This window comes from Mustela lutreola, chromosome 17, assembly GCF_030435805.1.
Source record: "Mustela lutreola isolate mMusLut2 chromosome 17, mMusLut2.pri, whole genome shotgun sequence".
NCBI lineage: Eukaryota > Metazoa > Chordata > Mammalia > Carnivora > Mustelidae > Mustela > Mustela lutreola.
This window is the reverse complement of record NC_081306.1, coordinates 27057362-27126790: the sequence shown is the minus strand read 5'-3', so window position 1 is coordinate 27126790 and position 69429 is coordinate 27057362.

Here is a 69429-nt window from a genome sequence, read left to right as displayed (position 1 = left end):
GGGAAAGCACAGCAATCTTTGGGAAATCAGAGTCCGGTCTGAGGGATGCTCCTGTTGCCTGAGCTGGTCTCCTCAGCACGGTGTCATAAACCCGCATGGAGCGAAATCCTCTATGCCTGGGCATCCCCTCTGCCTGAGAGAGAAGCGCGGGTGCACCTGTGGAAAGAGCCTTAAGGAAAGGGACACGTTTTTCAGTGTGGTCCGCAGGAGCATGTCTGTGGAAGGTGCAGCACGCTGTCCGGGGAGAATAGGAGCCATTAACCCTCTGGTCTGGAAACGGTTGCGAAGCAGGAGAGCCGGCAATACAATTATCACCCGCTCCCTTGCAGACAGACAGAAGCCTGGTTGCTAAGTAGACAGGAGGGGATGAGTAGGGCAGGGTGCATGCTAACTCTTAGGAATGGGTCTGGGCAGAAAGCATGCCTGTCCTGAACCTCTGGGCCCAAGGAGACAGCAGCTCCTTGGCCACCTGTCCCTGGGGCAGACATGCGCTAGCCACCAGGCGCCTATGCTGAACTCGCAGAAACAGCTCCCTGAAATAATGGGGAGTTAGATGCCGTCTTCCTTTCCTTCAGGATGTGGAAGCTTGGAGGAGGCATGCGGTTTAAGGGTAAGGAGTGGGGAAGGTCCCCCAAAGCTCCCTATTCAGTGCACGGGCGGTGTGCATGGATCCTGTCACCTCTCCTTTCCTGTGGGGAAAGCACTGGCCTAGTCCGAGAATCCGCCTGAGCGCCAGAGTAAAAGGCCAAGCGATGCCTACACTGGGAGATGGTAGTGTGCATAGAGTGCCATCCTAGGCTATGCAGGCTACTGCAGGGCTGTGGCTGTATCTGCTTAGTTCGGCCTGGCAGGGTGAACCCAGGACACGAACATGGAGCTCGGGAAAGCAAGGCCCAAGGGGCACCAGCTCCCCGTAGCTCTTCTTCCCTGACGCGACTGAAGCCTTGATGAGGAAGCAGCAGCGAAGTGCTGTTCGCTCCAAGCCAAAGCCTCTGCGAAAGCACATCATTCGCTGAGAAATGTTCTGTGGGCTGCTGCTGCTGGCTTGAGCCCAGTCTCGCGGTGGGAGAAACCCACATACAGCGAAAGCCTCTTTGCCTGTGCATCCCCTCTGCCTGAGAGAGAAGCGCGGTTGTGCCTGTGGAAAGAGCTTTAAGGAAAGGGACACGTTTTTCAGTGCGGTCCCCAGGAGTATGTCTGTGGAAGGTGCAGCATGCTGCCCAGGGAGAAGAGCAGGATCCGTTGGCATTCTGGTCTGGAAAAGGTTGCGGAGCAGGAGATCCGGCCCTGGCAGGCACAGCGGCCGGTGGCAATACAATGTCACCAGCTCCAAATGCAAAGTGAAAGAAGCCTGGCTACTAAGGAGACAGGAGGGCATGAGTAGGGCAGGGTGCGTGCTCCACTCTTAGGAAGGAGTCTGGGCAGAAAGCATGTCTTTCCTGAACCTCTTTGCCTAAGGAGACAGCAGCTCCATGGCCTCCTGTCCCTGGGGCAGACTGCGCTAGTCACCAGGCGCCTACGCTAAACTCGCAGAAACAGCTCCCTGAAAGAACGGGGAGTCAGATGCCGTCTTCCTCTAGGATGTGGAAGCTTGGAGGAGGCACGGGGTTTATGGGGAAGGAGTGGGGACAGTCCCCAAAAGCTCCCTAATCAGTGCACGGGCCGTGTGCAGGGATCCTGTCGCCTCCTCTCTCCTGTGGTGAAGGCACTGGCCTAGCCGAGTCTGCCTTAGAGCCAGAACAAAAAGCAAAGCCTAACCTACCACAGGGGATGGTAATAGGCATAGAGTGCCATGCTAGGCCAAGCTCGCTGCTGCAGTGTTGTGACTTTGTCTGCTTATTTCAGCATAGCAAGGTGAATCCGGGGCGTAAACTCGGAGCCAGGGAAATCAAATGCCAAGAGGCACCACCTCTCCCGCGGCACTTCTTCCCTGCCCCGGAGAGTGAACACCCAATGCCTTTCTGAGGAAGCAGCAGCGAAGTGCGGTTTGTGCCAAGCTGAAAACCTTTGAGAACGCATAGCAGTCGCTGGGAAATCAGAGTCGGTTCTGTGGGCTGCTGTTGCTGCTTGCCTTAGCCTACTATTCGCAGCACGAAGGGTGAAACCCGAATAGAGCGAAAGCCTCTTTGCCTTGGCATCCCCTCTGGGAAAGCACAGCATACTTTGGGAAATCAGAGTCCGGTCTGAGGGATGCTCCTGTTGCCTGAGCTGGTCTCCTCAGGACGGTGTCATAAACCCGCATGGAGCGAAATCCTCTATGCCTGGGCATCCCCTCTGCCTGAGAGAGAAGCGCGGGTGCACCTGTGGAAAGAGCCTTAAGGAAAGGGACACGTTTTTCAGTGCGGTCCGCAGGAGCATTTCTGTGGAAGGTGCAGCACGCTGTCCGGGGAGAATAGGAGCCATTAACCCTCTGGTCTGGAAACGGTTGCGAAGCAGGAGAGCCGGCAATACAATTATCACCCGCTCCCTTGCAGACAGACAGAAGCCTGGTTGCTAAGTAGACAGGAGGGGATGAGTAGGGCAGGGTGCATGCTAACTCTTAGGAAGGGGTCTGGGCAGAAAGCATGCCTGTCCTGAACCTCTGGGCCCAAGGAGACAGCAGCTCCTTGGCCACCTGTCCCTGGGGCAGACATGCGCTAGCCACCAGGCGCCTATGCTGAACTCGCAGAAACAGCTCCCTGAAATAATGGGGAGTTAGATGCCGTCTTTCTTTCCTTCAGGATGTGGAAGCTTGGAGGAGGCATGCGGTTTAAGGGTAAGGAGTGGGGAAGGTCCCCCAAAGCTCCCTATTCAGTGCACGGGCGGTGTGCATGGATCCTGTCACCTCTCCTTTCCTGTGGGGAAAGCACTGGCCTAGTCCGAGAATCCGCCTGAGCGCCAGAGTAAAAGGCCAAGCGATGCCTACACTGGGAGATGGTAGTGTGCATAGAGTGCCATCCTAGGCTATGCAGGCTACTGCAGGGCTGTGGCTGTATCTGCTTAGTTCGGCCTGGCAGGGTGAACCCAGGACACGAACATGAAGCCCTGGAAAGCAAGGCCCAAGGGGCACCAGCTCTCCCGTAGCTCTTCTTCCCTGACGAGACTGAAGCCTTGATGAGGAAGCAGCAGCGAAGTGCTGTTCGCTCCAAGCCAAAGCCTCTGCGAAAGCACATCATTCGCTGAGAAATGTTCTGTGGGCTGCTGCTGCTGACTTGAGCCCAGTCTCGCGGTGGGAGAAACCCACATACAGCGAAAGCCTCTTTGCCTGTGCATCCCCTCTGCCTGAGAGAGAAGCGCGGTTGTGCCTGTGGAAAGAGCTTTAAGGAAAGGGACACGTTTTTCAGTGCGGTCCCCAGGAGTATGTCTGTGGAAGGTGCAGCATGCTGCCCAGGGAGAAGAGCAGGAGCTGTTGGCATTCTGGTCTGGAAAAGTTTGCGGAGCAGGAGATCCGGCCCTGGCAGGCACAGCGGCCGGTGGCAATACAATGTCACCAGCTCCAAATGCAGAGTGAAAGAAGCCTGGCTACTAAGGAGAAAGGAGGGCATGAGTAGGGCAGGGTGCGTGCTCCACTCTTAGGAAGGAGTCTGGGCAGAAAGCATGCCTTTCCTGAACCTCTTTGCCTAAGGAGACAGTAGCTCCATGGCCTCCTGTCCCTGGGGCAGACTGCGCTAGCCACCAGGCGCCTACGCTAAACTCGCAGAAACAGCTCCTTGAAAGAACGGGGAGTCAGATGCCGTCTTCCTCTAGGATGTGGAAGCTTGGAGGAGGCACGGGGTTTAAGGGGAAGGAGTGGGCACAGTCCCCAAAAGCTCCATAATCAGTGCACGGGCCGTGTGCAGGGATCCTGTCGCCTCCTCTCTCCTGTGGTGAAGGCACTGGCCTAGCCGAGTCTGCCTTAGAGCCAGAACAAAAAGCAAAGCCTAACCTACCACAGGAGATGTTAATAGGCATAGAGTGCCATGCTAGGCCAAGCTCGCTGCTGCAGTGTTGTGACTTTGTCTGCTTATTTCAGCATAGCAAGGTGAATCCGGGGCGTAAACTCGGAGCCAGGGAAATCAAATGCCAAGAGGCACCACCTCTCCCGCGGCACTTCTTCCCTGCCCCGGAGAGTGAACACCCAATGCCTTTCTGAGGAAGCAGCAGCGAAGTGCGGTTTGTGCCAAGCTGAAAACCTTTGAGAACGCATAGCAGTCGCTGGGAAATCAGAGTCGGTTCTGTGGGCTGCTGTTGCTGCTTGCCTTAGCCTACTATTCGCAGCACGAAGGGTGAAACCCGAATAGAGCGAAAGCCTCTTTGCCTTGGCATCCCCTCTGGGAAAGCACAGCATACTTTGGGAAATCAGAGTCCGGTCTGAGGGATGCTCCTGTTGCCTGAGCTGGTCTCCTCAGGACGGTGTCATAAACCCGCATGGAGCGAAATCCTCTATGCCTGGGCATCCCCTCTGCCTGAGAGAGAAGCGCGGGTGCACCTGTGGAAAGAGCCTTAAGGAAAGGGACACGTTTTTCAGTGCGGTCCGCAGGAGCATGTCTGTGGAAGGTGCAGCACGCTGTCCGGGGAGAACAAGAGCCATTAACCTTCTGGTCTGGAAACGGTTGCGAAGCAGGAGAGCCTGCAATACAATTATCACCCGCTCCCAGTGCAGAGAGACAGAAGCCAGGCTGCTAAGGAGACAGGAGGGGAAGAGTAGGGCAGGGCGCGTGCTCCACTCTTAGGAAGGAGTCTGGGCAGAAAGCATGCCTGTCCTGAACGTCTGGGCCTAAGAAGACAGCAGCTCCATCCCACCTGTCCCCGGGACAGACATGCGCTAGCCACCAGGAACCTACGCTGAACTCACAGAAACAGCTCCCTGAAAGAACAGGGAGTCAGATGCCGTCTTCCTCTAGGATGTGGAAGCCTGGAGGAGGCACGGGTTTTAAGGGGAAGGAGTGGGGACAGTCCCCAAAAGCTCCATAATCTGTGCACGGGCCGTGTGCAGGGATCCTGTCGCCTCCTTTCTCCTGTGGGGTTGGCACTGGCCTAGCCGAGTCTGCCTGAGAGCCAGAGCAAAAAGCAAAGCCTAACCTACCCCAGGAGATTGTAATAGGCATAGAGTGCCATGCTAGGCCAAGCTCGCTGCTGCAGGGTTGTGACTTTGTCTGCTTATTTCAGCATAGCAAGGTGAATCCCGGGCGTAAACTCGGAGCCAGGGAAATCAAATGCCAAGAGGCACCACCTCTCCCGCGGCACTTCTTCCCTGCCCCACAGAGTGAACACCCAATGTCTTTCTGAGGAAGCAGCAGCGAAGTGCGGTTCGTGCCAAGCTGAAAACCTCTGCGAACGCATAGCAGTCGCTGGGAAATCAGAGTCGGTTCTGTGGGCTGCTGTTGCTGCTTGCCTTAGCCTAATATTTGCAGCACGAAGGGTGAAACCCGTATAGAGCGAAAGCCTCTTGGCCTTGGCATCCCATCTGGGAAAGCACAGCAATCTTTGGGAAATCAGAGTCCGGTCTGAGGGATGCTCCTGTTGCCTGAGCTGGTCTCCTCAGCACGGTGTCATAAACCCGCATGGAGCGAAATCCTCTATGCCTGGGCATCCCCTCTGCCTGAGAGAGAAGCGCGGGTGCACCTGTGGAAAGAGCCTTAAGGAAAGGGACACGTTTTTCAGTGCGGTCCGCAGGAGCATGACTGTGGAAGGTGCAGCACGCTGTCCGGGGAGAATAGGAGCCATTAACCCTCTGGTCTGGAAACGGTTGCGAAGCAGGAGAGCCGGCAATACAATTATCACCCGCTCCCTTGCAGACAGACAGAAGCCTGGTTGCTAAGTAGACAGGAGGGGATGAGTAGGGCAGGGTGCATGCTAACTCTTAGGAATGGGTCTGGGCAGAAAGCATGCCTGTCCTGAACCTCTGGGCCCAAGGAGACAGCAGCTCCTTGGCCACCTGTCCCTGGGGCAGACATGCGCTAGCCACCAGGCGCCTATGCTGAACTCGCAGAAACAGCTCCCTGAAATAATGGGGAGTTAGATGCCGTCTTCCTTTCCTTTTAGGATGTGGAAGCTTGGAGGAGGCATGCGGTTTAAGGGTAAGGAGTGGGGAAGGTCCCCCAAAGCTCCCTATTCAGTGCACGGGCGGTGTGCATGGATCCTGTCACCTCTCCTTTCCTGTGGGGAAAGCACTGGCCTAGTCCGAGAATCCGCCTGAGCGCCAGAGTAAAAGGCCAAGCGATGCCTACACTGGGAGATGGTAGTGTGCATAGAGTGCCATCCTAGGCTATGCAGGCTACTGCAGGGCTGTGGCTGTATCTGCTTAGTTCGGCCTGGCAGGGTGAACCCAGGACACGAACATGGAGCTCGGGAAAGCAAGGCCCAAGGGGCACCAGCTCCCCGTAGCTCTTCTTCCCTGACGCGACTGAAGCCTTGATGAGGAAGCAGCAGCGAAGTGCTGTTCGCTCCAAGCCAAAGCCTCTGCGAAAGCACATCATTCGCTGAGAAATGTTCTGTGGGCTGCTGCTGCTGGCTTGAGCCCAGTCTCGCGGTGGGAGAAACCCACATACAGCGAAAGCCTCTTTGCCTGTGCATCCCCTCTGCCTGAGAGAGAAGCGCGGTTGTGCCTGTGGAAAGAGCTTTAAGGAAAGGGACACGTTTTTCAGTGCGGTCCCCAGGAGTATGTCTGTGGAAGGTGCAGCATGCTGCCCAGGGAGAAGAGCAGGATCCGTTGGCATTCTGGTCTGGAAAAGGTTGCGGAGCAGGAGATCCGGCCCTGGCAGGCACAGCGGCCGGTGGCAATACAATGTCACCAGCTCCAAATGCAAAGTGAAAGAAGCCTGGCTACTAAGGAGACAGGAGGGCATGAGTAGGGCAGGGTGCGTGCTCCACTCTTAGGAAGGAGTCTGGGCAGAAAGCATGTCTTTCCTGAACCTCTTTGCCTAAGGAGACAGCAGCTCCATGGCCTCCTGTCCCTGGGGCAGACTGCGCTAGTCACCAGGCGCCTACGCTAAACTCGCAGAAACAGCTCCCTGAAAGAACGGGGAGTCAGATGCCGTCTTCCTCTAGGATGTGGAAGCTTGGAGGAGGCACGGGGTTTATGGGGAAGGAGTGGGGACAGTCCCCAAAAGCTCCCTAATCAGTGCACGGGCCGTGTGCAGGGATCCTGTCGCCTCCTCTCTCCTGTGGTGAAGGCACTGGCCTAGCCGAGTCTGCCTTAGAGCCAGAACAAAAAGCAAAGCCTAACCTACCACAGGGGATGGTAATAGGCATAGAGTGCCATGCTAGGCCAAGCTCGCTGCTGCAGTGTTGTGACTTTGTCTGCTTATTTCAGCATAGCAAGGTGAATCCGGGGCGTAAACTCGGAGCCAGGGAAATCAAATGCCAAGAGGCACCACCTCTCCCGCGGCACTTCTTCCCTGCCCCGGAGAGTGAACACCCAATGCCTTTCTGAGGAAGCAGCAGCGAAGTGCGGTTTGTGCCAAGCTGAAAACCTTTGAGAACGCATAGCAGTCGCTGGGAAATCAGAGTCGGTTCTGTGGGCTGCTGTTGCTGCTTGCCTTAGCCTACTATTCGCAGCACGAAGGGTGAAACCCGAATAGAGCGAAAGCCTCTTTGCCTTGGCATCCCCTCTGGGAAAGCACAGCATACTTTGGGAAATCAGAGTCCGGTCTGAGGGATGCTCCTGTTGCCTGAGCTGGTCTCCTCAGGACGGTGTCATAAACCCGCATGGAGCGAAATCCTCTATGCCTGGGCATCCCCTCTGCCTGAGAGAGAAGCGCGGGTGCACCTGTGGAAAGAGCCTTAAGGAAAGGGACACGTTTTTCAGTGCGGTCCGCAGGAGCATTTCTGTGGAAGGTGCAGCACGCTGTCCGGGGAGAATAGGAGCCATTAACCCTCTGGTCTGGAAACGGTTGCGAAGCAGGAGAGCCGGCAATACAATTATCACCCGCTCCCTTGCAGACAGACAGAAGCCTGGTTGCTAAGTAGACAGGAGGGGATGAGTAGGGCAGGGTGCATGCTAACTCTTAGGAAGGGGTCTGGGCAGAAAGCATGCCTGTCCTGAACCTCTGGGCCCAAGGAGACAGCAGCTCCTTGGCCACCTGTCCCTGGGGCAGACATGCGCTAGCCACCAGGCGCCTATGCTGAACTCGCAGAAACAGCTCCCTGAAATAATGGGGAGTTAGATGCCGTCTTTCTTTCCTTCAGGATGTGGAAGCTTGGAGGAGGCATGCGGTTTAAGGGTAAGGAGTGGGGACAGTCCCCCAAAGCTCCCTATTCAGTGCACGAGCGGTGTGCATGGTTCCTGTCACCTCTCCTTTCCTGTGGGGAAAGCACTGGCCTAGTCCGAGAATCCGTCTGAGCGCCAGAGTAAAAGGCCAAGCGATGCCTACACTGGGAGATGGTAGTGTGCATAGAGTGCCATCCTAGGCTATGCAGGCTACTGCAGGGCTGTGGCTGTATCTGCTTAGTTCGGCCTGGCAGGGTGAACCCAGGACACGAACATGGAGCTCGGGAAAGCAAGGCCCAAGGGGCACCAGCTCCCCGTAGCTCTTCTTCCCTGACGCGACTGAAGCCTTGATGAGGAAGCAGCAGCGAAGTGCTGTTCGCTCCAAGCCAAAGCCTCTGCGAAAGCACATCATTCGCTGAGAAATGTTCTGTGGGCTGCTGCTGCTGGCTTGAGCCCAGTCTCGCGGTGGGAGAAACCCACATACAGCGAAAGCCTCTTTGCCTGTGCATCCCCTCTGCCTGAGAGAGAAGCGCGGTTGTGCCAGTGGAAAGAGCTTTAAGGAAAGGGACACGTTTTTCAGTGCGGTCCCCAGGAGTATGTCTGTGGAAGGTGCAGCATGCTGCCCAGGGAGAAGAGCAGGATCCGTTGGCATTCTGGTCTGGAAAAGGTTGCGGAGCAGGAGATCCGGCCCTGGCACGCACAGCGGCCGGTGGCAATACAACTGTCACCAGCTCCAAATGCAGAGTGAAAGAAGCCTGGCTACTAAGGAGACAGGAGGGCAGGAGTAGGGCAGGGTGCGTGCTCCACTCTTAGGAACGAGTCTGGGCAGAAAGCATGCCTTTCCTGAACCTCTTTGCCTAAGGAGACAGCAGCTCCATGGCCTCCTGTCCCTGGGGCAGACTGCGCTTGTCACCAGGCGCCTACGCTAAACTCGCAGAAACAGCTCCCTGAAAGAACGGGGAGTCAGATGCCGTCTTCCTCTAGAATGTGGAAGCTTGTAGGAGGCACGGGGTTTATGGGGAAGGAGTGGGGACAGTCCCCAAAAGCTCCCTAATCAGTGCACGGGCCGTGTGCATGGATCCTGTCGCCTCCTCTCTCCTGTGGTGAAGGCACTGGCCTAGCCGAGTCTGCCTTAGAGCCAGAACAAAAAGCAAAGCCTAACCTACCACAGGGGATGGTAATAGGCATAGAGTGCCATGCTAGGCCAAGCTCGCTGCTGCAGTGTTGTGACTTTTCTGCTTATTTCAGCATAGCAAGGTGAATCCGGGGCGTAAACTCGTAGCCAGGGAAATCAAATGCCAAGAGGCACCACCTCTCCCGCGGCACTTCTTCCCTGCCCCGGAGAGTGAACACCCAATGCCGTTTTGAGGAAGCAGCAGCGAAGTGCGTTTCGTGCCAAGCTGAAAACCTCTGCGAACGCATAGCAGTCGCTGGGAAATCAGAGTCGGTTCTGTGGGCTGCTGTTGCTGCTTGCCTTAGCCTACTATTCGCAGCACGAAGGGTGAAACCCGAATAGAGCGAAAGCCTCTTTGCCTTGGCATCCCCTCTGGGAAAGCACAGCATACTTTGGGAAATCAGAGTCCGGTCTGAGGGATGCTCCTGTTGCCTGAGCTGGTCTCCTCAGGACGGTGTCATAAACCCGCATGGAGCGAAATCCTCTATGCCTGGGCATCCCCTCTGCCTGAGAGAGAAGCGCGGGTGCACCTGTGGAAAGAGCCTTAAGGAAAGGGACACGTTTTTCAGTGCGGTCCGCAGGAGCATGTCTGTGGAAGGTGCAGCACGCTGTCCGGGGAGAATAGGAGCCATTAACCCTCTGGTCTGGAAACGGTTGCGAAGCAGGAGAGCCGGCAATACAATTATCACCCGCTCCCTTGCAGACAGAAGGAAGCCTGGTTGCTAAGTAGACAGGAGGGGATGAGTAGGGCAGGGTGCATGCTAACTCTTAGGAAGGGGTCTGGGCAGAAAGCATGCCTGTCCTGAACCTCTGGGCCCAAGGAGACAGCAGCTCCTTGGCCACCTGTCCCTGGGGCAGACATGCGCTAGCCACCAGGCGCCTATGCTGAACTCGCAGAAACAGCTCCCTGAAATAATGGGGAGTTAGATGCCGTCTTCCTTTCCTTCAGGATGTGGAAGCTTGGAGGAGGCATGCGGTTTAAGGGTAAGGAGTGGGGAAGGTCCCCCAAAGCTCCCTATTCAGTGCACGGGCGGTGTGCATGGATCCTGTCACCTCTCCTTTCCTGTGGGGAAAGCACTGGCCTAGTCCGAGAATCCACCTGAGCGCCAGAGTAAAAGGCCAAGCGATGCCTACACTGGGAGATGGTAGTGTGCATAGAGTGCCATCCTAGGCTATGCAGGCTACTGCAGGGCTGTGGCTGTATCTGCTTAGTTCGGCCTGGCAGGGTGAACCCAGGACACGAACATGGAGCTCGGGAAAGCAAGGCCCAAGGGGCACCAGCTCCCCGTAGCTCTTCTTCCCTGACGCGACTGAAGCCTTGATGAGGAAGCAGCAGCGAAGTGCTGTTCGCTCCAAGCCAAAGCCTCTGCGAAAGCACATCATTCGCTGAGAAATGTTCTGTGGGCTGCTGCTGCTGGCTTGAGCCCAGTCTCGCGGTGGGAGAAACCCACATACAGCGAAAGCCTCTTTGCCTGTGCATCCCCTCTGCCTGAGAGAGAAGCGCGGTTGTGCCAGTGTAAAGAGCTTTAAGGAAAGGGACACGTTTTTCAGTGCGGTCCCCAGGAGTATGTCTGTGGAAGGTGCAGCATGCTGCCCAGGGAGAAGAGCAGGATCCGTTGGCATTCTGGTCTGGAAAAGGTTGCGGAGCAGGAGATCCGGCCCTGGCACGCACAGCGGCCGGTGGCAATACAACTGTCACCAGCTCCAAATGCAGAGTGAAAGAAGCCTGGCTACTAAGGAGACAGGAGGGCAGGAGTAGGGCAGGGTGCGTGCTCCACTCTTAGGAAGGAGTCTGGGCAGAAAGCATGCCTTTCCTGAACCTCTTTGCCTAAGGAGACAGCAGCTCCATGGCCTCCTGTCCCTGGGGCAGACTGCGCTAGTCACCAGGCGCCTACGCTAAACTCGCAGAAACAGCTCCCTGAAAGAACGGGGAGTCAGATGCCGTCTTCCTCTAGAATGTGGAAGCTTGGAGGAGGCACGGGGTTTATGGGGAAGGAGTGGGGACAGTCCCCAAAAGCTCCCTAATCAGTGCACGGGCCGTGTGCAGGGATCCTGTCGCCTCCTCTCTCCTGTGGTGAAGGCACTGGCCTAGCCGAGTCTGCCTTAGAGCCAGAACAAAAAGCAAAGCCTAACCTACCACAGGGGATGGTAATAGGCATAGAGTGCCATGCTAGGCCAAGCTCGCTGCTGCAGTGTTGTGACTTTGTCTGCTTATTTCAGCATAGCAAGGTGAATCCGGGGCGTAAACTCGGAGCCAGGGAAATCAAATGCCAAGAGGCATCACCTCTCCCGCGGCACTTCTTCCCTGCCACGGAGAGTGAACACCCAATGCCTTTCTGAGGAAGCAGCAGCGAAGTGCGGTTTGTGCCAAGCTGAAAACCTTTGAGAACGCATAGCAGTCGCTGGGAAATCAGAGTCGGTTCTGTGGGCTGCTGTTGCTGCTTGCCTTAGCCTACTATTCGCAGCACGAAGGGTGAAACCCGAATAGAGCGAAAGCCTCTTTGCCTTGGCATCCCCTCTGGGAAAGCACAGCATACTTTGGGAAATCAGAGTCCGGTCTGAGGGATGCTCCTGTTGCCTGAGCTGGTCTCCTCAGGACGGTGTCATAAACCCGCATGGAGCGAAATCCTCTATGCCTGGGCATCCCCTCTGCCTGAGAGAGAAGCGCGGGTGCACCTGTGGAAAGAGCCTTAAGGAAAGGGACACGTTTTTCAGTGCGGTCCGCAGGAGCATGTCTGTGGAAGGTGCAGCACGCTGTCCGGGGAGAACAAGAGCCATTAACCTTCGGGTCTGGAAACGGTTGCGAAGCAGGAGAGCCTGCAATACAATTATCACCCGCTCCCAGTGCAGAGAGACAGAAGCCAGGCTGCTAAGGAGACAGGAGGGGAAGAGTAGGGCAGGGCGCGTGCTCCACTCTTAGGAAGGAGTCTGGGCAGAAAGCATGCCTGTCCTGAACGTCTGGGCCTAAGAAGACAGCAGCTCCATCCCACCTGTCCCCGGGACAGACATGAGCTAGCCACCAGGAACCTACGCTGAACTCACAGAAACAGCTCCCTGAAAGAACAGGGAGTCAGATGCCGTCTTCCTCTAGGATGTGGAAGCTTGGAGGAGGCACGGGGTTTAAGGGGAAGGAGTGGGGACAGTCCCCAAAAGCTCCATAATCTGTGCACGGGCCGTGTTCTGGGATCCTGTCGCCTCCTTTCTCCTGTGGGGTTGGCACTGGCCTAGCCGAGTCTGCCTGAGAGCCAGAGCAAAAAGCAAAGCCTAACCTACCCCAGGAGATTGTAATAGGCATAGAGTGCCATGCTAGGCCAAGCTCGCTGCTGCAGGGTTGTGACTTTGTCTGCTTATTTCAGCATAGCAAGGTAAATCCCGGGCGTAAACTCGGAGCCAGGGAAATCAAATGCCAAGAGGCACCACCTCTCCCGCGGCACTTCTTCCCTGCCCCGCAGAGTGAACACCCAATGTCTTTCTGAGGAAGCAGCAGCGAAGTGCGGTTCGTGCCAAGCTGAAAACCTCTGCGAACGCATAGCAGTCGCTGGGAAATCAGAGTCGGTTCTGTGGGCTGCTGTTGCTGCTTGCCTTAGCCTAATATTTGCAGCACGAAGGGTGAAACCCGTATAGAGCGAAAGCCTCTTTGCCTTGGCATCCCCTCTGGGAAAGCACAGCAATCTTTGGGAAATCAGAGTCCGGTCTGAGGGATGCTCCTGTTGCCTGAGCTGGTCTCCTCAGCACGGTGTCATAAACCCGCATGGAGCGAAATCCTCTATGCCTGGGCATCCCCTCTGCCTGAGAGAGAAGCGCGGGTGCACCTGTGGAAAGAGCCTTAAGGAAAGGGACACGTTTTTCAGTGCGGTCCGCAGGAGCATGTCTGTGGAAGGTGCAGCACGCTGTCCGGGGAGAATAGGAGCCATTAACCCTCTGGTCTGGAAACGGTTGCGAAGCAGGAGAGCCGGCAATACAATTATCACCCGCTCCCTTGCAGGCAGACAGAAGCCTGGTTGCTAAGTAGACAGGAGGGGATGAGTAGGGCAGGGTGCATGCTAACTCTTAGGAAAGGGTCTGGGCAGAAAGCATGCCTGTCCTGAACCTCTGGGCCCAAGGAGACAGCAGCTCCTTGGCCACCTGTCCCTGGGGCAGACATGCGCTAGCCACCAGGCGCCTATGCTGAACTCGCAGAAACAGCTCCCTGAAATAATGGGGAGTTAGATGCAGTCTTCCTTTCCTTCAGGATGTGGAAGCTTGGAGGAGGCATGCGGTTTAAGGGTAAGGAGTGGGGAAGGTCCCCCAAAGCTCCCTATTCAGTGCACGGGCGGTGTGCATGGATCCTGTCACCTCTCCTTTCCTGTGGGGAAAGGACTGGCCTAGTCCGAGAATCCGCCTGAGCGCCAGAGTAAAAGGCCAAGCGATGACTACACTGGGAGATGGTAGTGTGCATAGAGTGCCATCCTAGGCTATGCAGGCTACTGCAGGGCTGTGGCTGTATCTGTTTAGTTCGGCCTTCCAGGGTGAACCCAGGACACGAATATGAAGCCCTGGAAAGCAAGGCCCAAGGGGCACCAGCTCTCCCGTAGCTCTTCTTCCCTGACGCGACTGAAGCCTTGATGAGGAAGCAGCAGTGAAGTGCTGTTCGCTCCAAGCCAAAGCCTCTGCGAAAGCACATCATTCGCTGAGAAATGTTCTGTGGGCTGCTGCTGCTGGCTTGAGCCCAGTCTCGCGGTGGGAGAAACCCACATACAGCGAAAGCCTCTTTGCCTGTGCATCCCCTCTGCCTGAGAGAGAAGCGCGGTTGTGCCTGTGGAAAGAGCTTTAAGGAAAGGGACACGTTTTTCAGTGCGGTCCCCAGGAGTATGTCTGTGGAAGGTGCAGCATGCTGCACAGGGAGAAGAGCAGGATCCGTTGGCATTCTGGTCTGGAAAAGGTTGCGGAGCAGGAGATCCGGCCCTGGCAGGCACAGCGGCCGGTGGCAATACAATGTCACCAGCTCCAAATGCAGAGTGAAAGAAGCCTGGCTACTAAGGAGACAGGAGGGCATGAGTAGGGCAGGGTGCGTGCTCCACTCTTAGGAAGGAGTCTGGGCAGAAAGCATGCCTTTCCTGAACCACTTTGCCTAAGGAGACAGCAGCTCCATGGCCTCCTGTCCCTGGGGCAGACTGCGCTAGTCACTAGGCGCCTACGCTAAACTCGCAGAAACAGCTCCCTGAAAGAACGGGGAGTCAGATGCCGTCTTCCTCTAGGATGTGGAAGCTTGGAGGAGGCACGGGGTTTATGGGGAAGGAGTGAGGACAGTCCCCCAAAGCTCCATAATCAGTGCACGGGCCGTGTGCAGGGATCCTGTCGCCTCCTCTCTCCTGTGGTGAAGGCACTGGACTAGACGAGTCTGCCTTAGAGTAGAACAAAAAGCAAAGCCTAACCTACCACAGGAGATGGTAATAGGCATAGAGTGCCATGCTAGGCCAAGCTCGCTGCTGCTGTGTTGTGACTTTGTCTGCTTATTTCAGCATAGCAAGGTGAATCCGGGGCGTAAACTTGGAGCCAGGGAAATCAAATGCCAAGAGGCACCACCTCTCCCGCGGCACTTCTTCCCTGCCCCGGAGAGTGAACACCCAATGCCTTTCTGAGGAAGCAGCAGCGAAGTGCGGTTTGTGCCAAGCTGAAAACCTTTGAGAACGCATAGCAGTCGCTGGGAAATCAGAGTCGGTTCTGTGGGCTGCTGTTGCTGCTTGCCTTAGCCTACTATTCGCAGCACGAAGGGTGAAACCCGAATAGAGCGAAAGCCTCTTTGCCTTGGCATCCCCTCTGGGAAAGCACAGCAAACTTTGGGAAATCAGAGTCCGGTCTGAGGGATGCTCCTGTTGCCTGAGCAGGTCTCCTCAGCACGGTGTCATCAACCCGCATGGAGCGAAATCCTCTATGCCTGGACATCCCCTCTGCCTGAGAGAGAAGCGCGGGTGCACCTGTGGAAAGAGCCTTAAGGAAAGGGACACGTTTTTCAGTGCGGTCCGCAGGAGCATGTCTGTGGAAGGTGCAGCACGCTGTCCGGGGAGAACAAGAGCCATTAACCTTCTGGTCTGGAAATGGTTGCGAAGCAGGAGAGCCTGCAATACAATTATCACCCGCTCCCAGTGCAGAGAGACAGAAGCCAGGCTGCTAAGGAGACAGGAGGGGAAGAGTAGGGCAGGGCGCGTGCTCCACTCTTAGGAAGGAGTCTGGGCAGAAAGCATGCCTGTCCTGAACCTCTGGGCCTAAGAAGACAGCAGCTCCATCCCACCTGTCCCCGGGACAGACATGCGCTAGCCACCAGGAACCTACGCTGAACTCACAGAAACAGCTCCCTGAAAGAACAGGGAGTCAGATGCCGTCTTCCTCTAGGATGTGGAAGCTTGGAGGAGGCACGGGGTTTAAGGGGAAGGAGTGGTGACAGTCCCCAAAAGCTCCATAATCTGTGCACGGGCCGTGTGCAGGGATCCTGTCGCCTCCTTTCTCCTGTGGGGATGGCACTGGCCTAGCCGTGTCTGCCTGAGAGCCAGAGCAAAAAGCAAAGCCTAACCTACCCCAGGAGATTGTAATAGGCATAGAGTGCCATGCTAGGCCAAGCTCGCTGCTGCAGGGTTGTGACTTTGTCTGCTTATTTCAGCATAGCAAGGTGAATCCCGGGCGTAAACTCGGAGCCAGGGAAATCAAATGCCAAGAGGCACCACCTCTCCCGCGGCACTTCTTCCCTGCCCCGCAGAGTGAACACCCAATGCCTTTCTGAGGAAGCAGCAGCGAAGTGCGGTTCGTGCCAAGCTGAAAACCTTTGAGAACGCATAGCAGTCGCTGGGAAATCAGAGTCGGTTCTGTGGGCTGCTGTTGCTGCTTGCCTTAGCCTACTATTCGCAGCACGAAGGGTGAAACCCGAATAGAGCGAAAGCCTCTTTGCCTTGGCATCCCCTCTGGGAAAGCACAGCAAACTTTGGGAAATCAGAGTCCGGTCTGAGGGATGCTCCTGTTGCCTGAGCTGGTCTCCTCAGCACGGTGTCATAAACCCGCATGGAGCGAAATCCTCTATGCCTGGGCATCCCCTCTGCCTGAGAGAGAAGCGCGGGTGCACCTGTGGAAAGAGCCTTAAGGAAAGGGACACGTTTTTCAATGCGGTCCGCAGGAGCATGTCTGTGGAAGGTGCAGCACGCTGTCCGGGGAGAACAAGAGCCATTAACCTTCTGGTCTGGAAACGTTTGCGAAGCAGGAGAGCCTGCAATACAATTATCACCTGCTCCCAGTGCAGAGAGACAGAAGCCAGGCTGCTAAGGAGACAGGAGGGGAAGAGTAGGGCAGGGCGCGTGCTCCACTCTTAGGAAGGAGTCTGGGCAGAAAGCATGCCTGTCCTGAACCTCTGGGCCTAAGAAGACAGCAGCTCCATCCCACCTGTCCCCGGGACAGACATGCGCTAGCCACCAGGATCCTACGCTGAACTCACAGAAACAGCTCCCTGAAAGAACAGGGAGTCAGATGCCGTCTTCCTCTAGGATGTGGAAGCTTGGAGGAGGCACGGGGTTTAAGGGGAAGGAGTGGGGACAGTCCCCAAAAGATCCATAATCTGTGCACGTGCCGTGTGCAGGGATCCTGTCACCTCCTCTCTCCTGTGGTGAAGGCACTGGCCTAGCCGAGTCTGCCTTAGAGCCAGAGCAAAAAGCAAAGTCTAACCTACCCCAGGAGATGGTAATAGGCATAGAGTGCCATGATAGGCCAAGTTCTCTGCTGCAGGGTTGTGACTTTGTCTGCTTATTTCAGCATATCAAGGTGAATCCCGGGCGTAAACCCGGAGCCCGGGAAATCAAATGCCAAGAGGCACCACCGGTTGTCGGCACTTCTTCCCTGCCCCGCAGAGTGAACACCCAATGCCTTTTCGAGGAAGCAGCAGCGAAGTGCGGTTCGTGCCAAGCTGAAAACCTCTGCGAACGCATAGCAGTCGCTGGGAAATCAGAGTCGGTTCTGTGGGCTGCTGTTGCTGCTTGCCTTATTCTAATATTCGCAGCACGAAGGGTGAAACCCGTATAGAGCGAAAGCCTCTTTGCCTTGGCATCCCATCTTGGAAAGCACAGCAATCTTTGGGAAATCAGAGTCCGGTCTGAGGGATGCTCCAGTTGCCTGAGCTGGTCTCCTGAGCACGGTGACATAAACCCGCATGGAGCGAAATCCTCTATGCCTGGGCATCCCCTCTGCCTGAGAGAGAAGCGCGGTTGCGCCTTTGGAAAGAGCCTTAAGGAAAGGGACACGTTTTTCATTGCGGTTCCCAGGAGCATGTCTGTGGAAGGTGCAGCACGCTGACCAGGCAGAAGAGCAGGAGCCGTTGGCATTCTGGTGTGGAAAAGGTTGCAGAGCATGAAAACCGGCCCTGGCAGGCACAGCGGCCGGTGGCAATACAACTGTCACCCGCTCCAAATGCAGAGTGAAAGAAGCCTGGCCGCTAAGGCGACAGGAGGGCATGAGTAGGGCAGGGCGCGTGCTCCACTCATAGGAAGGAGTCTGGGCAGAAAGCATGCCTTTCCTGAACCTCTTTGCCTAAGGAGACAGCAGCTCCATGGCCACCTGTCCCTGGGGCAGACTGGGCTAGGACCAGGCGCCTACGCTAACTTGCAGAAACAGCTCCCTGAAAGCACGGGGAGTCAGATGCCGTCTTCCTCTAGGATGTGGAAGCTTGGAGGAGGCACGGGGTTTAAGGGGAAGGAGTGGGCACAGTCCCCAAAAGCTCCATAATCAGTGCACGGGCCGTGTGCATGGATTCTGTCGCCTCCTCTCTCCTGTGGTGATGGCACTGGCCTAGCCGAGTCTGCCTTAGAGCCAGAGCAAAAAGCAAAGCCTAATCTACCCCAGGAGATGGTAATAGGCATAGAGTGCCATGCTAGGCTAAGCTCGCTGCTGCAGGGTTGTGACTTTGTCTGCTTATTTCAGCATAGCAAGGTGAATCCGGGGCGTAAACTCGGAGCCAGGGAAATCAAATGCCAAGAGATACCACCTCTCCCGCGGCACTTCTTCCCTGCCCCGCAGAGTGAACACCCAATGTCTTTCTGAGGAAGCAGCAGCGAAGTGGGGTTCGTGCCAAGCTGAAAACCTCTGCGAACGCATAGCAGTCGCTGGGAAATCAGAGTCGGTTCTGTGGGCTGCTGTTGCTGCTTGCCTTAGCCTAATATTCGCAGCACGAAGGGTGAAACCCGTATAGAGCGAAAGCCTCTTTGCCTTGGCATCCCCTCTGGGAAAGCACAGCAATCTTTGGGAAATCAGAGTCCGGTCTGAGGGATGCTCCGGTTGCCTGAGCTGGTCTCCTCAGCACGGTGTCATAAACCCGCATGGAGCGAAATCCTCTATGCCTGGGCATCCCCTCTGCCTGAGAGAGAAGCGCGGGTGCACCTGTGGAAAGAGCCTTAAGGAAAGGGACACGTTTTTCAGTGCGGTCCCCAGGAGCATGTCTGTGGAAGGTGCAGCACGCTGCCCAGGGGGAAGAGCAGGAGCCGTTGGCATTCTGGTCTGGAAATGTTTGCGGAGCAGGAGAACCGGCCCTGGCAGGCACAGCGGCCGTGGGCAATACAACTGTCACCCGCTCCAAATGCAGAGTGAAAGAGCCTGGCCGCTAAGGAGAAAGGAGGGCATGAGTAGGGCAGGGCGCATGCTCCACTCTTAAGAAGGAGTCTGGGCAGAAAGCATGCCTGTCCTGAACCTCTGGGCCTAAGGAGACAGCAGCTCCATGGCCACCTGTCCCTGGGGCAGACTGCGCTAGTCACTAGGCGCCTATGCTAAACTCGCAGAAAGAGCTCCCTGAAAGAACGGGGAGTCAGAAGCCGTCTTCCTCTAGGATGTGGAAGCTTGGAGGAGGCACGGGGTTTAAGGGGAAGGAGTGGGGACAGTCCCCAAAAGCTCCATAATCTGTGCACGGGCCGTGTGAAGGGATCCTGTCGCCTCTTCTCTCCTGTAGTGAAGGCACTGGCCTAGCCGAGTCTGCCTTAGAGCCAGAGCAAAAAGCAAAGCCTAATCTAACCCAGGAGATGGTAATAGGCATAGATGCCATGCTAGGTCAAGCACGCTACTGCAGGGTTGTGACTTTGTCTGCTTATTTGAGCATAGCAAGGTGAATCCCGGGCGTAAACTCGGAGCCAGGGAAATCAAATCCCAAGAGGCACCACCTCTCCCACGGGACTTCTTCCCTGCCCCGCAGAGTGAACACCCAATGCCTTTCTGAGGAAGCAGCAGCGAAGTGCAGTTCGTGCCAAGCTGAAAACCTCTGCGAACGCATAGCAGTCGCTGGGAAATCAGAGTCGGTTCTGTGTGCTGTTGTTGCTGCTTGCCTTAGCCTAATATTCGCAGCACGAAGGGTGAAACCCGTATAGAGCGAAAGCCTCTTTGCCTTGTCATCACCTCTGGGAAAGAAGAGCAATCTTTGGGAAATCAGAGTCCGGTCTGAGGGATGCTCCTATTGCCTGAGCTGGTCTCTATCACCACGGTGTCATAAACCCGCATGGAGCGAAATCCTCTATGCCTGGGCATCCCCTCTGCCTGAGAGAGAAGCGCGGTTGCGCCTGTGGAAAGAGCCTTAAGGAAAGGGACACCTTTTTCACTGCGGTCCCCAGGAGCATGTCTGTGGAAGGTGCAGCACGCTGTCCGGGGAGAACAGGAGCCATTAACCCTCTGGTCTGGAAACGGTTGCGAAGCAGGAGAGCCGGCAATACAATTATCACACTCTCCCTGTGCAGACAGACAGAAGCCTGGTTACTAAGGAGACAGGAGGGGATGAGTAGGGCAGGGTGCATGCTAACTCTTAGGAAGGGGTCTGGGCAGAAAGCATGCCTGTCATGAACCTCTGGGCCCAAGGAGACAGCAGCTCCTTGGCCACCTGTCCCTGGGGCAGACATGCGCTAGCAACCAGGCGCCTATGCTGAACTCGCAGAAACAGCTCCCTGAAATAATGGGGAGTTAGATGCCGTCTTCGTTCAGGATGTGGAAGCTTGGAGGAGGCATGCGGTTTAAGGGTAAGGAGTGGGGACAGTCCCCCAAAGCTCCCTATTCAGTGCACGGGTGGTGTGCATGAATCCTGTCACCTCTCCTTTCCTGTGGGGAAAGCACTGGCCTAGTCCGAGAATCCGCCTGAGCGCCAGAGTAAAAGGCCAAGCGATGCCTACACTGGGAGATGGTAGTGTGCATAGAGTGCCTTCCTAGGCTATGCAGGCTACTGCAGGGCTGTGGCTGTATCTGCTTAGATCGGCCTGGCAGGGTGAACCCAGGACACGAACACGGATCCCTGGAAAGCAATGCCCAAGAGGCACCAGCTCACCGTAGCTCTTCTTCCCTGACGCGACTGAAGCCTTGAAGAGGAAGCAGAAGCGAAGTGCTGTTCGCTCCAAGCCAAAGCCTCTGTGAAAGCACATCATTCGCTGAGAAATGTTCTGTGGGCTGCTGCTGCTTGCTTGAGCCCAGTCTCGCGGTGGGAGAAACCCACATACAGCGAAAGCCTCTTTGCCTGGGCATCCTCTCTGCCTGAGAGAGAAGCGCGGTTGTGCCTGTGGAAAGAGCCTTAAGGAAAGGGACACGTTTTTCATTGCGGTCCCCAGGAGCATGTCTGTGGAAGGTGCAGCACGCTGTCCGGGGAGAACAGGAGCCATTAACCCTCTGGTCTGGGAACGTTTGCGAAGCAGGAGAGCCGGCAATACAATTATCACCCGCTCCCTGTGCAGACAGACAGAAGCCTGGTTGCTAAGGAGACATGAGGGGATGAGTAGGGCAGGGTGCATGCTAACTCTTAGGAAGGGGTCTGGGCAGAAAGCATGCCTGTCCTGAACCTCTGGGCCCAAGAAGACAGGAGCTCCTTGGCCACCTGTCCCTGGGGCAGACATGCGCTAGCCACCAGGCGCCTATGCTGAACTCGCAGAAACAGCTCCCTGAAATAATGGGGAGTTAGAAATCGTCTTCGTTCAGGATTTGGAAGCTTGGAGGAGGCATGCGGTTTAAGGGTAAGGAGTGGGGACATTCCCCCAAAGCTCCCTATTCAGTGCACGGACGGTGTGCATGGATCCTGTCACCTCTCCTTTCCTGTGGGGAAAGCACTGGCCTAGTCCGAGAATCCGCCTGAGCGCCAGAGTAAAAGGCCAAGCGATGCCTACACTGGGAGATGGTAGTGTGCAGAGAGTGCCATCCTAGGCTATGCAGGCTACTGCAGGGCTTTCGCTGTATCTGCTCAGTTCGGCCTGGCAGGGTGAACCCAGGACACGAATATGGAGCCCTGGAAAGCAGGGCCCAAGGGGCACCAGCTCTCCCGTAGCTCTTCTTCCCTGACGCGACTGAAGCCTTGATGAGGAAGCAGCAGCGAAGTGCTGTTCGCTCCAAACCAAAGCCTCTGCGAAAGCACATCATTCGCTGAGAAATGTTCTGTGGGTTGCTGCTTCTTGCTTGAGCCCAGTCTCGCGGTGGGAGAAACCCACATACAGCGAAAGCCTCTTTGCCTGGGCATCCCTTCTACCTGAGAGAGAAGCACGGTTGTGCCTGTGGAAAGAGCCTTAAGGGACACGTCTGTCACTGCAGAGCGACGGAAGCCTGGCTGCTAAGGAGACTCGAGGGGAAGATTAGGGCAGGGGAAAGGGCTCCACTCTGAGGAATGAGTCTGAGCAGAAAGCCTTTGGGCTCAAGGAGACAGCAGCTCCTTGGCCACCTGTCCGTGGTGGAGACATGGGCTTGCCACCAGGAACCAACCCTGAACTCGAGAAACAACTCCCAGAAAGAACTGGCCATCAGTTGCCGTCTTTCACCAGGAAGTGGAAGCTTGGAGGAGGCACGGGGTTTAAGTGGAAGGAGAGGAGACAGTCCCGCAAAGCTCCCTGTTCAGTGCACAGGGCAGTGTGCAGGGATCCTGTCACCTTCCTTTCCAGTGGGGAAAGCGCTGGCCTAGTCCGCGAGTCCTCCTGAGCGCCTGAGTAAAAGGCCAAGCGATGCCTACACCGAGAGATGGTAGTGTGCATAGATTGCCAATCTAGGCTACGCACGCTACTGCACGGTGGTGGCTGTGTCTGCTTAGTTCGGCCTGGCAGGGTGAACCCAGGACGCGAACATGGAGCCCGGGAAAGCAAGGCCCAAGAGGCACGAGCTCTCCCGCAGCTCTTCTTCCCTGAGGCGACTGAAGCCTTGCTGAGGAAGCAGCGGCGAAGTGCTGTTCGCGCCAAGCCAAAGCCTCTGCGAAAGCACAGCATTTGCTGAGAAGTGTTTTGCGGGCTGCTGCTGCTTGCCTGAGCCCAGTCTCGCCGTGGGAGAAACGCGCATACAGCGAAAGCCTCTTTGACTCGGCATCTCCCCTGGGAAAGCACAGCATTCGTTGGGAAATCAGAGTTGGGTTTGGGGATGCTGCTGCTGCTTGCCTGAGCTAGTCTCCGCAGCACGGTGGAAGATACCCGCATGGAGCGAAATACTCTTTGCCCTAGCATCCCTTCTGCCTGAGAGAGAAGAGTGGTAGCACTCGTCTGTCACAGCGCTCCTCAGGAGCAAGTGTGGGGAACGAACAGCACGCCACCCCCAGGGAATAGAAGGAGCCCTTGGTCTTGGGGTCGGGAAACGCTCGGGAAGCCGAATGGCCTGCTGTGCACGAACAGCAGGCCAGTGACAAGACAAGTGTCACCTGCTCTCTGTGCGGAGAGATGGAAGCCTGTCTGCTAAGGAGACATGAGGGGACGACTAGGGCAGAGGCGCGTGCTCCACTCTGAGGAAGGTGTCTGGGCAGAAGGCAGGCCTGTCCTGTGCCTCTGGTCCCAAGGAGACAGCATCTCCTTGGCCACCTGTCCCAAGGGCCGACGGGCTTGCCCCCAGGTGCCATACCCGCAACTCGCAGAAAAAACCCCATGGAGAAACGGGCAGTCAGATGCTGTCTTCCACAAAGATGTGGCAGCTATGTGGGTGGCAGGGGGTGTGCCGGGGAAGGAGTGGAGACATTCCCCCACATTTCCCGATCGCAGTGCATGGGCCCTGTGCACAGATCCTGTCGCCTCCTCCCTCCCGTAGTGAAGTCACTGGCTTAGACGCCGAGTCTGCCTGAGCGCCTGAGCAAAAGGCAAAGCCTTACCTAGGCCAGGAGAAGGTAATAGGCATAGAGTGCCATGCTAGGCCGCGCACGCTGCTGCAGGGTTGTGACTGTGTCTGCTTAGTTCGGCTTAGCAAGGTGAACCCCGGGCGCGAACTTGAAACCCGGGAAAGCAAGGCCCAAGAGGCACCAGCTCTCTCGCGGCTCTTCTTCCCTGCCGCGACAGAGCCAATGACCAAAGCCTTGCTGAGGAAGCAGCAGCGAAGTGCGGTTTGCGCCAAGCTGAAAACCTCTGCGAGAGCGTAGGAGTCGCTGGGAAAACAGAGTCGGTTCTGTGTGCTGCTCTTGTTGCTTGCCTTAGCCTAGTATTCCCAGCACGATGGGAGAAACCCGCATAGAGCGATTGCCTCTTTGCCAGGGCATCCCCTCTGGGAAAGCACAGCATTCTTTGGGATCAGAGTCAGGTCTGTGGGATGTTGCCTGCTGCTTGCGGGAGCTAGTATCCACAGCACGGTGTGATAAACCCGCATGGAGCGAAATCCTCTTGGCCTGGGCATCCCCTCTGCCTGAGAGAGAAGCGCGGTGGCGCCTGTGGAAAAAGCCTTAAGGGACACGTCTGTCACTGCAGAGCGACGTAAGCCTGGCTGCTAAGGAGACACGAGGGGAAAATTAGGGCAGGGGAAAGGGATCCACTCTAAGGAAGGAGTCTGGGCAAAAAGCCTTTGGGCTCAAGGAGACAGCAGCTCCTTGTCCACCTGTCCGTGGTGGGGACATGGGCTTGCCACCACGCCCTACCCTGAACTCGAGAAACAACTCCCAGAAAGAACTGGCCAACAGATGCCGTCTCCTACCAGGATGTCGAAGCTTGCTGGCGGCACGGTGTTTAACGTGAAAGAGTGGGGATAGTAACCCAAAGCTCCCTATTCAGTGCAAAGAGCAGTGTGCAGGGATCCTGTCACATTCCTTTCCTGTGGTAAAAGCACTGGCCTAGTCTGCGAGTCCTACTGAGCGCCAGAATAAAAGGCCAAGCGATGCCTACACGGGCGATGGTAGTGTGCATAGAGTGCCATCCTAGGCTACGCACGCTACTGCACGGTTGTGGCTTGTCTGCTTAGTTCGTACCGGCAGGGTGAACTCAGGACGCGAACATGGAGCCCGTGAAAGTGAGGCCCAAGAGGCACCAGCTCTCCCGCAGCTCTTCTTCCCTGACGCGACTGAAGCCGTGCGAGGAAGCAGCGGCGAAGTGCTGTTCGCTCCAAGCCAAAGCCTCTGCGAAAGCACAGCATTCGCTGAGAAGTGTTCTGGCGGCTGCTGCTGCTTGCCTGAGCCCAGTCTCGCGGTGGGAGAAATCCGCATACAGCGAAAGCCTCTTTGCCTGGGCATCTCCCCTGGGAAAGCACAGCTTTCCTTGGGAAATCAGAGTTGGGTTTGGGGATGCTGCTGCTGCTTTCCTGAGATAGTCTCCGCAGCACGGTGGAAGATACCCGCATGGAGCGAAATACTCTTTGTCCTAGCATCCCTTCTGCCTGGGAGAGAAGAGTGGTAGCACTGGTCTGTCACAAAGCTCCCCAGGAGCAAATGTGGGGAAGGCGCAGCACGCCGCCCCCGGGGAAGAGAAGGAGCCCTTGGCCTTGGGGTCGGGAAACCTCGGGAAGCAGGATAGACTGCTGTACACGAACAGCAGGCCAGTGGCAAGACAAGTGTCACCGGCTCCCTGTGCGGAGAGATGGAAGCCTGTCTGCTAAGGAGACATGAGGGGACGACTAGGGCAGGCGTGCGTGCTCCACTCTGAGGAAGGAGTTTGGGCAGATGGCCGGCCGGTCCTGTGCCTCTGGTCCCAAGGTGAGAGCATCACCTTGGACACCTGTCCCAAGGGCAGACTGGTTTCCCCCATGTGCCATACCTGGAACTCGCAGAAACAACCCCATGGAGAAACGGGCAGTCAGATGACGTCTTCCACCAAGATGTGGCAGCGTTGTGGGTGGCAGGGGTGTGCCAGGGAAGGAGTGGAGACAGTCCCCCACAGTTCCCCATCCCAGTGCACGGGCCGTGTGCACAGATCCTGCGCCTCCTCTCTCCTGTAGTGAAGGCACCGGCCTAGACCCCGAATCTGCCTGAGCGCCTGAGCAAAAGACAAAGCCATACCTAGGCCAGGAGATGGTAATAGGCATACAGTGCCATGCTAGGCCACGCACGCTGCTGCAGGGTTGTGACTGTGTCTTCTTAGTTCGGCTTAGCAAGGTGAACCCGGTCGCGGACTTGGAGCCCGGGAAAGCAAGGCCTAAGAGGCACCAGCCCTCCCGCGGCTCTTCTTCCGTGACGCTACAGAGCCAATGACCAAAGCCTTGCTGAGGAAGCAGCAGCGAAGTGCGGTTTGCACCAAGCTGAAAACCTCTGCGTGAGCATAGGAGTCGCTGGGAAAACAGAGTCGGTTCTGTGGTCTGCTTTTGTTGCTTGCCTTAGCCTAGTATTCCCAGCACGATGGGAGAAACCCGCATAGAGCGAAAGCCTCTTTACCGGGTCATCCCCTCTGGGAAAGCACAGCATTCTTTGGGAAATCAGAGTCGGGTCTGTGGGAGGCCGCCTGCTGCTTGCCGGAGCTAGTCTCCACAGCACGTTTTGATAAACCCGCATGGAGCGAAATCCTCTTGGCCTGAGCATCCCCTCTGCCTGAGAGAGAAGCGCGGTGGCGCCTGTGGAAAGAGCCTTAAGGGACACGTCTGTCACTGCAGAGCGACGGAAGCCTGGCTGCTAAGGAGACACGAGGGGAAGATTAGGGCAGGGGAAAAGGCTGCACTCTGAGGAATGAGTCTGAGCAGAAAGCCTTTGGGCTCAAGGAGACAGCAGCTCCTTGGCCACCTGTCCGTGGTGGAGACATGGGCTTGCCACCAGGAACCAACCCTGAACTCGAGAAACAACTCCCAGAAAGAACTGGCCATCAGTTGCCGTCTTTCATCAGGATGTGGAAGCTTGGAGGAGGCACGGGGTTTAAGGGGAAGGAGAGGGGACAGTCCCGCAAAGCTCCCTGTTCAGTGCACAGGGCAGTGTGCAGGGATCCTGTCACCTTCCTTTCCAGTGGGGAAAGCGCTGGCCTAGTCCGCGAGTCCTCCTGAGCGCCTGAGTAAAAGGCCAAGCGATGCCTACACCGAGAGATGGTAGTGTGCATAGAGTGAAATCCTAGGCTACGCACGCTACTGCACGGTGGTGGCTGTGTCTGCTTAGTTCGGCCTGGCAGGGTGAACCCAGGACGCGAACATGGAGCCCGGGAAAGCAAGGCCCAAGAGGCACCAGCTCTCCCGCAGCTCTTCTTCCCTGACGCGACTGAAGCCTTGCTGAGGAAGCAGCGGCGAAGTGCTGTTCGCGCCAAGCCAAAGCCTCTGCGAAAGCACAGCATTTGCTGAGAAGTGTTTTGCGGGCTGCTGCTGCTTGCCTGAGCCCAGTCTCGCCGTGGGAGAAACGCGCATACAGCGAAAGCCTCTTTGACTGGGCTTCTCCCCTGGGAAAGCACAGCATTCGTTGTGAAATCAGAGTTGGGTTTGGGGATGCTGCTGCTGCTTGCCTGAGCTAGTCTCCGCAGCACGGTAGAAGATACCCGCATGGAGCGAAATACTCTTTGCCCTAGCATCCCTTCTGCCTGAGAGAGAAGAGTGGTAGCACTCGTCTGTCACAGCGCTCCTCAGGAGCAAGTGTGGGGAACGAACAGCACGCCACCCCCAGGGAATAGAAGGAGCCCTTGGTCTTGGGGTCGGGAAACGCTCGGGAAGCCGAATGGCCTGCTGTGCACGAACAGCAGGCCAGTGGCAAGACAAGTGTCACCTGCTCTCTGTGCGGAGAGATGGAAGCCTGTCTGCTAAGGAGACATGAGGGGACGACTAGGGCAGAGGCGCGTGCTCCACTCTGAGGAAGGAGTCTGGGCAGAAGGCAGGCCTGTCCTGTGCCTCTGGTCCCAAGGAGACAGCATCTCCTTGGCCACCTGTCCCAAGGGCCGACGGGCTTGCCCCCAGGTGCCATACCCGGAACTCGCAGAAAAAACCCCATGGAGAAACGGGCAGTCAGATGCTGTCTTCCACCAAGATGTGGCAGCTATGTGGGTGGCAGGGGGTGTGCCGGGGAAGGAGTGGAGACATTCCCCCACATTTCCCGATCGCAGTGCATGGGCCCTGTGCACAGATCCTGTCGCCTCCTCCCTCCCGTAGTGAAGTCACTGGCTTAGACGCCGAGTCTGCCTGAGCGCCTGAGCAAAAGGCAAAGCCTTACCTAGGCCAGGAGAAGGTAATAGGCATAGAGTGCCATGCTAGGCCGCGCACGCTGCTGCAGGGTTGTGACTGTGTCTGCTTAGTTCGGCTTAGCAAGGTGAACCCCGGGCGCGAACTTGAAGCCCGGGAAAGCAAGGGCCAAGAGGCACCAGCTCTCTCGCGGCTCTTCTTCCCTGCCGCGACAGAGCCAATGACCAAAGCCTTGCTGAGGAAGCAGCAGCGAAGTGCTGTTTGCGCCAAGCTGAATACCTCTGCGAGAGCGTAGGACTCACTGGGAAAACAGAGTCGGTTTTGTGGGCTGCTATTGTTGCTTGCCTTAGCCTAGTATTCCCAGCAAGATGGGAGAAACCCGCATAGAGCGATAGCCTCTTTGCCAGGGCATCCCCTCTGGGAAAGCACAGCATTCTTTGGGATCAGAGTCAGGTCTGTGGGATGTTGCCTGCTGCTTGCGGGAGCTAGTATCCACAGCACGGTGTGATAAACCCGCATGGAGCGAAATCTTGGCCTGGGCATCCCCTCTGCCTGAGAGGGAAGCGCGGAGGCGCCTGTGGAAAGAGCCTTAAGGGACACGTCTGTCACTGCAGAGCGACGGAGGCCTGGCTGCTAAGGAGACACGAGGGGAAAATTAGGGCAGGGGAAAGGGATCCACTCTGAGGAAGGAGTCTGGGCAAAAAGCCTTTGGGCTCAAGGAGACAGCAGCTCCTTGTCCACTTGTCCGTGGTGGGGACATGGGCTTGCCACCACGCCCTACCCTGAACTCGAGAAACAACTCCCAGAAAGAACTGGCCATCAGATGCCGTCTCCTACCAGGATGTCGAAGCTTGCTGGCGGCACGGGGTTTATCATGAAAGAGTGGGGATAGTAACCCAAAGCTCCCAATTCAGTGCAAAGAGCAGTGTGCAGGGATCCTGTCACATTCCTTTCCTGTGGGAAAAGCACTGGCCTAGTCTGCGAGTCCTACTGAGCGCCAGAATAAAAGGCCAAGCGATGCCTACACGGGCGATGGTAGTGTGCATAGAGTGCCATCCTAGGCTACGCACGCTACTGCACGGTTGTGGCTTGTCTGCTTAGTTCGTACCGGCAGGGTGAACTCAGGACGCGAACATGGAGCCCGTGAAAGTGAGGCCCAAGAGGCACCAGCTCTCCCGAAGCTCTTCTTCCCTGACGCGACTGAAGCCGTGCGAGGAAGCAGCGGCGAAGCGCTGTTCGCTCCAAGCCAAAGCCTCTGCGAAAGCACAGCATTCGCTGAGAAGTGTTCTGGCGGCTGCTGCTGCTTGCCTGAGCCCAGTCTCGCGGTGGGAGAAACCCGCATACAGCGAAAGCCTCTTTGCCTGGGCATCTCCCCTGGGAAAGCACAGCTTTCCTTGGGAAATCAGAGTTGGGTTTGGGGATGCTGCTGCTGCTTGCCTGAGATAGACTCCGCAGCACGGTGGAAGATACCCACATGGAGCGAAATACTCTTTGCCCTAGCATCCCTTCTGCCTGGGAGAGAAGAGTGGTAGCACTAGTCTGTCACAAAGCTCCCCAGGAGCAAATGTGGGGAAGGCGCAGCACGCCGCCCCCGGGGAAGAGAAGGAGCCCTTGGCCTTGGGGTCGGGAAACCTCGGGAAGCAGGATAGACTGCTGTACACGAACAGCAGGCCAGTGGCAAGACAAGTGTCACCGGCTCCCTGTGCGGAGAGATGGAAGCCTGTCTGCTAAGGAGACATGAGGGGACGACTAGGGCAGGCGTGCGTGCTCCACTCTGAGGAAGGAGTTTGGGCAGATGGCCGGCCGGTCCTGTGCCTCTGGTCCCAAGGTGAGAGCATCACCTTGGACACCTGTCCCAAGGGCAGACTGGTTTCCCCCATGTGCCATACCTGGAACTCGCAGAAACAACCCCATGGAGAAACGGGCAGTCAGATGACGTCTTCCACCAAGATGTGGCAGCGTTGTGGGTGGCAGGGGTGTGCCAGGGAAGGAGTGGAGACAGTCCCCCACAGTTCCCCATCCCAGTGCACGGGCCGTGTGCACAGATCCTGCGCCTCCTCTCTCCTGTAGTGAAGGCACCGGCCTAGACCCCGAATCTGCCTGAGCGCCTGAGCAAAAGACAAAGCCATACCTAGGCCAGGAGATGGTAATAGGCATACAGTGCCATGCTAGGCCACGCACGCTGCTGCAGGGTTGTGACTGTGTCTTCTTAGTTCGGCTTAGCAAGGTGAACCCGGTCGCGGACTTGGAGCCCGGGAAAGCAAGGCCTAAGAGGCACCAGCCCTCCCGCGGCTCTTCTTCCGTGACGCTACAGAGCCAATGACCAAAGCCTTGCTGAGGAAGCAGCAGCGAAGTGCGGTTTGCACCAAGCTGAAAACCTCTGCGTGAGCATAGGAGTCGCTGGGAAAACAGAGTCGGTTCTGTGGTCTGCTTTTGTTGCTTGCCTTAGCCTAGTATTCCCAGCACGATGGGAGAAACCCGCATAGAGCGAAAGCCTCTTTACCGGGTCATCCCCTCTGGGAAAGCACAGCATTCTTTGGGAAATCAGAGTCGGGTCTGTGGGAGGCCGCCTGCTGCTTGCCGGAGCTAGTCTCCACAGCACGTTTTGATAAACCCGCATGGAGCGAAATCCTCTTGGCCTGAGCATCCCCTCTGCCTGAGAGAGAAGCGCGGTGGCGCCTGTGGAAAGAGCCTTAAGGGACACGTCTGTCACTGCAGAGCGACGGAAGCCTGGCTGCTAAGGAGACACGAGGGGAAGATTAGGGCAGGGGAAAAGGCTGCACTCTGAGGAATGAGTCTGAGCAGAAAGCCTTTGGGCTCAAGGAGACAGCAGCTCCTTGGCCACCTGTCCGTGGTGGAGACATGGGCTTGCCACCAGGAACCAACCCTGAACTCGAGAAACAACTCCCAGAAAGAACTGGCCATCAGTTGCCGTCTTTCATCAGGATGTGGAAGCTTGGAGGAGGCACGGGGTTTAAGGGGAAGGAGAGGGGACAGTCCCGCAAAGCTCCCTGTTCAGTGCACAGGGCAGTGTGCAGGGATCCTGTCACCTTCCTTTCCAGTGGGGAAAGCGCTGGCCTAGTCCGCGAGTCCTCCTGAGCGCCTGAGTAAAAGGCCAAGCGATGCCTACACCGAGAGATGGTAGTGTGCATAGAGTGAAATCCTAGGCTACGCACGCTACTGCACGGTGGTGGCTGTGTCTGCTTAGTTCGGCCTGGCAGGGTGAACCCAGGACGCGAACATGGAGCCCGGGAAAGCAAGGCCCAAGAGGCACCAGCTCTCCCGCAGCTCTTCTTCCCTGACGCGACTGAAGCCTTGCTGAGGAAGCAGCGGCGAAGTGCTGTTCGCGCCAAGCCAAAGCCTCTGCGAAAGCACAGCATTTGCTGAGAAGTGTTTTGCGGGCTGCTGCTGCTTGCCTGAGCCCAGTCTCGCCGTGGGAGAAACGCGCATACAGCGAAAGCCTCTTTGACTGGGCTTCTCCCCTGGGAAAGCACAGCATTCGTTGTGAAATCAGAGTTGGGTTTGGGGATGCTGCTGCTGCTTGCCTGAGCTAGTCTCCGCAGCACGGTAGAAGATACCCGCATGGAGCGAAATACTCTTTGCCCTAGCATCCCTTCTGCCTGAGAGAGAAGAGTGGTAGCACTCGTCTGTCACAGCGCTCCTCAGGAGCAAGTGTGGGGAACGAACAGCACGCCACCCCCAGGGAATAGAAGGAGCCCTTGGTCTTGGGGTCGGGAAACGCTCGGGAAGCCGAATGGCCTGCTGTGCACGAACAGCAGGCCAGTGGCAAGACAAGTGTCACCTGCTCTCTGTGCGGAGAGATGGAAGCCTGTCTGCTAAGGAGACATGAGGGGACGACTAGGGCAGAGGCGCGTGCTCCACTCTGAGGAAGGAGTCTGGGCAAAAGGCAGGCCTGTCCTGTGCCTCTGGTCCCAAGGAGACAGCATCTCCTTGGCCACCTGTCCCAAGGGCCGACGGGCTTGCCCCCAGGTGCCATACCCGGAACTCGCAGAAAAAACCCCATGGAGAAACGGGCAGTCAGATGCTGTCTTCCACCAAGATGTGGCAGCTATGTGGGTGGCAGGGGGTGTGCCGGGGAAGGAGTGGAGACATTCCCCCACATTTCCCGATCGCAGTGCATGGGCCCTGTGCACAGATCCTGTCGCCTCCTCCCTCCCGTAGTGAAGTCACTGGCTTAGACGCCGAGTCTGCCTGAGCGCCTGAGCAAAAGGCAAAGCCTTACCTAGGCCAGGAGAAGGTAATAGGCATAGAGTGCCATGCTAGGCCGCGCACGCTGCTGCAGGGTTGTGACTGTGTCTGCTTAGTTCGGCTTAGCAAGGTGAACCCCGGGCGCGAACTTGAAGCCCGGGAAAGCAAGGGCCAAGAGGCACCAGCTCTCTCGCGGCTCTTCTTCCCTGCCGCGACAGAGCCAATGACCAAAGCCTTGCTGAGGAAGCAGCAGCGAAGTGCTGTTTGCGCCAAGCTGAATACCTCTGCAAGAGCGTAGGACTCGCTGGGAAAACAGAGTCGGTTTTGTGGGCTGCTATTGTTGCTTGCCTTAGCCTAGTATTCCCAGCAAGATGGGAGAAACCCGCATAGAGCGATAGCCTCTTTGCCAGGGCATCCCCTCTGGGAAAGCACAGCATTCTTTGGGATCAGAGTCAGGTCTGTGGGATGTTGCCTGCTGCTTGCGGGAGCTAGTATCCACAGCACGGTGTGATAAACCCGCATGGAGCGAAATCTTGGCCTGGGCATCCCCTCTGCCTGAGAGGGAAGCGCGGAGGCGCCTGTGGAAAGAGCCTTAAGGGACACGTCTGTCACTGCAGAGCGACGGAGGCCTGGCTGCTAAGGAGACACGAGGGGAAAATTAGGGCAGGGGAAAGGGATCCACTCTGAGGAAGGAGTCTGGGCAAAAAGCCTTTGGGCTCAAGGAGACAGCAGCTCCTTGTCCACTTGTCCGTGGTGGGGACATGGGCTTGCCACCACGCCCTACCCTGAACTCGAGAAACAACTCCCAGAAAGAACTGGCCATCAGATGCCGTCTCCTACCAGGATGTCGAAGCTTGCTGGCGGCACGGGGTTTATCATGAAAGAGTGGGGATAGTAACCCAAAGCTCCCAATTCAGTGCAAAGAGCAGTGTGCAGGGATCCTGTCACATTCCTTTCCTGTGGGAAAAGCACTGGCCTAGTCTGCGAGTCCTACTGAGCGCCAGAATAAAAGGCCAAGCGATGCCTACACGGGCGATGGTAGTGTGCATAGAGTGCCATCCTAGGCTACGCACGCTACTGCACGGTTGTGGCTTGTCTGCTTAGTTCGTACCGGCAGGGTGAACTCAGGACGCGAACATGGAGCCCGTGAAAGTGAGGCCCAAGAGGCACCAGCTCTCCCGAAGCTCTTCTTCCCTGACGCGACTGAAGCCGTGCGAGGAAGCAGCGGCGAAGCGCTGTTCGCTCCAAGCCAAAGCCTCTGCGAAAGCACAGCATTCGCTGAGAAGTGTTCTGGCGGCTGCTGCTGCTTGCCTGAGCCCAGTCTCGCGGTGGGAGAAACCCGCATACAGCGAAAGCCTCTTTGCCTGGGCATCTCCCCTGGGAAAGCACAGCTTTCCTTGGGAAATCAGAGTTGGGTTTGGGGATGCTGCTGCTGCTTGCCTGAGATAGACTCCGCAGCACGGTGGAAGATACCCACATGGAGCGAAATACTCTTTGCCCTAGCATCCCTTCTGCCTGGGAGAGAAGAGTGGTAGCACTAGTCTGTCACAAAGCTCCCCAGGAGCAAATGTGGGGAAGGCGCAGCACGCCGCCCCCGGGGAAGAGAAGGAGCCCTTGGCCTTGGGGTCGGGAAACCTCGGGAAGCAGGATAGACTGCTGTACACGAACAGCAGGCCAGTGGCAAGACAAGTGTCACCGGCTCCCTGTGCGGAGAGATGGAAGCCTGTCTGCTAAGGAGACATGAGGGGACGACTAGGGCAGGCGTGCGTGCTTCACTCTGTGGAAGGAGTTTGGGCAGAAGGCCGGCCGGTCCTGTGCCTCTGGTCCCAAGGAGAGAGCATCACCTTGGACACCTGTCCCAAGGGCAGACTGGTTTCCCCCATGTGCCATACCTGGTACTCACAGAAACAACCCCATGGAGAAACGGGCAGTCAGATGACGTCTTCCACCAAGATGTGGCAGCGTTGTGGGTGGCAGGGGTGTGCCGGGGAAGGAGTGGAGACAGTCCCCCACAGTTCCCCATCCCAGTGCACGGGCCGTGTGCACAGATCCTGCGCCTCCTCTCTCCTGTAGTGAAGGCACCGGCCTAGACCCCGAATCTGCCTGAGCGCCTGAGCAAAAGACAAAGGCTTACCTAGGCCAGGAGATGGTAATAGGCATAGAGTGCCATGCTAGGCCACGCACGCTGCTGCAGGGTTGTGACTGTGTCTTCTTAGTTCGGCTTAGCAAGGTGAACCCGGTCGCGGACTTGGAGCCCGGGAAAGCAAGGCCTAAGAGGCACCAGCCCTCCAGTGGCTCTTCTTCCGGGCCGCTACAGAGCCAATGACCAAAGCCTTGCTGAGGAAGCAGCAGCGAAGTGCGGTTTGCGCCAAGCTGAAAACCTCTGCGAGAGCGTAGGAGTCGCTGGGAAAACAGAGTCGGTTTTGTGGGCTGCTATTGTTGCTTGCCTTAGCCTAGTATTCCCAGCACGATGGGAGAAACCCGCATAGAGCGATAGCCTCTTTGCCAGGGCATCCCCTCTGGGAAAGCACAGCATTCTTTGGGATCAGAGTCAGGTCTGTGGGATGCTGCCTGCTGCTTGCGGGAGCTAGTATCCACAGCACGGTGTGATAAACCCGCATGGAGCGAAATCCTCTTGGCCTGGGCATCCCCTCTGCCTGAGAGAGAAGCGCGGTGGCGCCTGTGGAAAGAGCCTTAAGGGACACGTCTGTCACTGCAGAGCGACGGAAGCCTGGCTGCTATGGAGACACGAGGGGAATATTAGGGCAGGGGAAAGGGATCCACTCTGAGGAAGGATTCTGGGCAAAAAGCCTTTGGGCTCAAGGAGACAGCAGCAGCTCCTTGTCCACCTGTCCGTGGTGGGGACATGGGCTTGCCACCACGCCCTTCCCTGAACTCGAGAAACAACTCCCAGAAAGAACTGGCCATCAGATGCCGTCTCCTACCAGGATGTCGAAGCTTGCTGGCGGCACGGGGTTTAATGTGAAAGAGTGGGGATAGTAACCCAAAGCTCCCTATTCAGTGCAAAGAGCAGTGTGCAGGGATCCTGTCACATTCCTTTCCTGTGGGAAAAGCACTGGCCTAGTCTGCGAGTCCTACTGAGTGCCAGAATAAAAGGCCAAGCGATGCCTACACGGGCGATGGTAGTGTGCATAGAGTGCCATCCTAGGCTACGCACGCTACTGCACGGTTGTGGCTTGTCTGCTTAGTTCGTACCGGCAGGGTGAACTCAGGACGCGAACATGGAGCCCGTGAATGTGAGGCCCAAGAGGCACCAGCTCTCCTGCAGCTCTTCTTCCCTGACGCGACTGAAGCCGTGCGAGGAAGCAGCGGCGAAGTGCTGTTCGCTCCAAGCCAAAGCCTCTGCGAAAGCACAGCATTCGCTGAGAAGTGTTCTGGCGGCTGCTGCTGCTTGCCTGAGCCCAGTCTCGCGGTGGGAGTAACCCGCATACAGCGAAAGCCTCTTTGCCTGGGCATCTCCCCTGGGAAAGCACAGCTTTCCTTGGGAAATCAGAGTTGGGTTTGGGGATGCTGCTGCCGCTTTCCTGAGATAGTCTCCGCAGCACGGTGGAAGATACCCACATGGAGCGAAATACTCTTTGCCCTAGCATCCCTTCTGCCTGGGAGAGAAGAGTGGTAGCACTAGTCTGTCACAAAGCTCCCCAGGAGCAAATGTGGGGAAGGCGCAGCACGCCGCCCCCGGGGAAGAGAAGGAGCCCTTGGCCTTGGGGTCGGGAAACCTCGGGAAGCAGGATAGACTGCTGTACACGAACAGCAGGCCAGTGGCAAGACAAGTGTCACCGGCTCCCTGTGCGGAGAGATGGAAGCCTGTCTGCTAAGGAGACATGAGGGGACGACTAGGGCAGGCGTGCGTGCTTCACTCTGTGGAAGGAGTTTGGGCAGAAGGCCGGCCGGTCCTGTGCCTCTGGTCCCAAGGAGAGAGCATCACCTTGGACACCTGTCCCAAGGGCAGACTGGTTTCCCCCATGTGCCATACCTGGTACTCACAGAAACAACCCCATGGAGAAACGGGCAGTCAGATGACGTCTTCCACCAAGATGTGGCAGCGTTGTGGGTGGCAGGGGTGTGCCGGGGAAGGAGTGGAGACAGTCCCCCACAGTTCCCCATCCCAGTGCATGGGCCGTGTGCACAGATCCTGCGCCTCCTCTCTCCTGTAGTGAAGGCACCGGCCTAGACCCCGAATCTGCCTGAGCGCCTGAGCAAAAGACAAAGGCTTACCTAGGCCAGGAGATGGTAATAGGCATAGAGTGCCATGCTAGGCCACGCACGCTGCTGCAGGGTTGTGACTGTGTCTTCTTAGTTCGGCTTAGCAAGGTGAACCCGGTCGCGGACTTGGAGCCCGGGAAAGCAAGGCCTAAGAGGCACCAGCCCTCCAGTGGCTCTTCTTCCGTGCCGCTACAGAGCCAATGACCAAAGCCTTGCTGAGGAAGCAGCAGCGAAGTGCGGTTTGCGCCAAGCTGAAAACCTCTGCGAGAGCGTAGGAGTCGCTGGGAAAACAGAGTCGGTTTTGTGGGCTGCTATTGTTGCTTGCCTTAGCCTAGTATTCCCAGCACGATGGGAGAAACCCGCATAGAGCGATAGCCTCTTTGCCAGGGCATCCCCTCTGGGAAAGCACAGCATTCTTTGGGATCAGAGTCAGGTCTGTGGGATGCTGCCTGCTGCTTGCGGGAGCTAGTATCCACAGCACGGTGTGATAAACCCGCATGGAGCGAAATCCTCTTGGCCTGGGCATCCCCTCTGCCTGAGAGAGAAGCGCGGTGGCGCCTGTGGAAAGAGCCTTAAGGGACACGTCTGTCACTGCAGAGCGACGGAAGCCTGGCTGCTAAGGAGACACGACGGGAAAATTAGGGCAGGGGAAAGGGATCCACTCTGAGGAAGGAATCTGGGCAAAAAGCCTTTGGGCTCAAGGAGACAGCAGCAGCTCCTTGGCCACCTGTCCGTGGTGGAGACATGGGCCGGCCACCAGGAACCTACCCTGAACTCGAGAAACAACTCCCAGAAAGAACTGGCCATCAGATGCCGTCTTTCACCAGGATGTGGAAGCTTGGCGGAGGCACGGGGTTTAAGGGGAAGGAGAGGGGACAGTCCCGCAAAGCTCCCTGTTCAGTGCACAGGGCAGTGTGCAGGGATCCTGTCACCTTCCTTTCCAGTGGGGAAAGCGCTGGCCTAGTCCGCGAGTCCTCCTGAGCGCCTGAGTAAAAGGCCAAGCGATGCCTACACCGAGAGATGGTAGTGTGCATAGAGTGCCAATCTAGGCTACGCACGCTACTGCACGGTGGTGGCTGTGTCTGCTTAGTTCGGCCTGGCAGGGTGAACCCAGGACGCGAACATGGAGCCCGGGAAAGCAAGGCGCAAGAGGCACCAGCTCTCCCGCAGCTCTTCTTCCCTGACGCGACTGAAGCCTTGCTGAGGAAGCAGCGGCGAAGTGCTGTTCGCGCCAAGCCAAAGCCTCTGCGAAAGCACAGCATTTGCTGAGAAGTGTTTTGCGGGCTGCTGCTGCTTGCCTGAGCCCAGTCTCGCCGTGGGAGAAACGCGCATACAGCGAAAGCCTCTTTGACTGGGCTTCTCCCCTGGGAAAGCACAGCATTCGTTGTGAAATCAGAGTTGGGTTTGGGGATGCTGCTGCTGCTTGCCTGAGCTAGTCTCCGCAGCACGGTAGAAGATACCCGCATGGAGCGAAATACTCTTTGCCCTAGCATCCCTTCTGCCTGAGAGAGAAGAGTGGTAGCACTCGTCTGTCACAGCGCTCCTCAGGAGCAAGTGTGGGGAACGAACAGCACGCCACCCCCAGGGAATAGAAGGAGCCCTTGGTCTTGGGGTCGGGAAACGCTCGGGAAGCCGAATGGCCTGCTGTGCACGAACAGCAGGCCAGTGGCAAGACAAGTGTCACCTGCTCTCTGTGCGGAGAGATGGAAGCCTGTCTGCTAAGGAGACATGAGGGGACGACTAGGGCAGAGGCGCGTGCTCCACTCTGAGGAAGGAGTCTGGGCAGAAGGCAGGCCTGTCCTGTGCCTCTGGTCCCAAGGAGACAGCATCTCCTTGGCCACCTGTCCCAAGGGCCGACGGGCTTGCCCCCAGGTGCCATACCCGGAACTCGCAGAAAAAACCCCATGGAGAAACGGGCAGTCAGATGCTGTCTTCCACCAAGATGTGGCAGCTATGTGGGTGGCAGGGGGTGTGCCGGGGAAGGAGTGGAGACATTCCCCCACATTTCCCGATCGCAGTGCATGGGCCCTGTGCACAGATCCTGTCGCCTCCTCCCTCCCGTAGTGAAGTCACTGGCTTAGACGCCGAGTCTGCCTGAGCGCCTGAGCAAAAGGCAAAGCCTTACCTAGGCCAGGAGAAGGTAATAGGCATAGAGTGCCATGCTAGGCCGCGCACGCTGCTGCAGGGTTGTGACTGTGTCTGCTTAGTTCGGCTTAGCAAGGTGAACCCCGGGCGCGAACTTGAAGCCCGGGAAAGCAAGGGCCAAGAGGCACCAGCTCTCTCGCGGCTCTTCTTCCCTGCCGCGACAGAGCCAATGACCAAAGCCTTGCTGAGGAAGCAGCAGCGAAGTGCTGTTTGCGCCAAGCTGAATACCTCTGCGAGAGCATAGGACTCGCTGGGAAAACAGAGTCGGTTTTGTGGGCTGCTATTGTTGCTTGCCTTAGCCTAGTATTCCCAGCAAGATGGGAGAAACCCGCATAGAGCGATAGCCTCTTTGCCAGGGCATCCCCTCTGGGAAAGCACAGCATTCTTTGGGATCAGAGTCAGGTCTGTGGGATGTTGCCTGCTGCTTGCGGGAGCTAGTATCCACAGCACGGTGTGATAAACCCGCATGGAGCGAAATCTTGGCCTGGGCATCCCCTCTGCCTGAGAGGGAAGCGCGGAGGCGCCTGTGGAAAGAGCCTTAAGGGACACGTCTGTCACTGCAGAGCGACGGAGGCCTGGCTGCTAAGGAGACACGAGGGGAAAATTAGGGCAGGGGAAAGGGATCCACTCTGAGGAAGGAGTCTGGGCAAAAAGCCTTTGGGCTCAAGGAGACAGCAGCTCCTTGTCCACTTGTCCGTGGTGGGGACATGGGCTTGCCACCACGCCCTACCCTGAACTCGAGAAACAACTCCCAGAAAGAACTGGCCATCAGATGCCGTCTCCTACCAGGATGTCGAAGCTTGCTGGCGGCACGGGGTTTATCATGAAAGAGTGGGGATAGTAACCCAAAGCTCCCAATTCAGTGCAAAGAGCAGTGTGCAGGGATCCTGTCACATTCCTTTCCTGTGGGAAAAGCACTGGCCTAGTCTGCGAGTCCTACTGAGCGCCAGAATAAAAGGCCAAGCGATGCCTACACGGGCGATGGTAGTGTGCATAGAGTGCCATCCTAGGCTACGCACGCTACTGCACGGTTGTGGCTTGTCTGCTTAGTTCGTACCGGCAGGGTGAACTCAGGACGCGAACATGGAGCCCGTGAAAGTGAGGCCCAAGAGGCACCAGCTCTCCCGAAGCTCTTCTTCCCTGACGCGACTGAAGCCGTGCGAGGAAGCAGCGGCGAAGCGCTGTTCGCTCCAAGCCAAAGCCTCTGCGAAAGCACAGCATTCGCTGAGAAGTGTTCTGGCGGCTGCTGCTGCTTGCCTGAGCCCAGTCTCGCGGTGGGAGAAACCCGCATACAGCGAAAGCCTCTTTGCCTGGGCATCTCCCCTGGGAAAGCACAGCTTTCCTTGGGAAATCAGAGTTGGGTTTGGGGATGCTGCTGCTGCTTGCCTGAGATAGACTCCGCAGCACGGTGGAAGATACCCACATGGAGCGAAATACTCTTTGCCCTAGCATCCCTTCTGCCTGGGAGAGAAGAGTGGTAGCACTAGTCTGTCACAAAGCTCCCCAGGAGCAAATGTGGGGAAGGCGCAGCACGCCGCCCCCGGGGAAGAGAAGGAGCCCTTGGCCTTGGGGTCGGGAAACCTCGGGAAGCAGGATAGACTGCTGTACACGAACAGCAGGCCAGTGGCAAGACAAGTGTCACCGGCTCCCTGTGCGGAGAGATGGAAGCCTGTCTGCTAAGGAGACATGAGGGGACGACTAGGGCAGGCGTGCGTGCTCCACTCTGAGGAAGGAGTTTGGGCAGATGGCCGGCCGGTCCTGTGCCTCTGGTCCCAAGGTGAGAGCATCACCTTGGACACCTGTCCCAAGGGCAGACTGGTTTCCCCCATGTGCCATACCTGGAACTCGCAGAAACAACCCCAAGGAGAAACGGGCAGTCAGATGACGTCTTCCACCAAGATGTGGCAGCGTTGTGGGTGGCAGGGGTGTGCCAGGGAAGGAGTGGAGACAGTCCCCCACAGTTCCCCATCCCAGTGCACGGGCCGTGTGCACAGATCCTGCGCCTCCTCTCTCCTGTAGTGAAGGCACCGGCCTAGACCCCGAATCTGCCTGAGCGCCTGAGCAAAAGACAAAGCCATACCTAGGCCAGGAGATGGTAATAGGCATACAGTGCCATGCTAGGCCACGCACGCTGCTGCAGGGTTGTGACTGTGTCTTCTTAGTTCGGCTTAGCAAGGTGAACCCGGTCGCGGACTTGGAGCCCGGGAAAGCAAGGCCTAAGAGGCACCAGCCCTCCCGCGGCTCTTCTTCCGTGACGCTACAGAGCCAATGACCAAAGCCTTGCTGAGGAAGCAGCAGCGAAGTGCGGTTTGCACCAAGCTGAAAACCTCTGCGTGAGCATAGGAGTCGCTGGGAAAACAGAGTCGGTTCTGTGGTCTGCTTTTGTTGCTTGCCTTAGCCTAGTATTCCCAGCACGATGGGAGAAACCCGCATAGAGCGAAAGCCTCTTTACCGGGTCATCCCCTCTGGGAAAGCACAGCATTCTTTGGGAAATCAGAGTCGGGTCTGTGGGAGGCCGCCTGCTGCTTGCCGGAGCTAGTCTCCACAGCACGTTTTGATAAACCCGCATGGAGCGAAATCCTCTTGGCCTGAGCATCCCCTCTGCCTGAGAGAGAAGCGCGGTGGCGCCTGTGGAAAGAGCCTTAAGGGACACGTCTGTCACTGCAGAGCGACGGAAGCCTGGCTGCTAAGGAGACACGAGGGGAAGATTAGGGCAGGGGAAAAGGCTGCACTCTGAGGAATGAGTCTGAGCAGAAAGCCTTTGGGCTCAAGGAGACAGCAGCTCCTTGGCCACCTGTCCGTGGTGGAGACATGGGCTTGCCACCAGGAACCAACCCTGAACTCGAGAAACAACTCCCAGAAAGAACTGGCCATCAGTTGCCGTCTTTCATCAGGATGTGGAAGCTTGGAGGAGGCACGGGGTTTAAGGGGAAGGAGAGGGGACAGTCCCGCAAAGCTCCCTGTTCAGTGCACAGGGCAGTGTGCAGGGATCCTGTCACCTTCCTTTCCAGTGGGGAAAGCGCTGGCCTAGTCCGCGAGTCCTCCTGAGCGCCTGAGTAAAAGGCCAAGCGATGCCTACACCGAGAGATGGTAGTGTGCATAGAGTGAAATCCTAGGCTACGCACGCTACTGCACGGTGGTGGCTGTGTCTGCTTAGTTCGGCCTGGCAGGGTGAACCCAGGACGCGAACATGGAGCCCGGGAAAGCAAGGCCCAAGAGGCACCAGCTCTCCCGCAGCTCTTCTTCCCTGACGCGACTGAAGCCTTGCTGAGGAAGCAGCGGCGAAGTGCTGTTCGCGCCAAGCCAAAGCCTCTGCGAAAGCACAGCATTTGCTGAGAAGTGTTTTGCGGGCTGCTGCTGCTTGCCTGAGCCCAGTCTCGCCGTGGGAGAAACGCGCATACAGCGAAAGCCTCTTTGACTGGGCTTCTCCCCTGGGAAAGCACAGCATTCGTTGTGAAATCAGAGTTGGGTTTGGGGATGCTGCTGCTGCTTGCCTGAGCTAGTCTCCGCAGCACGGTAGAAGATACCCGCATGGAGCGAAATACTCTTTGCCCTAGCATCCCTTCTGCCTGAGAGAGAAGAGTGGTAGCACTCGTCTGTCACAGCGCTCCTCAGGAGCAAGTGTGGGGAACGAACAGCACGCCACCCCCAGGGAATAGAAGGAGCCCTTGGTCTTGGGGTCGGGAAACGCTCGGGAAGCCGAATGGCCTGCTGTGCACGAACAGCAGGCCAGTGGCAAGACAAGTGTCACCTGCTCTCTGTGCGGAGAGATGGAAGCCTGTCTGCTAAGGAGACATGAGGGGACGACTAGGGCAGAGGCGCGTGCTCCACTCTGAGGAAGGAGTCTGGGCAGAAGGCAGGCCTGTCCTGTGCCTCTGGTCCCAAGGAGACAGCATCTCCTTGGCCACCTGTCCCAAGGGCCGACGGGCTTGCCCCCAGGTGCCATACCCGGAACTCGCAGAAAAAACCCCATGGAGAAACGGGCAGTCAGATGCTGTCTTCCACCAAGATGTGGCAGCTATGTGGGTGGCAGGGGGTGTGCCGGGGAAGGAGTGGAGACATTCCCCCACATTTCCCGATCGCAGTGCATGGGCCCTGTGCACAGATCCTGTCGCCTCCTCCCTCCCGTAGTGAAGTCACTGGCTTAGACGCCGAGTCTGCCTGAGCGCCTGAGCAAAAGGCAAAGCCTTACCTAGGCCAGGAGAAGGTAATAGGCATAGAGTGCCATGCTAGGCCGCGCACGCTGCTGCAGGGTTGTGACTGTGTCTGCTTAGTTCGGCTTAGCAAGGTGAACCCCGGGCGCGAACTTGAAGCCCGGGAAAGCAAGGGCCAAGAGGCACCAGCTCTCTCGCGGCTCTTCTTCCCTGCCGCGACAGAGCCAATGACCAAAGCCTTGCTGAGGAAGCAGCAGCGAAGTGCTGTTTGCGCCAAGCTGAATACCTCTGCAAGAGCGTAGGACTCGCTGGGAAAACAGAGTCGGTTTTGTGGGCTGCTATTGTTGCTTGCCTTAGCCTAGTATTCCCAGCAAGATGGGAGAAACCCGCATAGAGCGATAGCCTCTTTGCCAGGGCATCCCCTCTGGGAAAGCACAGCATTCTTTGGGATCAGAGTCAGGTCTGTGGGATGTTGCCTGCTGCTTGCGGGAGCTAGTATCCACAGCACGGTGTGATAAACCCGCATGGAGCGAAATCTTGGCCTGGGCATCCCCTCTGCCTGAGAGGGAAGCGCGGAGGCGCCTGTGGAAAGAGCCTTAAGGGACACGTCTGTCACTGCAGAGCGACGGAGGCCTGGCTGCTAAGGAGACACGAGGGGAAAATTAGGGCAGGGGAAAGGGATCCACTCTGAGGAAGGAGTCTGGGCAAAAAGCCTTTGGGCTCAAGGAGACAGCAGCTCCTTGTCCACTTGTCCGTGGTGGGGACATGGGCTTGCCACCACGCCCTACCCTGAACTCGAGAAACAACTCCCAGAAAGAACTGGCCATCAGATGCCGTCTCCTACCAGGATGTCGAAGCTTGCTGGCGGCACGGGGTTTATCATGAAAGAGTGGGGATAGTAACCCAAAGCTCCCAATTCAGTGCAAAGAGCAGTGTGCAGGGATCCTGTCACATTCCTTTCCTGTGGGAAAAGCACTGGCCTAGTCTGCGAGTCCTACTGAGCGCCAGAATAAAAGGCCAAGCGATGCCTACACGGGCGATGGTAGTGTGCATAGAGTGCCATCCTAGGCTACGCACGCTACTGCACGGTTGTGGCTTGTCTGCTTAGTTCGTACCGGCAGGGTGAACTCAGGACGCGAACATGGAGCCCGTGAAAGTGAGGCCCAAGAGGCACCAGCTCTCCCGAAGCTCTTCTTCCCTGACGCGACTGAAGCCGTGCGAGGAAGCAGCGGCGAAGCGCTGTTCGCTCCAAGCCAAAGCCTCTGCGAAAGCACAGCATTCGCTGAGAAGTGTTCTGGCGGCTGCTGCTGCTTGCCTGAGCCCAGTCTCGCGGTGGGAGAAACCCGCATACAGCGAAAGCCTCTTTGCCTGGGCATCTCCCCTGGGAAAGCACAGCTTTCCTTGGGAAATCAGAGTTGGGTTTGGGGATGCTGCTGCTGCTTGCCTGAGATAGACTCCGCAGCACGGTGGAAGATACCCACATGGAGCGAAATACTCTTTGCCCTAGCATCCCTTCTGCCTGGGAGAGAAGAGTGGTAGCACTAGTCTGTCACAAAGCTCCCCAGGAGCAAATGTGGGGAAGGCGCAGCACGCCGCCCCCGGGGAAGAGAAGGAGCCCTTGGCCTTGGGGTCGGGAAACCTCGGGAAGCAGGATAGACTGCTGTACACGAACAGCAGGCCAGTGGCAAGACAAGTGTCACCGGCTCCCTGTGCGGAGAGATGGAAGCCTGTCTGCTAAGGAGACATGAGGGGACGACTAGGGCAGGCGTGCGTGCTTCACTCTGTGGAAGGAGTTTGGGCAGAAGGCCGGCCGGTCCTGTGCCTCTGGTCCCAAGGAGAGAGCATCACCTTGGACACCTGTCCCAAGGGCAGACTGGTTTCCCCCATGTGCCATACCTGGTACTCACAGAAACAACCCCATGGAGAAACGGGCAGTCAGATGACGTCTTCCACCAAGATGTGGCAGCGTTGTGGGTGGCAGGGGTGTGCCGGGGAAGGAGTGGAGACAGTCCCCCACAGTTCCCCATCCCAGTGCACGGGCCGTGTGCACAGATCCTGCGCCTCCTCTCTCCTGTAGTGAAGGCACCGGCCTAGACCCCGAATCTGCCTGAGCGCCTGAGCAAAAGACAAAGGCTTACCTAGGCCAGGAGATGGTAATAGGCATAGAGTGCCATGCTAGGCCACGCACGCTGCTGCAGGGTTGTGACTGTGTCTTCTTAGTTCGGCTTAGCAAGGTGAACCCGGTCGCGGACTTGGAGCCCGGGAAAGCAAGGCCTAAGAGGCACCAGCCCTCCAGTGGCTCTTCTTCCGGGCCGCTACAGAGCCAATGACCAAAGCCTTGCTGAGGAAGCAGCAGCGAAGTGCGGTTTGCGCCAAGCTGAAAACCTCTGCGAGAGCGTAGGAGTCGCTGGGAAAACAGAGTCGGTTTTGTGGGCTGCTATTGTTGCTTGCCTTAGCCTAGTATTCCCAGCACGATGGGAGAAACCCGCATAGAGCGATAGCCTCTTTGCCAGGGCATCCCCTCTGGGAAAGCACAGCATTCTTTGGGATCAGAGTCAGGTCTGTGGGATGCTGCCTGCTGCTTGCGGGAGCTAGTATCCACAGCACGGTGTGATAAACCCGCATGGAGCGAAATCCTCTTGGCCTGGGCATCCCCTCTGCCTGAGAGAGAAGCGCGGTGGCGCCTGTGGAAAGAGCCTTAAGGGACACGTCTGTCACTGCAGAGCGACGGAAGCCTGGCTGCTATGGAGACACGAGGGGAATATTAGGGCAGGGGAAAGGGATCCACTCTGAGGAAGGATTCTGGGCAAAAAGCCTTTGGGCTCAAGGAGACAGCAGCAGCTCCTTGTCCACCTGTCCGTGGTGGGGACATGGGCTTGCCACCACGCCCTTCCCTGAACTCGAGAAACAACTCCCAGAAAGAACTGGCCATCAGATGCCGTCTCCTACCAGGATGTCGAAGCTTGCTGGCGGCACGGGGTTTAATGTGAAAGAGTGGGGATAGTAACCCAAAGCTCCCTATTCAGTGCAAAGAGCAGTGTGCAGGGATCCTGTCACATTCCTTTCCTGTGGGAAAAGCACTGGCCTAGTCTGCGAGTCCTACTGAGTGCCAGAATAAAAGGCCAAGCGATGCCTACACGGGCGATGGTAGTGTGCATAGAGTGCCATCCTAGGCTACGCACGCTACTGCACGGTTGTGGCTTGTCTGCTTAGTTCGTACCGGCAGGGTGAACTCAGGACGCGAACATGGAGCCCGTGAATGTGAGGCCCAAGAGGCACCAGCTCTCCTGCAGCTCTTCTTCCCTGACGCGACTGAAGCCGTGCGAGGAAGCAGCGGCGAAGTGCTGTTCGCTCCAAGCCAAAGCCTCTGCGAAAGCACAGCATTCGCTGAGAAGTGTTCTGGCGGCTGCTGCTGCTTGCCTGAGCCCAGTCTCGCGGTGGGAGTAACCCGCATACAGCGAAAGCCTCTTTGCCTGGGCATCTCCCCTGGGAAAGCACAGCTTTCCTTGGGAAATCAGAGTTGGGTTTGGGGATGCTGCTGCCGCTTTCCTGAGATAGTCTCCGCAGCACGGTGGAAGATACCCACATGGAGCGAAATACTCTTTGCCCTAGCATCCCTTCTGCCTGGGAGAGAAGAGTGGTAGCACTAGTCTGTCACAAAGCTCCCCAGGAGCAAATGTGGGGAAGGCGCAGCACGCCGCCCCCGGGGAAGAGAAGGAGCCCTTGGCCTTGGGGTCGGGAAACCTCGGGAAGCAGGATAGACTGCTGTACACGAACAGCAGGCCAGTGGCAAGACAAGTGTCACCGGCTCCCTGTGCGGAGAGATGGAAGCCTGTCTGCTAAGGAGACATGAGGGGACGACTAGGGCAGGCGTGCGTGCTTCACTCTGTGGAAGGAGTTTGGGCAGAAGGCCGGCCGGTCCTGTGCCTCTGGTCCCAAGGAGAGAGCATCACCTTGGACACCTGTCCCAAGGGCAGACTGGTTTCCCCCATGTGCCATACCTGGTACTCACAGAAACAACCCCATGGAGAAACGGGCAGTCAGATGACGTCTTCCACCAAGATGTGGCAGCGTTGTGGGTGGCAGGGGTGTGCCGGGGAAGGAGTGGAGACAGTCCCCCACAGTTCCCCATCCCAGTGCATGGGCCGTGTGCACAGATCCTGCGCCTCCTCTCTCCTGTAGTGAAGGCACCGGCCTAGACCCCGAATCTGCCTGAGCGCCTGAGCAAAAGACAAAGGCTTACCTAGGCCAGGAGATGGTAATAGGCATAGAGTGCCATGCTAGGCCACGCACGCTGCTGCAGGGTTGTGACTGTGTCTTCTTAGTTCGGCTTAGCAAGGTGAACCCGGTCGCGGACTTGGAGCCCGGGAAAGCAAGGCCTAAGAGGCACCAGCCCTCCAGTGGCTCTTCTTCCGTGCCGCTACAGAGCCAATGACCAAAGCCTTGCTGAGGAAGCAGCAGCGAAGTGCGGTTTGCGCCAAGCTGAAAACCTCTGCGAGAGCGTAGGAGTCGCTGGGAAAACAGAGTCGGTTTTGTGGGCTGCTATTGTTGCTTGCCTTAGCCTAGTATTCCCAGCACGATGGGAGAAACCCGCATAGAGCGATAGCCTCTTTGCCAGGGCATCCCCTCTGGGAAAGCACAGCATTCTTTGGGATCAGAGTCAGGTCTGTGGGATGCTGCCTGCTGCTTGCGGGAGCTAGTATCCACAGCACGGTGTGATAAACCCGCATGGAGCGAAATCCTCTTGGCCTGGGCATCCCCTCTGCCTGAGAGAGAAGCGCGGTGGCGCCTGTGGAAAGAGCCTTAAGGGACACGTCTGTCACTGCAGAGCGACGGAAGCCTGGCTGCTAAGGAGACACGACGGGAAAATTAGGGCAGGGGAAAGGGATCCACTCTGAGGAAGGAATCTGGGCAAAAAGCCTTTGGGCTCAAGGAGACAGCAGCAGCTCCTTGTCCACCTGTCCGTGGTGGGGACATGGGCTTGCCACCACGCCCTTCCCTGAACTCGAGAAACAACTCCCAGAAAGAACTGGCCATCAGATGCCGTCTCCTACCAGGATGTCGAAGCTTGCTGGCGGCACGGGGTTTAATGTGAAAGAGTGGGGATAGTAACCCAAAGCTCCCTATTCAGTGCAAAGAGCAGTGTGCAGGGATCCTGTCACATTCCTTTCCTGTGGGAAAAGCACTGGCCTAGTCTGCGAGTCCTACTGAGTGCCAGAATAAAAGGCCAAGCGATGCCTACACGGGCGATGGTAGTGTGCATAGAGTGCCATCCTAGGCTACGCACGCTACTGCACGGTTGTGGCTTGTCTGCTTAGTTCGTACCGGCAGGGTGAACTCAGGACGTGAACATGGAGCCCGTGAAAGTGAGGCCCAAGAGGCACCAGCTCTCCCGCAGCTCTTCTTCCCTGACGCGACTGAAGCCGTGCGAGGAAGCAGCGGCGAAGTGCTGTTCGCTCCAAGCCAAAGCCTCTGCGAAAGCACAGCATTCGCTGAGAAGTGTTCTGGCGGCTGCTGCTGCTTGCCTGAGCCCAGTCTCGCGGTGGGAGTAACCCGCATACAGCGAAAGCCTCTTTGCCTGGGCATCTCCCCTGGGAAAGCACAGCTTTCCTTGGGAAATCAGAGTTGGGTTTGGGGATGCTGCTGCCGCTTTCCTGAGATAGTCTCCGCAGCACGGTGGAAGATACCCACATGGAGCGAAATACTCTTTGCCCTAGCATCCCTTCTGCCTGGGAGAGAAGAGTGGTAGCACTAGTCTGTCACAAAGCTCCCCAGGAGCAAATGTGGGGAAGGCGCAGCACGCCGCCCCCGGGGAAGAGAAGGAGCCCTTGGCCTTGGGGTCGGGAAACCTCGGGAAGCAGGATAGACTGCTGTACACGAACAGCAGGCCAGTGGCAAGACAAGTGTCACCGGCTCCCTGTGCGGAGAGATGGAAGCCTGTCTGCTAAGGAGACATGAGGGGACGACTAGGGCAGGCGTGCGTGCTTCACTCTGTGGAAGGAGTTTGGGCAGAAGGCCGGCCGGTCCTGTGCCTCTGGTCCCAAGGAGAGAGCATCACCTTGGACACCTGTCCCAAGGGCAGACTGGTTTCCCCCATGTGCCATACCTGGTACTCACAGAAACAACCCCATGGAGAAACGGGCAGTCAGATGACGTCTTCCACCAAGATGTGGCAGCGTTGTGGGTGGCAGGGGTGTGCCGGGGAAGGAGTGGAGACAGTCCCCCACAGTTCCCCATCCCAGTGCACGGGCCGTGTGCACAGATCCTGCGCCTCCTCTCTCCTGTAGTGAAGGCACCGGCCTAGACCCCGAATCTGCCTGAGCGCCTGAGCAAAAGACAAAGGCTTACCTAGGCCAGGAGATGGTAATAGGCATAGAGTGCCATGCTAGGCCACGCACGCTGCTGCAGGGTTGTGACTGTGTCTTCTTAGTTCGGCTTAGCAAGGTGAACCCGGTCGCGGACTTGGAGCCCGGGAAAGCAAGGCCTAAGAGGCACCAGCCCTCCAGTGGCTCTTCTTCCGTGCCGCTACAGAGCCAATGACCAAAGCCTTGCTGAGGAAGCAGCAGCGAAGTGCGGTTTGCGCCAAGCTGAAAACCTCTGCGAGAGCGTAGGAGTCGCTGGGAAAACAGAGTCGGTTTTGTGGGCTGCTATTGTTGCTTGCCTTAGCCTAGTATTCCCAGCACGATGGGAGAAACCCGCATAGAGCGATAGCCTCTTTGCCAGGGCATCCCCTCTGGGAAAGCACAGCATTCTTTGGGATCAGAGTCAGGTCTGTGGGATGCTGCCTGCTGCTTGCGGGAGCTAGTATCCACAGCACGGTGTGATAAACCCGCATGGAGCGAAATCCTCTTGGCCTGGGCATCCCCTCTGCCTGAGAGAGAAGCGCGGTGGCGCCTGTGGAAAGAGCCTTAAGGGACACGTCTGTCACTGCAGAGCGACGGAAGCCTGGCTGCTAAGGAGACACGACGGGAAAATTAGGGCAGGGGAAAGGGATCCACTCTGAGGAAGGAATCTGGGCAAAAAGCCTTTGGGCTCAAGGAGACAGCAGCAGCTCCTTGTCCACCTGTCCGTGGTGGGGACATGGGCTTGCCACCACGCCCTTCCCTGAACTCGAGAAACAACTCCCAGAAAGAACTGGCCATCAGATGCCGTCTCCTACCAGGATGTCGAAGCTTGCTGGCGGCACGGGGTTTAATGTGAAAGAGTGGGGATAGTAACCCAAAGCTCCCTATTCAGTGCAAAGAGCAGTGTGCAGGGATCCTGTCACATTCCTTTCCTGTGGGAAAAGCACTGGCCTAGTCTGCGAGTCCTACTGAGTGCCAGAATAAAAGGCCAAGCGATGCCTACACGGGCGATGGTAGTGTGCATAGAGTGCCATCCTAGGCTACGCACGCTACTGCACGGTTGTGGCTTGTCTGCTTAGTTCGTACCGGCAGGGTGAACTCAGGACGCGAACATGGAGCCCGAGAAAGTGAGGCCCAAGAGGCACCAGCTCTCCCGCAGCTCTTCTTCCCTGACGCGACTGAAGCCTTGCTGAGGAAGCAGCGGCGAAGTACTGTTCGCGCCAAGCCAAAGCCTCTGCGAAAGCACAGCATTTGCTGAGAAGTTTTTTGCAGGCTGCTGCTGCTTGCCTGAGCCCAGTCTCGCCGTGGGAGAAACGCGCATACAGCGAAAGCCTCTTTGACTCGGCATCTCCCCTGGGAAAGCACAGCATTCATTGGGAAATCACAGTTGGGTTTGGGGATGCTGCTGCCGCTTGCCTGAGATAGTCCTCGCTGCACGGTGGAAGATATCCGCATGGAGCGAAATACTCTTTGCCCTAGCATCCCTTCTGCCTGAGAGAGAAGAGTGGTAGCACTCGTCTGTCACAGCGCTCCTCAGGAGCAAGTGTGGGGAACGAACAGCACGCCACCCCCAGGGAATAGAAGGAGCCCTTGGTCTTGGGGTCGGGAAACGCTCGGGAAGCCGAATGGCCTGCTGTGCACGAACAGCAGGCCAGTGGCAAGACAAGTGTCACCTGCTCTCTGTGCGGAGAGATGGAAGCCTGTCTGCTAAGGAGACATGAGGGGACGACTAGGGCAGAGGCGCGTGCTCCACTCTGAGGAAGGAGTCTGGGCAGAAGGCAGGCCTGTCCTGTGCCTCTGGTCCCAAGGAGACAGCATCTCCTTGGCCACCTGTCCCAAGGGCCGACGGGCTTGCCCCCAGGTGCCATACCCGCAACTCACAGAAAAAACCCCATGGAGAAACGGGCAGTCAGATGCTGTCTTCCACCAAGATGTGGCAGCTATGTGGGTGGCAGGGGGTGTGCCGGGGAAGGAGTGGAGACATTCCCCCACATTTCCCGATCGCAGTGCATGGGCCCTGTGCACAGATCCTGTCGCCTCCTCCCTCCCGTAGTGAAGTCACTGGTTTAGACGCCGAGTCTGCCTGAGCGCCTGAGCAAAAGGCAAAGCCTTACCTAGGCCAGGAAAAGGTAATAGGCATAGAGTGCCATGCTAGGCTGCGCACGCTGCTGCAGTGTTGTGACTGTGTCTGCTTAGTTCGGCTTAGCAAGGTGAACCCCGGGCGCGAACGTGAACCCCGGGAAAGCAAGGCCAAGAGGCACCAGCTCTCTCGCGGCTCTTCTTCCCTGCCGCGACAGAGCCAATGACCAAAGCCTTGCTGAGGAAGCAGCAGCGAAGTGCGGTTTGCGCCAAGCTGAAAACCTCTGCGAGAGCATAGGAGTCGCTGGGAAAACAGAGTCGGTTCTGTGGTCTGCTTTTGTTGCTTGCCTTAGCCTAGTATTCCCAGCACGATGGGAGAAACCCGCATAGAGCGATTGCCTCTTTGCCAGGGCATCCCCTCTGGGAAAGCACAGCATTCTTTGGGATCAGAGTCAGGTCAGTGGGATGTTGCCTGCTGCTTGCGGGAGCTAGTATCCACAGCACGGTGTGATAAACCCGCATGGAGCGAAATCCTCTTGGCCTGGGCATCCCCTCTGCCTGAGAGAGAAGCGCGGTGGCGCCTGTGGAAAAAGCCTTAAGGGACACGTCTGTCACTGCAGAGCGACGTAAGCCTGGCTGCTAAGGAGACACGAGGGGAAAATTAGGGCAGGGGAAAGGGATCCACTCTAAGGAAGGAGTCTGGGCAAAAAGCCTTTGGGCTCAAGGAGACAGCAGCTCCTTGTCCACCTGTCCGTGGTGGGGACATGGGCTTGCCACCACGCCCTACCCTGAACTCGAGAAACAACTCCCAGAAAGAACTGGCCAACAGATGCCGTCTCCTAACAGGATGTCGAAGCTTGCTGGCGGCACGGGGTTTAACGTGAAAGAGTGGGGATAGTAACCCAAAGCTCCCTATTCAGTGCAAAGAGCAGTGTGCAGGGATCCTGTCACATTCCTTTCCTGTGGGAAAAGCACTGGCCTAGTCTGCGAGTCCTACTGAGCGCCAGAATAAAAGGCCAAGCGATGCCTACACGGGCGATGGTAGTGTGCATAGAGTGCCATCCTAGGCTACGCACGCTACTGCACGGTTGTGGCTTGTCTGCTTAGTTCGTACCGGCAGGGTGAACTCAGGACGCGAACATGGAGCCCGTGAAAGTGAGGCCCAAGAGGCACCAGCTCTCCCGCAGCTCTTCTTCCCTGACGCGACTGAAGCCGTGCGAGGAAGCAGCGGCGAAGTGCTGTTCGCTCCAAGCCAAAGCCTCTGCGAAAGCACAGCATTCGCTGAGAAGTGTTCTGGCGGCTGCTGCTGCTTGCCTGAGCCCAGTCTCGCGGTGGGAGAAATCCGCATACAGCGAAAGCCTCTTTGCCTGGGCATCTCCCCTGGGAAAGCACAGCTTTCCTTGGGAAATCAGAGTTGGGTTTGGGGATGCTGCTGCTGCTTTCCTGAGATAGTCTCCGCAGCACGGTGGAAGATACCCGCATGGAGCGAAATACTCTTTGTCCTAGCATCCCTTCTGCCTGGGAGAGAAGAGTGGTAGCACTGGTCTGTCACAAAGCTCCCCAGGAGCAAATGTGGGGAAGGCGCAGCACGCCGCCCCCGGGGAAGAGAAGGAGCCCTTGGCCTTGGGGTCGGGAAACCTCGGGAAGCAGGATAGACTGCTGTACACGAACAGCAGGCCAGTGGCAAGACAAGTGTCACCGGCTCCCTGTGCGGAGAGATGGAAGCCTGTCTGCTAAGGAGACATGAGGGGACGACTAGGGCAGGCGTGCGTGCTCCACTCTGAGGAAGGAGTTTGGGCAGATGGCCGGCCGGTCCTGTGGCTCTGGTCCCAAGGTGAGAGCATCACCTTGGACACCTGTCCCAAGGGCAGACTGGTTTCCCCCATGTGCCATACCTGGAACTCGCAGAAACAACCCCATGGAGAAACGGGCAGTCAGATGACGTCTTCCACCAAGATGTGGCAGCGTTGTGGGTGGCAGGGGTGTGCCAGGGAAGGAGTGGAGACAGTCCCCCACAGTTCCCCATCCCAGTGCACGGGCCGTGTGCACAGATCCTGCGCCTCCTCTCTCCTGTAGTGAAGGCACCGGCCTAGACCCCGAATCTGCCTGAGCGCCTGAGCAAAAGACAAAGCCATACCTAGGCCAGGAGATGGTAATAGGCATACAGTGCCATGCTAGGCCACGCACGCTGCTGCAGGGTTGTGACTGTGTCTTCTTAGTTCGGCTTAGCAAGGTGAACCCGGTCGCGGACTTGGAGCCCGGGAAAGCAAGGCCTAAAAGGCACCAGCCCTCCCGCGGCTCTTCTTCCGTGACGCTACAGAGCCAATGACCAAAGCCTTGCTGAGGAAGCAGCAGCGAAGTGCGGTTTGCACCAAGCTGAAAACCTCTGCGTGAGCATAGGAGTCGCTGGGAAAACAGAGTCGGTTCTGTGGTCTGCTTTTGTTGCTTGCCTTAGCCTAGTATTCCCAGCACGATGGGAGAAACCCGCATAGAGCGAAAGCCTCTTTACCGGGTCATCCCCTCTGGGAAAGCACAGCATTCTTTGGGAAATCAGAGTCGGGTCTGTGGGAGGCCGCCTGCTGCTTGCCGGAGCTAGTCTCCACAGCACGTTTTGATAAACCCGCATGGAGCGAAATCCTCTTGGCCTGAGCATCCCCTCTGCCTGAGAGAGAAGCGCGGTGGCGCCTGTGGAAAGAGTCTTAAGGGACACGTCTGTCACTGCAGAGCGACGGAAGCCTGGCTGCTAAGGAGACACGAGGGGAAGATTAGGGCAGGGGAAAAGGCTGCACTCTGAGGAATGAGTCTGAGCAGAAAGCCTTTGGGCTCAAGGAGACAGCAGCTCCTTGGCCACCTGTCCGTGGTGGAGACATGGGCTTGCCACCAGGAACCAACCCTGAACTCGAGAAACAACTCCCAGAAAGAACTGGCCATCAGTTGCCGTCTTTCATCAGGATGTGGAAGCTTGGAGGAGGCACGGGGTTTAAGGGGAAGGAGAGGGGACAGTCCCGCAAAGCTCCCTGTTCAGTGCACAGGGCAGTGTGCAGGGATCCTGTCACCTTCCTTTCCAGTGGGGAAAGCGCTGGCCTAGTCCGCGAGTCCTCCTGAGCGCCTGAGTAAAAGGCCAAGCGATGCCTACACCGAGAGATGGTAGTGTGCATAGAGTGAAATCCTAGGCTACGCACGCTACTGCACGGTGGTGGCTGTGTCTGCTTAGTTCGGCCTGGCAGGGTGAACCCAGGACGCGAACATGGAGCCCGGGAAAGCAAGGCCCAAGAGGCACCAGCTCTCCCGCAGCTCTTCTTCCCTGACGCGACTGAAGCCTTGCTGAGGAAGCAGCGGCGAAGTGCTGTTCGCGCCAAGCCAAAGCCTCTGCGAAAGCACAGCATTTGCTGAGAAGTGTTTTGCGGGCTGCTGCTGCTTGCCTGAGCCCAGTCTCGCCGTGGGAGAAACGCGCATACAGCGAAAGCCTCTTTGACTGGGCATCTCCCCTGGGAAAGCACAGCATTCGTTGTGAAATCAGAGTTGGGTTTGGGGATGCTGCTGCTGCTTGCCTGAGCTAGTCTCCGCAGCACGGTGGAAGATACCCGCATGGAGCGAAATACTCTTTGCCCTAGCATCCCTTCTGCCTGAGAGAGAAGAGTGGTAGCACTCGTCTGTCACAGCGCTCCTCAGGAGCAAGTGTGGGGAACGAACAGCACGCCACCCCCAGGGAATAGAAGGAGCCCTTGGTCTTGGGGTCGGGAAACGCTCGGGAAGCCGAATGGCCTGCTGTGCACGAACAGCAGGCCAGTGGCAAGACAAGTGTCACCTGCTCTCTGTGCGGAGAGATGGAAGCCTGTCTGCTAAGGAGACATGAGGGGACGACTAGGGCAGAGGCGCGTGCTCCACTCTGAGGAAGGAGTCTGGGCAGAAGGCAGGCCTGTCCTGTGCCTCTGGTCCCAAGGAGACAGCATCTCCTTGGCCACCTGTCCCAAGGGCCGACGGGCTTGCCCCCAGGTGCCATACCCGGAACTCGCAGAAAAAACCCCATGGAGAAACGGGCAGTCAGATGCTGTCTTCCACCAAGATGTGGCAGCTATGTGGGTGGCAGGGGGTGTGCCGGGGAAGGAGTGGAGACATTCCCCCACATTTCCCGATCGCAGTGCATGGGCCCTGTGCACAGATCCTGTCGCCTCCTCCCTCCCGTAGTGAAGTCACTGGCTTAGACGCCGAGTCTGCCTGAGCGCCTGAGCAAAAGGCAAAGCCTTACCTAGGCCAGGAGAAGGTAATAGGCATAGAGTGCCATGCTAGGCCGCGCACGCTGCTGCAGGGTTGTGACTGTGTCTGCTTAGTTCGGCTTAGCAAGGTGAACCCCGGGCGCGAACTTGAAGCCCGGGAAAGCAAGGGCCAAGAGGCACCAGCTCTCTCGCGGCTCTTCTTCCCTGCCGCGACAGAGCCAATGACCAAAGCCTTGCTGAGGAAGCAGCAGCGAAGTGCTGTTTGCGCCAAGCTGAATACCTCTGCAAGAGCGTAGGACTCGCTGGGAAAACAGAGTCGGTTTTGTGGGCTGCTATTGTTGCTTGCCTTAGCCTAGTATTCCCAGCAAGATGGGAGAAACCCGCATAGAGCGATAGCCTCTTTGCCAGGGCATCCCCTCTGGGAAAGCACAGCATTCTTTGGGATCAGAGTCAGGTCTGTGGGATGTTGCCTGCTGCTTGCGGGAGCTAGTATCCACAGCACGGTGTGATAAACCCGCATGGAGCGAAATCTTGGCCTGGGCATCCCCTCTGCCTGAGAGGGAAGCGCGGAGGCGCCTGTGGAAAGAGCCTTAAGGGACACGTCTGTCACTGCAGAGCGACGGAGGCCTGGCTGCTAAGGAGACACGAGGGGAAAATTAGGGCAGGGGAAAGGGATCCACTCTGAGGAAGGAGTCTGGGCAAAAAGCCTTTGGGCTCAAGGAGACAGCAGCTCCTTGTCCACTTGTCCGTGGTGGGGACATGGGCTTGCCACCACGCCCTACCCTGAACTCGAGAAACAACTCCCAGAAAGAACTGGCCATCAGATGCCGTCTCCTACCAGGATGTCGAAGCTTGCTGGCGGCACGGGGTTTATCATGAAAGAGTGGGGATAGTAACCCAAAGCTCCCAATTCAGTGCAAAGAGCAGTGTGCAGGGATCCTGTCACATTCCTTTCCTGTGGGAAAAGCACTGGCCTAGTCTGCGAGTCCTACTGAGCGCCAGAATAAAAGGCCAAGCGATGCCTACACGGGCGATGGTAGTGTGCATAGAGTGCCATCCTAGGCTACGCACGCTACTGCACGGTTGTGGCTTGTCTGCTTAGTTCGTACCGGCAGGGTGAACTCAGGACGCGAACATGGAGCCCGTGAAAGTGAGGCCCAAGAGGCACCAGCTCTCCCGAAGCTCTTCTTCCCTGACGCGACTGAAGCCGTGCGAGGAAGCAGCGGCGAAGCGCTGTTCGCTCCAAGCCAAAGCCTCTGCGAAAGCACAGCATTCGCTGAGAAGTGTTCTGGCGGCTGCTGCTGCTTGCCTGAGCCCAGTCTCGCGGTGGGAGAAACCCGCATACAGCGAAAGCCTCTTTGCCTGGGCATCTCCCCTGGGAAAGCACAGCTTTCCTTGGGAAATCAGAGTTGGGTTTGGGGATGCTGCTGCTGCTTGCCTGAGATAGACTCCGCAGCACGGTGGAAGATACCCACATGGAGCGAAATACTCTTTGCCCTAGCATCCCTTCTGCCTGGGAGAGAAGAGTGGTAGCACTAGTCTGTCACAAAGCTCCCCAGGAGCAAATGTGGGGAAGGCGCAGCACGCCGCCCCCGGGGAAGAGAAGGAGCCCTTGGCCTTGGGGTCGGGAAACCTCGGGAAGCAGGATAGACTGCTGTACACGAACCGCAGGCCAGTGGCAAGACAAGTGTCACCGGCTCCCTGTGCGGAGAGATGGAAGCCTGTCTGCTAAGGAGACATGAGGGGATGACTAGGGCAGGCGTGCGTGCTTCACTCTGTGGAAGGAGTTTGGGCAGAAGGCCGGCCGGTCCTGTGCCTCTGGTCCCAAGGAGAGAGCATCACCTTGGACACCTGTCCCAAGGGCAGACTGGTTTCCCCCATGTGCCATACCTGGTACTCACAGAAACAACCCCATGGAGAAACGGGCAGTCAGATGACGTCTTCCACCAAGATGTGGCAGCGTTGTGGGTGGCAGGGGTGTGCCGGGGAAGGAGTGGAGACAGTCCCCCACAGTTCCCCATCCCAGTGCACGGGCCGTGTGCACAGATCCTGCGCCTCCTCTCTCCTGTAGTGAAGGCACCGGCCTAGACCCCGAATCTGCCTGAGCGCCTGAGCAAAAGACAAAGGCTTACCTAGGCCAGGAGATGGTAATAGGCATAGAGTGCCATGCTAGGCCACGCACGCTGCTGCAGGGTTGTGACTGTGTCTTCTTAGTTCGGCTTAGCAAGGTGAACCCGGTCGCGGACTTGGAGCCCGGGAAAGCAAGGCCTAAGAGGCACCAGCCCTCCAGTGGCTCTTCTTCCGGGCCGCTACAGAGCCAATGACCAAAGCCTTGCTGAGGAAGCAGCAGCGAAGTGCGGTTTGCGCCAAGCTGAAAACCTCTGCGAGAGCGTAGGAGTCGCTGGGAAAACAGAGTCGGTTTTGTGGGCTGCTATTGTTGCTTGCCTTAGCCTAGTATTCCCAGCACGATGGGAGAAACCCGCATAGAGCGATAGCCTCTTTGCCAGGGCATCCCCTCTGGGAAAGCACAGCATTCTTTGGGATCAGAGTCAGGTCTGTGGGATGCTGCCTGCTGCTTGCGGGAGCTAGTATCCACAGCACGGTGTGATAAACCCGCATGGAGCGAAATCCTCTTGGCCTGGGCATCCCCTCTGCCTGAGAGAGAAGCGCGGTGGCGCCTGTGGAAAGAGCCTTAAGGGACACGTCTGTCACTGCAGAGCGACGGAAGCCTGGCTGCTATGGAGACACGAGGGGAATATTAGGGCAGGGGAAAGGGATCCACTCTGAGGAAGGATTCTGGGCAAAAAGCCTTTGGGCTCAAGGAGACAGCAGCAGCTCCTTGTCCACCTGTCCGTGGTGGGGACATGGGCTTGCCACCACGCCCTTCCCTGAACTCGAGAAACAACTCCCAGAAAGAACTGGCCATCAGATGCCGTCTCCTACCAGGATGTCGAAGCTTGCTGGCGGCACGGGGTTTAATGTGAAAGAGTGGGGATAGTAACCCAAAGCTCCCTATTCAGTGCAAAGAGCAGTGTGCAGGGATCCTGTCACATTCCTTTCCTGTGGGAAAAGCACTGGCCTAGTCTGCGAGTCCTACTGAGTGCCAGAATAAAAGGCCAAGCGATGCCTACACGGGCGATGGTAGTGTGCATAGAGTGCCATCCTAGGCTACGCACGCTACTGCACGGTTGTGGCTTGTCTGCTTAGTTCGTACCGGCAGGGTGAACTCAGGACGCGAACATGGAGCCCGTGAATGTGAGGCCCAAGAGGCACCAGCTCTCCTGCAGCTCTTCTTCCCTGACGCGACTGAAGCCGTGCGAGGAAGCAGCGGCGAAGTGCTGTTCGCTCCAAGCCAAAGCCTCTGCGAAAGCACAGCATTCGCTGAGAAGTGTTCTGGCGGCTGCTGCTGCTTGCCTGAGCCCAGTCTCGCGGTGGGAGTAACCCGCATACAGCGAAAGCCTCTTTGCCTGGGCATCTCCCCTGGGAAAGCACAGCTTTCCTTGGGAAATCAGAGTTGGGTTTGGGGATGCTGCTGCCGCTTTCCTGAGATAGTCTCCGCAACACGGTGGAAGATACCCACATGGAGCGAAATACTCTTTGCCCTAGCATCCCTTCTGCCTGGGAGAGAAGAGTGGTAGCACTAGTCTGTCACAAAGCTCCCCAGGAGCAAATGTGGGGAAGGCGCAGCACGCCGCCCCCGGGGAAGAGAAGGAGCCCTTGGCCTTGGGGTCGGGAAACCTCGGGAAGCAGGATAGACTGCTGTACACGAACAGCAGGCCAGTGGCAAGACAAGTGTCACCGGCTCCCTGTGCGGAGAGATGGAAGCCTGTCTGCTAAGGAGACATGAGGGGACGACTAGGGCAGGCGTGCGTGCTTCACTCTGTGGAAGGAGTTTGGGCAGAAGGCCGGCCGGTCCTGTGCCTCTGGTCCCAAGGAGAGAGCATCACCTTGGACACCTGTCCCAAGGGCAGACTGGTTTCCCCCATGTGCCATACCTGGTACTCACAGAAACAACCCCATGGAGAAACGGGCAGTCAGATGACGTCTTCCACCAAGATGTGGCAGCGTTGTGGGTGGCAGGGGTGTGCCGGGGAAGGAGTGGAGACAGTCCCCCACAGTTCCCCATCCCAGTGCACGGGCCGTGTGCACAGATCCTGCGCCTCCTCTCTCCTGTAGTGAAGGCACCGGCCTAGACCCCGAATCTGCCTGAGCGCCTGAGCAAAAGACAAAGGCTTACCTAGGCCAGGAGATGGTAATAGGCATAGAGTGCCATGCTAGGCCACGCACGCTGCTGCAGGGTTGTGACTGTGTCTTCTTAGTTCGGCTTAGCAAGGTGAACCCGGTCGCGGACTTGGAGCCCGGGAAAGCAAGGCCTAAGAGGCACCAGCCCTCCAGTGGCTCTTCTTCCGTGCCGCTACAGAGCCAATGACCAAAGCCTTGCTGAGGAAGCAGCAGCGAAGTGCGGTTTGCGCCAAGCTGAAAACCACTGCGAGAGCGTAGGAGTCGCTGGGAAAACAGAGTCGGTTTTGTGGGCTGCTATTGTTGCTTGCCTTAGCCTAGTATTCCCAGCACGATGGGAGAAACCCGCATAGAGCGATAGCCTCTTTGCCAGGGCATCCCCTCTGGGAAAGCACAGCATTCTTTGGGATCAGAGTCAGGTCTGTGGGATGCTGCCTGCTGCTTGCGGGAGCTAGTATCCACAGCACGGTGTGATAAACCCGCATGGAGCGAAATCCTCTTGGCCTGGGCATCCCCTCTGCCTGAGAGAGAAGCGCGGTGGCGCCTGTGGAAAGAGCCTTAAGGGACACGTCTGTCACTGCAGAGCGACGGAAGCCTGGCTGCTAAGGAGACACGACGGGAAAATTAGGGCAGGGGAAAGGGATCCACTCTGAGGAAGGAATCTGGGCAAAAAGCCTTTGGGCTCAAGGAGACAGCAGCAGCTCCTTGTCCACCTGTCCGTGGTGGGGACATGGGCTTGCCACCACGCCCTTCCCTGAACTCGAGAAACAACTCCCAGAAAGAACTGGCCATCAGATGCCGTCTCCTACCAGGATGTCGAAGCTTGCTGGCGGCACGGGGTTTAATGTGAAAGAGTGGGGATAGTAACCCAAAGCTCCCTATTCAGTGCAAAGAGCAGTGTGCAGGGATCCTGTCACATTCCTTTCCTGTGGGAAAAGCACTGGCCTAGTCTGCGAGTCCTACTGAGTGCCAGAATAAAAGGCCAAGCGATGCCTACACGGGCGATGGTAGTGTGCATAGAGTGCCATCCTAGGCTACGCACGCTACTGCACGGTTGTGGCTTGTCTGCTTAGTTCGTACCGGCAGGGTGAACTCAGGACGTGAACATGGAGCCCGTGAAAGTGAGGCCCAAGAGGCACCAGCTCTCCCGCAGCTCTTCTTCCCTGACGCGACTGAAGCCGTGCGAGGAAGCAGCGGCGAAGTGCTGTTCGCTCCAAGCCAAAGCCTCTGCGAAAGCACAGCATTCGCTGAGAAGTGTTCTGGCGGCTGCTGCTGCTTGCCTGAGCCCAGTCTCGCGGTGGGAGTAACCCGCATACAGCGAAAGCCTCTTTGCCTGGGCATCTCCCCTGGGAAAGCACAGCTTTCCTTGGGAAATCAGAGTTGGGTTTGGGGATGCTGCTGCCGCTTTCCTGAGATAGTCTCCGCAGCACGGTGGAAGATACCCACATGGAGCGAAATACTCTTTGCCCTAGCATCCCTTCTGCCTGGGAGAGAAGAGTGGTAGCACTAGTCTGTCACAAAGCTCCCCAGGAGCAAATGTGGGGAAGGCGCAGCACGCCGCCCCCGGGGAAGAGAAGGAGCCCTTGGCCTTGGGGTCGGGAAACCTCGGGAAGCAGGATAGACTGCTGTACACGAACAGCAGGCCAGTGGCAAGACAAGTGTCACCGGCTCCCTGTGCGGAGAGATGGAAGCCTGTCTGCTAAGGAGACATGAGGGGACGACTAGGGCAGGCGTGCGTGCTTCACTCTGTGGAAGGAGTTTGGGCAGAAGGCCGGCCGGTCCTGTGCCTCTGGTCCCAAGGAGAGAGCATCACCTTGGACACCTGTCCCAAGGGCAGACTGGTTTCCCCCATGTGCCATACCTGGTACTCACAGAAACAACCCCATGGAGAAACGGGCAGTCAGATGACGTCTTCCACCAAGATGTGGCAGCGTTGTGGGTGGCAGGGGTGTGCCGGGGAAGGAGTGGAGACAGTCCCCCACAGTTCCCCATCCCAGTGCACGGGCCGTGTGCACAGATCCTGCGCCTCCTCTCTCCTGTAGTGAAGGCACCGGCCTAGACCCCGAATCTGCCTGAGCGCCTGAGCAAAAGACAAAGGCTTACCTAGGCCAGGAGATGGTAATAGGCATAGAGTGCCATGCTAGGCCACGCACGCTGCTGCAGGGTTGTGACTGTGTCTTCTTAGTTCGGCTTAGCAAGGTGAACCCGGTCGCGGACTTGGAGCCCGGGAAAGCAAGGCCTAAGAGGCACCAGCCCTCCAGTGGCTCTTCTTCCGTGCCGCTACAGAGCCAATGACCAAAGCCTTGCTGAGGAAGCAGCAGCGAAGTGCGGTTTGCGCCAAGCTGAAAACCTCTGCGAGAGCGTAGGAGTCGCTGGGAAAACAGAGTCGGTTTTGTGGGCTGCTATTGTTGCTTGCCTTAGCCTAGTATTCCCAGCACGATGGGAGAAACCCGCATAGAGCGATAGCCTCTTTGCCAGGGCATCCCCTCTGGGAAAGCACAGCATTCTTTGGGATCAGAGTCAGGTCTGTGGGATGCTGCCTGCTGCTTGCGGGAGCTAGTATCCACAGCACGGTGTGATAAACCCGCATGGAGCGAAATCCTCTTGGCCTGGGCATCCCCTCTGCCTGAGAGAGAAGCGCGGTGGCGCCTGTGGAAAGAGCCTTAAGGGACACGTCTGTCACTGCAGAGCGATGGAAGCCTGGCTGCTAAGGAGACACGACGGGAAAATTAGGGCAGGGGAAAGGGATCCACTCTGAGGAAGGAATCTGGGCAAAAAGCCTTTGGGCTCAAGGAGACAGCAGCAGCTCCTTGTCCACCTGTCCGTGGTGGGGACATGGGCTTGCCACCACGCCCTTCCCTGAACTCGAGAAACAACTCCCAGAAAGAACTGGCCATCAGATGCCGTCTCCTACCAGGATGTCGAAGCTTGCTGGCGGCACGGGGTTTAATGTGAAAGAGTGGGGATAGTAACCCAAAGCTCCCTATTCAGTGCAAAGAGCAGTGTGCAGGGATCCTGTCACATTCCTTTCCTGTGGGAAAAGCACTGGCCTAGTCTGCGAGTCCTACTGAGTGCCAGAATAAAAGGCCAAGCGATGCCTACACGGGCGATGGTAGTGTGCATAGAGTGCCATCCTAGGCTACGCACGCTACTGCACGGTTGTGGCTTGTCTGCTTAGTTCGTACCGGCAGGGTGAACTCAGGACGCGAACATGGAGCCCGTGAAAGTGAGGCCCAAGAGGCACCAGCTCTCCCGCAGCTCTTCTTCCCTGACGCGACTGAAGCCGTGCGAGGAAGCAGCGGCGAAGTGCTGTTCGCTCCAAGCCAAAGCCTCTGCGAAAGCACAGCATTCGCTGAGAAGTGTTCTGGCGGCTGCTGCTGCTTGCCTGAGCCCAGTCTCGCGGTGGGAGTAACCCGCATACAGCGAAAGCCTCTTTGCCTGGGCATCTCCCCTGGGAAAGCACAGCTTTCCTTGGGAAATCAGAGTTGGGTTTGGGGATGCTGCTGCTGCTTGCCTGAGATAGTCTCCGCAGCACGGTGGAAGATACCCACATGGAGCGAAATACTCTTTGCCCTAGCATCCCTTCTGCCTGGGAGAGAAGAGTGGTAGCACTAGTCTGTCACAAAGCTCCCCAGGAGCAAATGTGGGGAAGGCGCAGCACGCCGCCCCCGGGGAAGAGAAGGAGCCCTTGGCCTTGGGGTCGGGAAACCTCGGGAAGCAGGATAGACTGCTGTACACGAACAGCAGGCCAGTGGCAAGACAAGTGTCACCGGCTCCCTGTGCGGAGAGATGGAAGCCTGTCTGCTAAGGAGACATGAGGGGACGACTAGGGCAGGCGTGCGTGCTTCACTCTGAGGAAGGAGTTTGGACAGAAGGACGGCCGGTCCTGTGCCTCTGGTCCCAAGGAGAGAGCATCACCTTGGACACCTGTCCCAAGGGCAGACTGGTTTCCCCCATGTGCCATACCTGGAACTCGCAGAAACAACCCCATGAAGGAACGGGCAGTCAGATGACGTCTTCCACCAAGATGTGGCAGCGTTGTGGGTGGCAGGGGTGTGCCGGGGAAGGAGTGGAGACCGTCCCCCACAGTTCCCCATCCCAGTGCACGGGCCGTGTGCACAGATCCTGTGCCTCCTCTCTCCTGTAGTGAAGGCACCGGCCTAGACCCCGAATCTGCCAGAGCGCCTGAGCAAAAGACAAAGCCTTACCTAGGCCAGGAGATGGTAATAGGCATAGAGTGCCATGCTAGGCCACGCACGCTGCTGCAGGGTTGTGACTGTGTCTTCTTAGTTCGGCTTAGCAAGGTGAACCCTGTCGCGGACTTGGAGCCCGGGAAAGCAAGGCCTAAGAGGCACCAGCCCTCCAGCGGCTCTTCTTCCGTGCCGCTACAGAGCCAATGACCAAAGCCTTGCTGAGGAAGCAGCAGCGAAGTGCGGTTTACGCCAAGCTGAAAACCTCTGCGAGAGCATAGGAGTCGCTGGGAAAACAGAGTCGGTTCTGTGGTCTGCTTTTGTTGCTTGCCTTAGCCTAGTATTCCCAGCACGATGGGAGAAACCCGCATAGAGCGAAAGCCTCTTTACCGGGTCATCCTCTCTGGGAAAGCACAGCATTCTTTGGGAAATCAGAGTCGGGTCTGTGAGAGGCCGCCTGCTGCTTGCCGGAGCTAGTCTCCACAGCACGTTTTGATAAACCCGCATGGAGCGAAATCCTCTTGTCCTGGGCATCCCCTCTGCCTGAGAGAGAAGCGCGGTGGCGCCTGTGGAAAGAGCCATAAGGGACACGTCTGTCACTGCAGAGAGACGGAAGCCTGGCTGCTAAGGAGACACGATGGGAAGATTAGGGCAGGGGAAAGGGCTCCACTCTGAGGAATGAGTCTGAGCAGAAAGCCTTTGGGCTCATGGAGACAGCAGCTCCTTGGCCACCTGTCTGTAGTGGAGACATGGGCTTGCCACCAGGAACCTACCCTGAACTCGAGAAACAACTCCCAGAAAGAACTGGCCATCAGTTGCCGTCTTTCACCAGGATGTGGAAGCTTGGAGGAGGCACGGGGTTTAAGGGGAAGGAGAGGGGACAGTCCCGCAAAGCTCCCTGTTCAGTGCACAGGGCAGTGTGCAGGGATCCTGTCACCTTCCTTTCCAGTGGGGAAAGCGCTGGCCTAGTCCGCGAGTCCTCCTGAGCGCCTGAGTAAAAGGCCAAGCGATGCCTACAAAGAGAGATGGTAGTGTGCATAGAGTGCCAATCTAGGCTACGCACGCTAATGCACGGTGGTGGCTGTGTCTGCTTATTTCGGCCTGGCAGGGTGAACCCAGGACGCGAACATGGAGCCCGGGAAAGCAAGGCCCAAGAGGCACCAGCCCTCCCGCAGCTCTTCTTCCCTGACGCGACTGAAGCCTTGCTGAGGAAGCAGCGGCGAAGTGCTGTTCGCGCCAAGCCAAAGCCTCTGCGAAAGCACAGCATTTGCTGAGAAGTGTTTTGCGGGCTGCTGCTGCTTGCCTGAGCCCAGTCTCGCCGTGGGAGAAACGCGCATACAGCGAAAGCCTCTTTGACTCGGCATCTCCCCTGGGAAAGCACAGCATTCGTTGGGAAATCACAGTTGGGTTTGGGGATGCTGCTGCTTGCCTGAGCTAGTCTCCGCAGCACGGTGGAAGATACCCGCATGGAGCGAAATACTCTTTGCCCTAGCATCCCTTCTGCCTGAGAGAGAAGAGTGGTAGCACTCGTCTGTCACAGCGCTCCTCAGGAGCAAGTGTGGGGAACGAACAGCACGCCACCCCCAGGGAATAGAAGGAGCCCTTGGTCTTGGGGTCGGGAAACGCTCGGGAAGCCGAATGGCCTGCTGTGCACGAACAGCAGGCCAGTGGCAAGACAAGTGTCACCTGCTCTCTGTGCGGAGAGATGGAAGCCTGTCTGCTAAGGAGACATGAGGGGACGACTAGGGCAGAGGCGCGTGCTCCACTCTGAGGAAGGAGTCTGGGCAGAAGGCAGGCCTGTCCTGTGCCTCTGGTCCCAAGGAGACAGCATCTCCTTGGCCACCTGTCCCAAGGGCCGACGGGCTTGCCCCCAGGTGCCATACCCGCAACTCGCAGAAAAAACCCCATGGAGAAACGGGCAGTCAGATGCTGTCTTCCACCAAGATGTGGCAGCTATGTGGGTGGCAGGGGGTGTGCCGGGGAAGGAGTGGAGACATTCCCCCACATTTCCCGATCGCAGTGCATGGGCCCTGTGCACAGATCCTGTCGCCTCCTCCCTCCCGTAGTGAAGTCACTGGCTTAGACTTCGAGTCTGCCTGAGCGCCTGAGCAAAAGGCAAAGCCTTACCTAGGCCAGGAGAAGGTAATAGGCATAGAGTGCCATGCTAGGCCGCGAACGCTGCTGCAGGGTTGTGACTGTGTCTGCTTAGTTCGGCTTAGCAAGGTGAACCCCGGGCGCGAACTTGAAGCCCGGGAAAGCAAGGCCCAAGAGGCACCAGCTCTCTCGCGGCTCTTCTTCCCTGCCGCGACAGAGCCAATGACCAAAGCCTTGCTGAGGAAGCAGCAGCGAAGTGCTGTTTGCGCCAAGCTGAAAACCTCTGCGAGAGCGTAGGAGTCACTGGGAAAACAGAGTCGGTTTTGTGGGCTGCTATTGTTGCTTGCCTTAGCCTAGTATTCCCAGCACGTTGGGAGAAACCCGCATAGAGCGATAGCCTCTTTGCCAGGGCATCCCCTCTGGGAAAGCACAGCATTCTTTGGGATCAGAATCAGGTCTTTGGGATGCTGCCTGCTGCTGGCGGGAGCTAGTATCCACAGCACGGTGTGATAAAGCCGCATGGAGCGAAATCCTCTTGGCCTGGGCATCCCCTCTGCCTGAGAGAGAAGCGCGGTGGCGCCTGTGGAAAGAGCCTTAAGGGACACGTCTGTCACTGCAGAGCGACGTAAGCCTGGCTGCTATGGAGACACGAGGGGAAGATTAGGGCAGGGGAAAGGGATCCACTCTGAGGAAGGATTCTGGGCAAAAAGCCTTTGGGCTCAAGGAGACAGCAGCAGCTCCCTGTCCACCTGTCCGTGGTGGGGACATGGGCTTGCCACCACGCCCTTCCCTGAACTCGAGAAACAACTCCCAGAAAGAACTGGCCATCAGATGCCGTCTCCTACCAGGATGTCGAAGCTTGCTGGCGGCACGGGGTTTAACGTGAAAGAGTGGGGATAGTAACCCAAAGCTCCCTATTCAGTGCAAAGAGCAGTGTGCAGGGATCCTGTCACATTCCTTTCCTGTGGGAAAAGCACTGGCCTAGTCTGCGAGTCCTACTGAGCGCCAGAATAAAAGGCCAAGCGATGCCTACACGGGCGATGGTAGTGTGCATAGAGTGCCATCCTAGGCTACGCACGCTACTGCACTGTTGTGGCTTCTCTGCTTAGTTCGTACCGGCAGGGTGAACTCAGGACGCGAACATGGAGCCCGTGAATGTGAGGCCCAAGAGGCACCAGCTCTCCCGCAGCTCTTCTTCCCTGACGCGACTGAAGCCGTGCGAGGATGCAGCGGCGAAGTGCTGTTCGCTCCAAGCCAAAGCCTCTGCGAAAGCACAGCATTCGCTGAGAAGTGTTCTGGCGGCTGCTGCTGCTTGCCTGAGCCCAGTCTCGCGGTGGGAGAAACCCGCATACAGCGAAAGCCTCTTTGCCTGGGCATCTCCCCTGGGAAAGCACAGCTTTCCTTGCCAAATCAGAGTTGGGTTTGGGGATGCTGCTGCTGCTTGCCTGAGCTAGTCTCCGCAGCACGGTGGAAGATACCCACATGGAGCGAAATACTCTTTGCCCTAGCATCCCTTCTGCCTGGGAGAGAAGAGTGGTAGCACTAGTCTGTCACAAAGCTCCCCAGGAGCAAATGTGGGGAAGGCGCAGCACGCCGCCCCCGGGGAAGAGAAGGAGCCCTTGGCCTTGGGGTCGGGAAACCTCGGGAAGCAGGATAGACTGCTGTACACGAACAGCAGGCCAGTGGCAAGACAGGTGTCACCGGCTCCCTGTGCGGAGAGATGGAAGCCTGTCTGCTAAGGAGACATGAGGGGACGACCAGGGCAGGCGTGCGTGCTCCACTCTGAGGAAGGAGTTTGGGCAGAAGGCCGGCCGGTCCTGTGCCTCTGGTCCCAAGGAGAGAGCATCACCTTGGACACCTGTCCCAAGGGCAGACTGGTTTCCCCCATGTGCCATACCTGGAACTCGCAGAAACAACCCCATGGAGAAACGGGCAGTCAGATGACGTCTTCCACCAAGATGTGGCAGCGTTGTGGGGTGGCAGGGGTGTGCCGGGGAAGGAGTGGAGACAGTCCCCCACAGTTCCCCATCCCAGTGCACGGGCCGTGTGCACAGATTCTGCGCCTCCTCTCTCCTGTAGTGAAGGCACCGGCCTAGACCCCGAATCTGCCTGAGCGCCTGAGCAAAAGACAAAGCCTTACCTAGGCCAGGAGATGGTAATAGGCATAGAGTGCCATGCTAGGCCACGCACGCTGCTGCAGGGTTGTGACTGTGTCTTCTTAGTTCGGCTTAGCAAGGTGAACCCGGTCGCGGACTTGGAGCCCGGGAAAGCAAGGCCTAAGAGGCACCAGCCCTCCCGCGGCTCTTCTTCCGTGCCGCTACAGAGCCAATGACCAAAGCCTTGCTGAGGAAGCAGCAGCGAAGTGCGGTTTGCGCCAAGCTGAAAACCTCTGCGAGAGCATAGGAGTCGCTGGGAAAACAGAGTCGGTTCTGTGGGCTGCTTTTGTTGCTTGCCTTAGCCTAGTATTCCCAGCACGATGGGAGAAACCCGCATAGAATGAAACCCTTTTACCGGGTCATCCCCTCTGGGAAAGCACAGCATTCTTTGGGAAATCAGAGTCGGGTCTGTTGGAGGCCGCCTGTTGCTTGCCGGAGCTAGTCTCCACAGCACGGTGTGATAAACCCTCATGGAGCGAAATCCTCTTGGCCTTGGCATCCCCTCTGCCTGAGAGAGAAGCGCGGTGGCGCCTGTGGAAAGAGCCTTAAGGGACACGTCTGTCACTGCAGAGCGACGGAAGCCTGGCTGCTAAGGAGACACAAGGGGAAGATTAGGGCAGGGGAAAGGGCTCCACTCTGAGGAATGAGTCTGAGCAGAAAGCCTTTGGGCTCATGGAGACAGCAGCTCCTTGGCCACCTGTCCGTGGTGGAGACATGGGCTTGCCACCAGGAACCTACCCTGAACTCGAGAAACAACTCCCAGAAAGAACTGGCCATCAGTTGCCGTCTTTCACCAGGATGTGGAAGCTTGGAGGAGGCACGGGGTTTAAGGGGAAGGAGAGGGGACAGTCCCGCAAAGCTCCCTGTTCAGTGCACAGGGCAGTGTGCAGGGATCCTGTCACCTTCCTTTCCAGTGGGGAAAGCGCTGGCCTAGTCCGCGAGTCCTCCTGAGCGCCTGAGTAAAAGGCCAAGCGATGCCTACACCGAGAGATGGTAGTGTGCATAGAGTGCCAATCTAGGCTACGCACGATACTGCACGGTGGTGGCTGTGTCTGCTTAGTTCGGCCTGGCAGGGTGAACCCAGGACGCGAACATGGAGCCCGGGAAAGCAAGGCCCAAGAGGCACCAGCTCTCCCGCAGCTCCTCTTCCCTGAAGCGACTGAAGCCTTGCTGAGGAAGCAGCGGCGAAGTGCTGTTCGCGCCAAGCCAAAGCCTCTGCGAAAGCACAGCATTTGCTGAGAAGTGTTTTGCGGGCTGCTGCTGCTTGCCTGAGCCCAGTCTCGCTGTGGGAGAAACGCGCATACAGCGAAAGCCTCTTTGACTCGGCATCTCCCCTGGGAAAGCACAGCATTCGTTGGGAAATCACAGTTGGGTTTGGGGATGCTGCTGCTTGCCTGAGCTAGTCTCCGCAGCACGGTGGAAGATACCCGCATGGAGCGAAATACTCTTTGCCCTAGCATCTCTTCTGCCTGAGAGAGAAGTGTGGTAGCACTCGTCTGTCACAGCGCTCCTCAGGAGCAAGTGTGGGGAACGAACAGCACGCCACCCCCAGGGAATAGAAGGAGCCCTTGGTCTTGGGGTCGGGAAACGCTCGGGAAGCCGAATGGCCTGCTGTGCACGAACAGCAGGCCAGTGGCAAGACAAGTGTCACCTGCTCTCTGTGCGGATAGATGGAAGCCGGTCTGCTAAGGAGACATGAAGGGACGACTAGGGCAGCGGTGCGTGCTCCACTCTGAGGAAGGAGTTTGGGCAGAAGGCCGGCCGGTACTGTGC